The 72,089-nt window shown below is 43.7% G+C and overlaps 1 long non-coding RNA gene across 1 annotated transcript; it reads right to left on the bottom strand.

Moving 5' to 3' along the window:
- Positions 1–38,649: 38,649 nt before the first annotated feature.
- On the bottom strand, positions 38,650–41,161 carry LOC123439868. Its single transcript, XR_006630202.1, has 3 exons — positions 40,762–41,161; positions 40,457–40,689; positions 38,650–38,771 (listed from the first exon to the last, which is right to left on the bottom strand). It is a non-coding gene; the product is annotated as an uncharacterized LOC123439868 (long non-coding RNA).
- Between the last annotated feature and the right edge of the window lie 30,928 nt (positions 41,162–72,089).

Genomic DNA, 72,089 nt, shown 5'->3' with positions numbered 1-72,089 from the left:
GCGCGTAGGAAAATTTTTCTTTCCCTTGCGACGTTCCCCAACACATTTAGGGTGCGTGCTTGAGCTTTGTGACTCGCCCATCCTGTCGTGACCTTATGAGCCGACGAAACCACCATCTAGGGTGGCGCTTGAGCTTTCTGACTCGCCCCATCCTGTCGCGACCTTATGAGCCGACGAAACCATCATCTAGTGTGGCGCTTGAGCTTTCTGACTCGCCTCATCGTGTCGCGACCTTATGAGCCGACGAAACCATCATTTAGGGTGCGCGCTTGAGCTTTCTGACTCGCCCCATCCTGTCGCGACCTTATGAGCGGACGAAACCATCATTTAGGGTGCGCGCTTGAGCTTTCTGACTCGCCCCATCCTGTCGCGACCTTATGAGCCGACGAAACCATCGGCTAGGATGGCGCTTGAGCTTTGTGACTCGCCCCATCCTGTCGCGACCTTATGAGCCGACGAAACCATCATTTAGGGTGCGCGCTTGAGCTTTCTGACTCGCCCCATCCCGTCGCGACCTGATGAGCCGACAAAACCATCATCTAGGGTGGCGCTTGAGCTTTCTGACTCGCCCTATCCTATCGCGACCTCATGAGCCGACGAAACCATCATCTAGGGTGGCGCTTGAGCTTTCTGACTCGCCCCATCCTGTCGCGACCTTATGAGCCGACGAAACCATCATTTAGGGTGCGCGCTTGAGCTTTCTGACTCGCCCCATCCTGTCGCGACCTTATGAGCCGACGAAACCAGCATTTAGGGTGCGCGCTTGAGCTTTCTGACTCGCCCCATGCTGTCGCGACCTTATGAGCCGACGAAACCATCATTTAGGGTGCGCGCTTGAGCTCTCTGACTCGCCCCATCCTGTCGCGACCTTATGAGCCGACGAAACCATCATCTAGGGTGGCGCTTGAGCTTTCTGACTCGCCCCATCCTGTCGCGACCTTATGAGCCGACGAAACCATCATTTAGGGTGCGCGCTTGAGCTTTCTGACTCGCCCCATCCTGTCGCGACCTTATGAGCCGACGAAACCAACATTTAGGGTGCGCGCTTGAGCTTTCTGACTCGCCCCATGCTGTCGCGACCTTATGAGCCGACGAAACCATCATTTAGGGTGCACGCTTGAGCTCTCTGACTCGCCCCATCCTGTCGCGACCTTATGAGCCGACGAAACCATCATCTAGGGTGGCGCTTGAGCTTTCTGACTCGCCCCATCCTGTCGCGACCTTATGAGCCGACGAAACCATCATTTAGGGTGGCGCTTGAGCTTTCTGACTCGCCCCATCGTGTCGCGACCTTATAAGCCGACGAAACCATCATTTAGGGTGGCGCTTGAGCTTTCTGACTCGCCCCATCCTGTCGCGACCTTATGAGCCGACGAAACCATCATCTAGGGTGGCGCTTGAGCTTTCTGACTCGCCCCATCCTGTCGCGACCTTATGAGCCGACGAAACCATCATTTAGGGTGCGCGCTTGAGCTTTCTGACTCGCCCCATCCTGTCGCGACCTTTTGAGCCGACGAAACCATCATTTAGGGTGCGCGCTTGAGCTCTCTGACTCGCCCCATCCTGTCGCGACCTTATGAGCCAACGAAACCATCATCTAGGGTGGCGCTTGAGCTTTCTGACTCGCCCCATCCTGTCGCGACCTTATGAGCCGACGAAACCATCATCTAGGGTGGCGCTTGAGCTTTCTGACTCGCCCCATCGTGTCGCGACCTTATAAGCCGACGAAGCCATCATTTAGGGTGCGCGCTTGAGCTTTTTGACTCGCCCCATCCTGTCGCGACCTTATGAGCCGACGAAACCATCATCTAGGGTGGCGCTTGAGCTTTCTGACTCGCCCCATCCTGTCGCGACCTTATGAGCCGACGAAACCATCATTTAGGGTGCGCGCTTTAGCTCTCTGACTCGCCCCATCCTGTCGCGACCTTATGAGCCGACGAAACCATCATCTAGGGTGGCGCTTGAGCTTTCTGACTCGCCCCATCCTGTCGCGACCTTATGAGCCGACGAAACCATCATCTAGGGTGGCGCTTGAGCTTTCTGACTCGCCCCATCGTGTCGCGACCTTATAAGCCGACGAAACCATCATTTAGGATGCGCGCTTGAGCTTTCTGACTCGCCCCATCCTGTCGCGACCTTATAAGCCGACGAAACCATCATTTAGGGTGCGCGCTTGAGCTTTCTGACTCGCCCCATCCTGTCGCGACCTTATGAGCCGACGAAACCATCATCTAGGGTGGCGCTTGAGCTTTCTGACTCGCCCCATCCTGTCGCGACCTTATGAGCCGACGAAACCATCATATAGGGTGCGTGCTTGAGCTTTCTGACTCGCCCCATCCTGTCGTGACCTTATGAGCCGACGAAACCATCGGCTAGGGTGGCGCTTGAGCTTTCTGACTCGCCCCATCCTGTCGCGACCTTATGAGCCGACGAAATCATCATTTAGGGTGCGCGCTTGAGCTTTCTGACTCGCCCCATCCCGTCACGACCTTATGAGCCGACGAAACCATCATCTAGGGTGGCGCTTGAACTTTCTGACTCGCCCCATCCTGTCGCGACCTTATGAGCCGACGAAACCATCATCTAGGGTGGCGCTTGAGCTTTCTGACTCGCCCCATCCTGTCGCAACCTTATGAGCCGACGAAACCATCATTTAGGGTGCGCGCTTGAGCTTTCTGACTCGCCCCATCCTGTCGCGACCTTATGAGCCGAAGAAACCATCATTTAGGGTGCGCGCTTGAGCTTTCTGACTCGCCCCATCCTGTCTTGACCATATGAGCCGACGAAACCATCATTTAGGGTGCGCGCTTGAGCTCTCTGACTCGCCCCATCCTGTCACGACCTTATGAGCCGACGAAACCATCATCTACGGTGGCGCTTGAGCTTTCTGACTCGCCCCATCCTGTCGCGACCTTATGAGCCGACGAAACCATCATCTAGGGTGGCGCTTGAGCTTTCTGACTCGCCCCATCGTGTCGCGACCTTATAGGCCAACGAAACCATCATTTAGGGTGGCGCTTGAGCTTTCTGACTCGCCCCATCCTGTCGCGACCTTATGAGCCGACGAAACCATCATCTAGGGTGGCGCTTGAGCTTTCTGACCTGCCCAATCCTGTCGCGACCTCATGAGCCGATGAAACCATCATTTAGGGTGCGCGCTTGAGCTTTCTGACTCGCCCCATCCTGTCGCGACCTTATGAGCCGACGAAACCATCATTTAGGGTGCGCTCTTGAGCTCTCTCACTCGCCCCATCCTGTCACGACCTTATGAGCCAACGAAACCATCATCTAGGGTGGCGCTTGAGCTTTCTGACTCGCCCCATCCTGTCGCGACCATATGAGCCGATGAAACCATCATCTAGGGTGGCGCTTGAGCTTTCTAACTCGCCCCATCGTGTCGCGACCTTATAAGCCGACGAAACCATCATTTAGGGTGCGCGCTTGAGCTTTCTAACACGCCCCATCCTGTCGCGACCTTATGAGCCGACGAAACCATCATTTAGGGTGCGCGCTTGAGCTTTGTGACTCGCCCCATCCTGTCGAGACCTTATGAGCCGACGAAACCATCATTTAGGGTGGCGCTTGAGCTTTCTGACTCGCCCCATCCTGTCGCGACCTTATGAGCCGACGAAGCCATCATTTAGGGTGCGCGCTTGAGCTTTCTGACTCGCCCCATCCTGTCGTGACCTTGTGATCCGACGAAACCATCATCTAGGGTGGCGCTTGAGCTTTCTGACTCGCCCCATCCTGTCCCGATCTTATGAGCCGACGAAACCATCATCTAGGGTGGCGCTTGAGCTTTCTGACTCGCCCCTTTCTTTCGCGACCTTATGAGCCAACGAAACCATCATCTAGAGTGGCGCTTGAGCTTTTTGACTCGCCCCATCCTGTCGCGACCTTATGAGCCGACGAAACCATCATTTCGGGTGCGCGCTTGAGCTTTCTGACTCGCCCCATCCTGTCGCGACCTTATGAGCCAACGAAACCATCATCTAGGGTGGCGCTTGAGCTTTCTGACTCGCCCCATCCTGTCGCGACCTTATGAGCCGACGAAACCATCATCTAGGGTGGCGCTTGTGTTTTCTGACTCACCCCGTCCTGTCGCGACCTTATGAGCCGACGAAACCATCATTTAGGTTGCGCGCTTGAGCTTTCTGACTCGCCCCATCCTGTCGCGACCTTATGAGCCAACGAAACCATCATCTAGGGTGGCGCTTGAGCTTTCTGACTTGCCCCATCCTGTCGCGACCTTATGAGCCGACGAAACCATCATCTAGGGTGGCGCTTGAGCTTTATGACTCGCCCCATCCTGTCGCGACCTTATGAGCCGACAAAACCATCATTTAGGGTGCGCGCTTGAGCTTTCTGACTCGCCCCATCCTGTCGCGACCTTATGAGCCAACGAAACCATCATCTAGGGTGGCGCTTGAGCTTTCTGACTCGCTCCATCCTGTCGCGACCTTATGAGCCGACGGAACCATCATCTAGGGTGGCGCTTGTGCTTTCTGACTCACCCCGTCCTGTCGCGACCTTATGAGCCGACGAAACCATCATTTAGGGTGCGCGCTTGAGCTTTCTGACTCGCCCCATCCTGTCACGACCTTATGAGCCGACGAAACCATCATTTAGGGTGCGCGCTTGAGCTTTCTGACTCGCCCCATCTTGTCGCGACCTTATGAGCCGACGAAATCATCTAGGGTGCGCGCTTGAGCTTTCTGACTCGCCCCATCCTGTCGCGACCTTATGAGCCGACGAAACCATCATTTAGGATGCGCGCTTGAGCTTTCTGACTCGCCCCATCCTGTCGCGACCTTATGAGCCGACGAAACCATCATCTAGGGTGCGCGCTTGAGCTATTCTGACTCGCCCCATCCTGTCGCGAACTTATGAGCCGACGAAATCATTCTTGGGTGGCGTTTGAGATTTCTGACTCGGCCCCTCCTGTCGCGACCTGATGAGCCAACGAAATTACTATTTTTTACCTTCCTAGCACTGCCACAAGGTTTTTCAGGCTTTTTTCTGACTCGCCTCAAAATATCTTGGGCCGATTGCTATTTATTATCACCCATTACTCACTGAGGTGCTAGCCACCGTAACTCACTGAGTCGGCTTATTAAAATAGCTTGATGCCATACTTATCATATCATATACATGCATCATATTGCATTACATCATACATACATATCATGCCGGTCTTCAAACCGGGTCAAAGCATAAATTCTTGCAGGTGCAAATAAATCTTTGAATAGCCAATTTGGCTGGATTTTCATCATGGTTTATCATAACCAGTGTTAAATGATTGTGGTTTTTAAAGCCAGCTCGGAAGAATTGACTATTGTCGAAGAGCCGCCCTATCACATATAATGCCAAGTCATCTAATTGGCCGGCCCTTGGATTTCTTCAACTTGTGCTCTGTAGTAGACTACAACACTTATGGATTTCTCAAACATATGGATTTCTCAAAGGATATATTTTCCGGGTTACATTGCGGACCACGGTCGAGGATTTCTTTTATCACAAAGGCATCATCAGCTCACAGAGTGGATATGATTTTAATCTACAATGGAAGGAATATCCCCGAGTCGCTGCACGCACGCAACCCGACACTTGGGGGCTACATTATTCAGATCAAGATTACATCAAAGTATGCAAGTCCCATGTCGCTGCAAGCATGCACCATGACACTTGGGGGCTAATGCAATCCGCTTTTCAAATGATCACATCATCAACAGACCCAACTATTTCAAGAAGATAAGCCGGCCCTAGGGGGCTACAGGTCGCTCATTGTTCAAGTATGGATTCAAGGAAGATCCGGCCCATCACACGCTGATGACCCGGCCCTTGGGGGCTACAGGTAATATGGATATATCAAAAAATTGAACAGCACATTTCATTCTGTCATGGAGGTGAAGTATTGGGAGACCGGTTCAGCATATTTTTTTCTAGTTGAAGCACCGAAAGACCGGCTCAACATCACACGGATTTGTCAATTGGAGTTCAGTTGTTTGACGGGGCACTACTAATAATGATGAACCGCCATTGTCAATCATGACCCGCCATTGTCAATCATAACCCACCGAAGCAAGAGAAGCTAGTCCAACATTGTGTGGATTTCTTATTTCCCAGATTTTCATCAAGCCAAAGCATTGGAGGTCGACTCAATGGCATATGTATTTTATTACAAAGGACACGTACCTACGAGATGATTGAAGGCGGTTCGAAGAAACCCGGATTTTTGAAGGAGCCACTTCAGTAAATCAAGCCGACCAGAGGAGCAAGCCGGTCCCTTAACTTATTTATTATTCTTATTTCAGGAGCTTACCATGAATAAATTCAAGCTAACCTTGGGGGCTAATGTCGGGGATATACCCCGCAGTGTAACCCGGCTTGGAGTATGACCCGCTAAGGACTTGGCGACTCAGCAGTGACCTGGCGGGCGACTCATACTTGTCCCCACAGGCGACTTAGATAAATGACGAAGGCCCAAGGCCCGGCGTACACCCTCGCATAAGGCGACTCATAGAGAGGCCAGGAGGGCCGACTCACATAGAAGGCCCAAGAAGAGGAGAGACTCCCTGACAAAGGAAACAAGACCCGGATTAGGATTCAAGAGAGACTAGTCCTATTCCTACTCCTAGTAGGACTCTACATGTAAACCTACCCCTTCCACCTATATAAGGAGGGGTAAGGCGCCCTAAGAGGGACAAGATACACAACTTAGGTCTAGACAAGACAGATCATGAGATAGATAGATTAGACATCGACGAGATTAGAGGTGGCGAGTCTGCACCTTTGTAATCAAGATCATCATCTCCATCAATGGAACACAAGCAGGATGTAGGCTTTTACCTCCATCGGAGGGGCCGAACCTGGGTAAACTCGCGTCTCTCGATTCCGACCAACCCCTTCAAGCTGCCACATGGTTGCGATGGCCTCACACCTAAGTTCTCTCACGAGGACATTTGCCGTGACAAAACCACGACAGTTGGCGCCCACCGTGGGGCTGATCGCACGATGGTATTATGTTCTTGGAGGTGAAGTATTGGGAGACCGGTTCAGCATATTTTTATCTAGTTGAAGCACCGAAAGACCGGCTCAACATCACACGGATTTGTCAATTGGCGTTCAGTTGTTTCACGGGGCAATACTAATAATGATGACCCGCCATTGTCAATCATGACCCGCCATTGTCAATCATAACCCGCCGAAGCAAGAGAAGCTAGTCCAACATTGTGTGGATTTCTTATTTCCCAAATTTTCATCAAGCCAAAGCATTGGAGGCCGACTCAATGGCATATGTATTTTATTACAAAGGACATGTACCTACGAGATGATTGAAGGCGGTTCGAAGAAACCCGTATTTTTCAAGGAGCCACTTCAATAAATCAAGCCGGCCAGAGGAGGAAGCCGGTCCTTTAACTTATTTATTATTCTTATTTCAGGAGCTCACCATGAATAAATTGAAGCTAACCTTGGGGGTTAATGTCGGGGATATACCCCGTAGTGTAACCCGGCTTGGAGTATGACCCGCCAAGGACTTGGCGACTCAGCAGTGACCTGGCGGGTGACTCATACTTGTCCGCACAGGCGACTTGGATAAATGACAAAGGCCCAAGGCCCGGCGTACACCTTGGCATAAGGCGACTCATAGAGAGGCCAGGAGGGCCGACTCACATAGAAGGCCCAAGAAGAGGAGAGACTCCCTCACAGAGGAAACAAGACCCGGATTAGGATTCAAGAGAGACTAGTCCTATTCTTACTCCTAGTAGGACTCTACATGTAAACCTACCCCTTCCACCAATATAAGGAGGGGTAAGGCGCCCTAAGAGGGACAAGATACACAACTTAGGTCTAGACAAGATAGATCATGAGATAGACAGATTAGACATCCACGAGATTAGAGGTGGCGAGTCTGCACCTTTGTAATCAAGATCATCATCTCCATCAATTGAACACAAGCAGGACGTAGGCTTTTACCTCCATCGGAAGGGCCGAACCTGGGTAAACTCGCGTCTCTCGATTCCGACCAACCCCTTCAAGCCGCCACATGGTTGCGATGGCCTCACACCTAAGTTCTCTCACGAGGACATTTGCCGTGACAAAACCACGACATGTCATAAAATTTCCGAATGAGGTATTGAGGTAGATATGGCTAAAGTTGATGCAATTGAGAAGATGTCATGTCCATATTAAAGGTATATGTAGTTTCCTTGGTCATGCTAGTTCCTATAGGAGGTTTATTAAAGACTTCTTTAAAATTTATAGACCTCTTACAAATTGATTACAGAAGGAGGTTCCTTTCATTTTTTTATGATGATTGTGTAGGATCCTCTGAAACACTTAGGAAGGCCTTAACTTTTGCACCTACTATTCAACCACCTGATTGGAACTTGCCTTTTGAAATTATGTGTTATGCCAGTAATTATGTTGTTGGTGCTGTTCTAGGACAAAGAGTTGATAATAAATTAAATGTTATCCATTATGCTAGTAAAACTCTAGACAGTGCCCGAAGAAATTATGCTACTAGTGAAAAAGAATTCTTAGCAGTTGTATTTGTTTGTGATAAATTCATATCTTACATTGTTGATTCTAAAGTAATAGTTCACACTGATCATGCTGCTATTAAATATCTTATGGAAAAGAAATATGCTAAACCTAGACTTATTACGTGGGTTCTTTTGCTACTAGAATTTGATTTGCATATCATTGATAGGAAAGGAACTGAGAACCCCATGCACGAGATAGAACTGCACACAAGGTACTATAGTCTGGATTTTCTTGGCCTAGTTTATTAAATGATGTTTGTAAGTTTGTCCTCTCTTGTGATGGATGTCAAAGAATTGGTGATATTATAATACGTCAAGAAATGCATATGAACTATTCACTTATTATTGAACCATTTGATGTTTGGCGATTTGATCATATGGGACCTTTTCCTTCCTCTAATGGGCATACACATATTTTGGTTGATATTGATTATGTCAATTAGTGTGTAAAAGCTATTCCAACCAATAGTGTTGATCATAACACCTCTATTAATATTCTTAAGGAAGTTATTTTCCCACGTTTTGGAGTCCCTAGATATTTAATGACTCGTGGTGGTTCACATTTTGTTCATGGTTCTTTTCGTAAGTTGCTTGCTAGATATGATGTTAACCAAAGAATTGCATCTCCCTGTCATCCTCAATCTAATGGTCAAGTAGAATTAACCAATAGAGAAATAATATTAATATTGAAAAACACTCACAATAGGTCCCGAAAGAATTTGTCTAAGAAATTAGATGATGCATTGTGGGCCTACAAAACATCTTAAAAAATCATATGGGTGTGTCTCCTTATAAAATAGTTTATGGAAAAGCATGTCATTTACCTCTTGAGTTAGAACATAAAGCTTATTGGGCTATTAAAGAACTCAACTGTGATTTCAAACATCCTGGAGAAAAGAGGTTATTTGATATTAGCTCACTACATGAATGGATAACCCAAACTTATGAAAATGCCAAACGATTCAAAGAAAATTTTAAAAGATGGCATGACAAAAGAATCCAAAAGCGAGAATTCAAAGTTGGTGAATATGTTCTATTGTACAATTCTCGTCTTATTTGCAGGAAAACTGCTCTCCAAATGGGAAGGACCATATATCATCCCAAAAGTTTATCGGTCTGGAGCTATTAAGATCAATAATCTCGAAGCCACTAACCCGAAGGTGGTCATTGAACAAAGAATAAAGCACTATATTTCAGGTACACCTATTTGTGTTGAAACAAATATTATTCAAACTATGACACCGGAGGAATACATAAAGGAGACCTTACAGAACCCTTAAAATGACGAGGTATGTGATACGTTAAGTAAACTGACTCAAAAAATCCACAAAAATATTTTTTGTTAGTTTTGGAATATTAGAAAAGTTAGGAAATTGATAAACACATGGGAAGGCAACCTAGGTGTCCACTAGGCGCACGCCCTAGTGGGTACTGGGCCGCTCGGGCACCATCACGGTTGTGTTTTCTTCTAGGACAAGTACTTCGTTGTATAAAAATTCTTTATATATATCTCCCGATGAATTGACCCCAGTACCATGGAGAAATCATGTGTTCTTATTTCGTGTTGTTTTTGTATCAGATCTATCAAGTCGGGCATCATGTCTTCTGCCTCATCCAACCACATAGAAGAAGATGGTTAGCTAATGAAGATGGAACTGAAAAGATAGGAACCAAAAGAAACTATCAAAGAGGAATTCACGAGCTCAATCCTTCTGTTTTCGGTTAAACCTCCTGATGCTAAGTTCATCTCTTATAATAACTTGAAAAAGAGTGTTGCTTTTCCCCCTCGGCTAGGATACACCCATGCGTGGATGGTGCTTTAACTGTCACCTGATGGCTACATAAGGAAATAATGGATCTCAAACAGCAAGTTAACAAGCTCGAGGAGCAAAATGGCATCTTGAAGGGCATCATTGCAAGAATCCACCACCATCATCATGACCAAAGAAGGAGACTTGAGTACATGGGTATGGGCACTCCCCTTGGCTTGTTCCAAGCTTGGGGGTGGTCCCCGGTATCGTATCACCATCATTGTTATTATCTTTATCCATCTTAGTTCGATCTTTACTTATTTGTGATTTAGTCATATAAAAGTTTAGTTCGATCCATCTTTTTGAGTGCTAGTTTCGTGATCTATCTATATATGTAATCGAGTGAGATTTATATAATAAAGTATAGTTTGAGTCTTTGCTTATTTACATTCTTATTGCAATCAAAATAAAGGAAAATAGTGAAAAAGATCATATGGTAATCTTATAGTAAGTAGTGACACCACATAAGGAAAAGTGTAAGTGGTAAAATTTGTTGATTGACTACCTTCTCCCTGCTCATGGGCAGGAGCACGGTTGAGCCTAGCGAACACCATCCTGACACACATACTCACAACTTAGACTAGATCAACATCAACTCTAGCTAAGGAATTAAGAAATGCACTGAAAAAAATGGAATGCAGGACAACATCCGTACATCATGGTAATAAGCAAACTGCCATATAAACACCATGGTTCATACACACCATAACATAGTTCAGTACAAACTCAAACTGAAGAGAAAACTACTGAAAAGATGATACTACTCATCAGAGGCTTTCCAAGCTTCCTATATATTATTTATCTAAGCCTCCCGAACTCATCTCACACCTCAGTCATATTCCACAAGACATGCAAGACTGTGGACAATATAACTACTACAATACTATTGTTCCACTCATGAACTCAAGCATCGGCATATAACATCTCATACAGGTTTCCTCCGTGACCTGGGAGCTGAACTTGAGGATCAGGAAACACCCTAGCCTGGGTCCCCTGGAAACCATAAGGACACAAATGTGGCATTGGTCCCCTGATTGGCGGCAACAGAGGTCCACGAAGAGGGGTGACACCTCCAATAGCAGTCCAATCGACATGAGGTGGAAAATGAGTCCTAACTGGGTTCAACATCTCCATGTCTCCATAGCCTGTCTGAACAACAGGTTCCAGTTGTGTCAAAGCTGTCCACAGATGGGCACGAGTAGCATAAAGCTCCACGCGAAGAGCACGAGCATCTCGGTCTCTATTCTCTAACATCTAGGTGGTAAACTGCAGCAACGGGTCCTCCAAAGAGGAATCATAATAAACTCCACTCAGATAACCTTCTTCTCCTAGTTGAGCAGCTGCAATATAACAGAACTCTGAATTTTGCACCAGTGCATGATTTGCTCTCATGATGGTCAACATTGAATAGGCGGCATCCTAGACTGCCATGTCAACAGTAACCCCCAACCCATAAGACCAATGGATTGGCTCCTCAGCTCCAGGGTAATGTGGATATACCCTAATAGTACACATATACTGGCTCTGGTTAAAGTCCCGGTACTGCTCTTCCACTGTATACTCTGGGTACCAGTGGTAACCGGCTAGTGACATCATCCTGACCAACATGGTTGTGTGACCCGATACATCAATGCGCCTAGTCAAACGGACCACCTAACGAGAAGGACGAGGAGGCATCTGAAATAGAGAGTACTGCAGAGGCATTAGAGCTCTAGCAAAATTAGACAGCATAACAGTTGGAAATGCTCAAAAAATAACTTTGAGACATCCTGCAAAGATTGGATAGCATAAACACTCAACTCTCAAGTTCAGGGTTCCATGATCAACAATTTTTCTCAAAAACAACTAGAAAACTCAGATTGGCTCTCGAACCACTTTCCTACAAACTAAAGAGTAGTAACACGTGATCCTGAGAGACAGGTAAGAGGCCTAGTTCTTAATCCCCGTAGAAAAGATGAGGGTGACCAGAATAGAATGACTTGAGAAGAGAAGCAAAAAGAGCCTTACGTTCCCTTCCACAATCAATTCCCTTATATATAACTAAACATTTCTAGACTCGACTTTGACCAGTTTGGCTTGGTAATCCTACAATCAGTCAGGCTCTGATACCAATGCTGTCGGGAACCGATCCTGAGCCATAAGAATCCAGCCTGTAACACACATCATCACTTTGCGGTCTCACGCACGGTTAAGCCCACGGCTGCCACCTCACCTTGGCCGGGACCGTTGGCTTCTTTTGACTCACGTATGCAATGTGTCGCTGGCATTCCAATGTCAAAGAACCCGGTTCGACATAACTAGTTATACACCCAAGTGCCACATCCCTACAGAGACAGCAATACATAACCTAGCAATGCAGGTGTCGGTCATCAGCGTGTGTAGACGAGTCGTAGCAAGCTACAAGGATTCCATTACACCGCGAGACATTTCCCCGAAGGGACAGACACAGCAGCTAAGAAGGATACATGTCGGTCAACCAATGTGTCCGGAGCAGTAGCAAGCTATCAAGGCTCAGTGGAATCAAAAAGGGGCATTTCACTGTAAAGAGTACTACTAAAGGCGCACAACTAGGTGTCGAACCCCATACATATCACATCACGTCACACGTACGCATGACATACTCAATATGTATAGATACAACACTGGCGTCACAACATACCCATACAACATCATAACATTTATTTAGAAGACTCGGTAGAGTCTTGCATAATAAGTTCATACAGGTAGGGGTCACATGACCCGACACTCAAGTCATACAAACAAAGTCATACAAGCCATGCGGAAGCATTAAAGCTGTCTGAGTACAGACAAATGAAAGGAAAGGGCATAAAGCCTGACTATCTATAGATACCTTCCGAAAGGGCCGGGTCATAGCTGGGACACCAGCTGCTCGTCATCATCGACGTCTAGATAGGATCCACCAGATGGTTCGTGGGTATCTTCTACAACATTTATTAAGCAAACATGAGTACGGAAGTACTCAGCAAGACTTTAAATCAGATCTATCTACTCAGGCACAAGTATCAACAAAGGGGGTTGTGGGGTTTCATGCACCAAGCCAGCTTTGACTCTTGGCTAATCTATACTCCGACTTCAATTATTTCTGAACAAGTTTTGATAAATCGTACATGAGTCCACTACTGATGAGGACATCAACACCATTGTTACACCCACAGCCCTAGCTGTTATACATACTGGACCAGTTACTAGAGCTCGTGCACGCCAATTGAATTACCAGGTACTTTCGTTTCTTGGGAATACTTATAATGTTCATGAACATATGTTGTGCTCATGAATGAAGGACCTAGCATGGACAAGAAGGATATCCGTTCGAGCGGGATCAAGCATGGAGAAGAAGGTGCACGCACGGGATAGAACAATGGAGCTTCCACTAGTGATTTTCGCACTCTAAAGCCACCATAAGGAGAGCATGAAGGCTTTGGACGAAATATTCAAGATGCCACTTTATAAATTTCGTCCATAGGCTATTATAGGTGTTGCGCCACCTTATTTTTGGGCCAGGCCCATGTATTTCGAAATACCATAATATAGGCTATTTTTAGAGTCCGTATGTGTGGGGAAACCGAGTTTAGGGCTGTTTTTGAACCCCTCCTCCAAGGGTCACAAAATTGCATCTCTATTCCCTCATATATACAGCCCTTAGGGCACCGTTTAGACATGGGATTTGTTTAGTTAAAAGTTAGCCATTCTAGCTTCGTGTACTTTGTTTGTGTCCAACGACCAGACTAAGACCTCTTTCGGATCGCCACCCTTATCAATACTTCATCTATATTGGCAATATTCAGATTGCAATATCATATTCTTGCTTGTTCTTCGATTGCTTGCAGGAATAGACCTTCGTGGTCAGGTTGATCATGCTCCGACGTGGTCAATAACCTCTTGGAGTTGGTTTAGCGATTGCTAAGGCGCAACATGGTGCACGCTTGTATTCGGATCGTTAAAGTCGCCTCCACCAAATCGATAGTTATCATCTCATCGAAAGATCGGGACACTCTCGCCTCTATCAAGTGGTTTCAGATTTCCAGGTTGCTTGATGAGATTTTACCAGTTTTTCGTAGTTAGATCGTATTTCTTCGTCATACATATCGTCCACGAAAAAGCCATAAAAATTAGGGTTAGATCATCATATCCGAACCAATCTGAGCCTTTGCATAGTCTTTTCAGTAGTTTGCTTAGTTGAATTTGTGGTTACATCATAGTGTCGAGTTGCTGGTCTTAGTGTCTAGTCCTTTAGAGTTTCGAGTACTATTCACAGGTTGTCATGCCGCCACCGCACCATCTTTCATCGCTGGCATATATCACCTCCACGCTACCATCATCGTTGCTCCCATATACCACTACCACGCCACCAATATCCTCGCTGCCATATACTACCACCATATACCCACCACTATCCTAGTCTGCATCCTTTTTGTCTTAGGGTAATTTCAAGATCTGTTTGATTTCAGTTTCGCGTTTCCTTACTTGAGTAGGTTTCGGGAAAAACAGAAAAAAAAAAGATTCTGGCACGCTTTCTAGAGCATTTTTAGGCCAAAAGTTTGAGGGGTGAAAATAAAATCCCTATCGTTTTGTTAGGCTTTTTAGAGAGTTTTGAGACACTCGCCATCATAGTGATTTTTGTCATAATTTTTGGTTGTTGTAGCCCCGAATTGCTCCAGAAATAAATAAATAAAAATTGTCAAAAAAAATTCTTGCCTATCCTGTTTTTGTTCCTTGGGAAGAGTTTTGAGACACTCGCCATTATAGTGATTTTCTGAAGAAAAACAAAAGCGCAGAAAAAAGAGCGCAAAAAAACAGAGTGGCTCTTCCCTTGATTAGTATGTGTCGTCGTGACTTCGTTGGTGTTCTAGGCTCGCGTCTCTAGTACGGTCTAGCCTAGGACCAGCACGGTACCGTCGTTGAGCATCTTTTCAATTTTGCATCTCTGAAGTGATTATTTCTGACCCTTCTTGCTACCATATTATAAGCCTTCCCAGCTCCACATACATCTAAATCATTAGTTTGACACCACCTGGCAATCGCTCTATCCAAGCTTTGAGAGTTTTTACTACATCGGTTGCCGATCGCCACCTGCTGTCGGGTAAGAATGGGTAAGAAATTGAGATTTGCTTGACAGATTTGTGACACACCAACACCACCACCACCACCACTTCCTAGTAGTCTGTAGGTTCATATTCTTATATGTTCCTATTGCTGCTAACCATGCCAGGATCACACCACGAGGAGATCGACTGGGAGAACCTGGCCAACCGGGAGCTCCATGATAAATTTCAGCAAATGATGTCTGACCAGGTACAGGATTTCGTGACCACCTTTGGAGAGGCCTTGGACAAGCTCGAAGGTATGGAGAAGAAATTCGACACCAAGATGAACGCCAAGTTTAATGAGTTGCTTGCCCGTTTACCACCACCAGCTGCAGCTTTTGTTCCTCTTCAACCACAACCACAAGGGCTACGAGCGCGACGTGAGCCTGTTAGCCAAGTGCAGAATTTTGGTCTTGTTGCTACTACTGCCGCTCCTCCTCCTCCTCCTGCTGCTCCTGCCGAGGTTTCTATGATTGAGCAGAATGAGGATTATGATGATGATTATGATGGTGATTACGATAATGAGGGAGAGCTTGCTCCAGTTCAGCACCAGGAACAACAACCACCACGACAAGCCGCTGGTCGTCCACATGGATACAATCGCAATGGTAGGGATGACCACACCTTCAGATACGGGATCATGACCATCTCCCTAAACTTAAATTAAATATTCCTACTTTTGATGGTCGATATGTTCGTGATATATATCATACTTGGTAGTTTGAAACAGAGCAACATTTTACATGCTTGCAATTTCCTGAAGATAGACGTGTTGTTGCTGCTATTTGTTCTTTCACTAGTTTTGCTTGTGTTTGGTGGTCTGATTATTGTCGAATACATCATGCTAATATTCCAACTACTTGGTCTACTTTGAAAACTGCTATGCGTACTCGTTGGGTTCCACCATATTATCAACGTGAATTTCTTCAAAACTTACAGCGTTTAAGACAAGGAAAAAAGTCTGTAGAAGAATATTATAAGGAATTACAAACTGGAATGATTAGATGTGGTATTGTTGAGGACAATGAAGCTATGCTTCACGTTTTATGGGTGGATTAAATAGAGATATTCAAACTATTCTAGAATATAAGGATTATAACGCTATCACTCGTTTATTCCATCTTGCTTGCAAAGCTGAACGTGAAGTGTAGGGTCGACAGGCATTGGCGAGAACTAATGTTTCTGCAGGTCGCACTTCCTCATGGTCGGCACGAACCACATCTACTTCCACACGCCCTTGTACATAAGCACCGCCTACTTCAGCCGCCAATTCCACCAGAGATATCAGGAAACAGGCCTGTGCCCCACCTTTCGCCAATAGCACACCTTCCGGGCCCGCACAGAGCTCTTCTTCGTCCATGGCATCCACAAGGCAAGTACATGAGGTTATTTGTCGTCGTTGCAAGGGTGGAGGTCATTATGCGAGAGAGTGCCCATCCAAGCGCGTGATGATTATTATTGAGTATGGTGGATATGACTCTGCTATTGATTATGACGAGGAGACTCTAGCTCTTATTGCCAGTGAGGAACGGGGTGTTGATGATACTGAACAAGAGACACAATACATGGCTGCTGACTACGCTGACAGGTATGAAAGCTTAGTTGCTCAACGTGTTTTAAGTGTGTAGGTAACACATGCTGAGAAAAATCAGAGGCACAACTTCTTCCATACTAAGGGAGTGGTAAAGGAATGTTCTGTTCGCATAATCAGCGATGGAGGGAATTGCAACAACTTAGCTAGCATGGAGATGGTGGAGAAGTTGTCTCTCACCACCAGACCACATCCTCATCCTTATTATATCCAGTGGTTCAACAACAATGGCAAGGTTAAGGTTACACGTACTGTTCGTGTGCATTTTAGCATTGCTACATATTCTGATTTTGTTGATTGTAATGTGGTACCCATGCAAGCATGCTCCGTTTTACTTGGTAGACCATGGCAATTTCATAAAAATTCTGTACACCATGGTAGAACAAATCAGTATACTCTTGTTCATAAGGATCAAAATATAACTTTGCTTCCTATGTCTCCTAAACATATTATGAAAGAGGGCATTGCTAGAGCTAGTAAAGCAAAACAATACCTACATAAGAGTGAAGATCAGATTGTAGCAAAGGAATTTGAGCAACACAATAAGCCTACTAAATCATCATCTAGTGTTGCCTCTCAAATAAAACTGAAGAGTGGTTGTTTACTTGCCACTAAATCTGATATTACTGATTTGGATATTATTACATCTGTTTGCTATGCTTTCGTATGCAAAGAGGTATTATTTTCATTCGAGGACATGCCACCCTCTTTGCCTCCTGTTGTCATTAACATTTTGCAGGAGTTCGTTGGTGTCTTTCCATAAGACGTGCCACCGGGATTACCACCTATTAGAGGGATTGAGCATCAGATTAACTTAATTCCCGGTGCATCGCTACCCAACCGTGCACCATACCGTACCAATCCAGAGGAGATGAAGGAGATTATGCGTCAAGTACAAGAGCTCCTCGACAAAGGTTATATACGTGAATCTCTTAGTCCTTGTGTTGTTCCTATTACTCTAGTGCCGAAAAAGGATGGTAGATCGCGTATGTGTGTTGATTGTAGAGGCATTAATAATATTATTATTCGTTATCGTCATCCTATTCCTAGGCTAGATGATATGCTTGATGAATTAAGTGGCTCTATAATTTTCTCCAAAGTTGATTTGCGTAGTGGATACCATCAAATTCGCATGAAATTGGGAGATGAATGGAAAACGGCATTTAAAACTACGTTTGGTTTATATGAGTGGTTAGTTATGCCTTTTGGATTGACTAATGCCCCTAGCACTTTAATGAGATTAATGAATGAGGTTTTACGTGCTTTCAGTGGACGATTTGTGGTAGTATACTTTGATGATATACTGATTTGTAGCACATCTTTGGAGCAACACTTGGATCATTTGCGTGTTGTTTTTACTGCTCTACGTGATGCACGTCTGTTTGGTAATCTTCGGAAGTGCACCTTTTACACATATCGAGTATCTTTTCTTGGCTATGTTGTTACTCCTCAGGGAATTGAAGTTGATAAAGCGAAGATTGAAGCTATTGAGAGTTGCCCGCAGCCCAAAACGGTCACACAAGTGAGGAGTTTCCTTGGACTCGCTGGGTTTTATAGGTGTTTTGTCACAGATTTCAGCACCATTGCTGCACCTCTCAATGAGCTTACAAAGAAGGATGTGCCTTATTCTTGGGGTACCGCACGGGAAGAAGCCTTCACAGTTTTGAAAGATAAGTTAACACATGCTCCTTTACTCCAACTTCCTGATTTTAATAAGACTTTCGAGCTTGAATGTGATGCTAGTGGAATTGTATTAGGAGGTGTGTTATTACAAGATGGTAAACCTGTTGCATACTTTTCTGAAAAAATAAGTGGGCCTAGTCTGAATTATTCTACTTATGATAAAGAATTATATGCTCTTGTTCGGACTTTGGAAACAAGGCAACATTATTTATGGCCCAAAGAATTTGTCATACATTCTCATCATTAATCTTTGAAACATATTAAAAGTCAAGCAAAACTGAACTGTAGACATGCTAAATGGGTTGAATTCATTGAGACTTTCTCGTACGTCATTAAACGAGAAGGGTAAAGAAAATGTTATTGATGATGCTTTGTCTCGTCATTATACTATGCTTTCACAACTTGACTTTAAAATATTTGGTTTGGAGACCATCAAAGATCAATATGTGCATGATGCTGATTTCAAAGATGTGTTGGAGAATTGTAAAGAAGGTAGAACATGGAACAAGTTCATCATTAATAATGGATTTGTGTTTCGTGCTAACAAGCTATGCATTCCAGCTAGTTACGTTCGTATTTTGTTGTTACAGGGGGCGCATGGAGGAGGATTGATGGGACACTTTGGCGTAAAGAAGACGGACGACAAACTTGCTACACATTTCTTTTGGCCAAAGATGCGACGGGATGTTGAGCGTTTTATTGCTCGCTACACGACATGTCAAAAAGCTAAGTCACGACTCAATCCTCATGGTTTATATATGACTTTTCCTGTACCTAGTGTTCCTTGGGAGGATATATCTATGGACTTTGTTTTAGGTTTACCTCGAACAAATAAGGGGAGGGATAGCATATTTATTGTTGTGGACAGATATTCAAAAATGGCACACTTTATAATATGTCATAATAGTGATGATGCTACTAATATGGCTAATTTTTTTCTTTCTTGAAATTATTCGCTTGCATGGTGTGCCAAATACGATTGTTTCAGATCGTGATGCTAAATTTCTTAGCCACTTTTGGTGATGTTTATGGGCTAAGTTGGGGATAAAATTGCTTTTTAGTACTACATTTCACCCCCAAACTGATGGACAAACTGAAGTAGTCAATAGATCTTTGTCTACTATGCTTAGGGTTGTTTTGAAGAAAAATCTAAAATTGTGGGAAGAATGCTTGCCTCATATTGAATTTGCTTATAATCGTTCGCTGCATTCTACTACAAAGATGTGTCCTTTTGAAGTTGTGTATGGTTTCCTACCTCGTGCACCTATTGATTTGTTACCTCTTCCATCTTCGGAGAAGGTTAATTTTGATGCTAAAGAACGTGCTGATTTGATATTAAAGATGCATGAGTTAACTAAGGAAAACATTGAGCGCATGAATGCTGAACATAAACTTGCTGGAGATAAGGGTAGAAAACATGTTGTCTTTGCACCTGGAGATCTTGTTTGGTTGCATTTGCGTAAGGATAGGTTTCCTGATTTGCACAAGTCAAAACTAATGCCGCGTGCTGATGGTCCTTTCAAAGTGTTAGAGAAAATAACTGATAATGCATATAGACTTGAGCTGCCTGCAGATTTTTGGGTTAGTCCCACTTTTAACATTGCAGATTTGAATCCCTATTTGGGTGAGGAAGATGAGTTTCCATCGAGGACGACTTCAGTTAAAGAAGGGTAGGATGATGAGGACATCAACACCATTGTTACACCCACAGCCCCGGCTGCTATACATACTGGACCAGTTACTAGAGCTCGTGCACGCCATTTGAATTGCCAAGTACTTTTGTTTCTTGGGAATACTTCTAATGTTCATGAACATATGTTGATGCCTAAATTAGATACTTTTGTTGTGCTCATGAATGAAGGACCTAGCATGGACACGAAGGATATCCGTTGGACGGGGATCAAGCATGGAAAAGAAGGTGCACGCGAGGAAGAGAACAATGGAGCTTCCACTGGTCATTTTCGCACTCTAAAGCCACTAGAAGGAGAACATGAAGGCTTTGGACGAAATATTCAAGATGCCACTTTATCAATTTCGTCCATAAGCTATTATAGGTGTTGCGATATCTTATTTTTGGGCCAGGCCCATGTAATTTCGAAATATCATAATATAGGCTATTTTTAGAGTCCGTATGTGTGGGGAAACCGAGTTTAGGGCTGTTTTCGGACCCCTCCTCCAAGGGTCACGAAATTGCCTCTCTATTCCCTCATATATACAACCCTTAGGGCACCATTTAGACTTGGGATTTGTTTAGGTAAAAGTTAGCCATTGCAACTTTGTGTACTTCGTTTGTGTCCAACGACCAGACTAAGACCGCTTTCGGATCCCCATCCTTATCAATACTTCATCTATATTCGCAATATTCAAATTGCAATATCATATTCTTGCTTGTTCTTCGATTGCTTGCAGGAATAGACCTTCGTGGTCAGGTTGATCGTGCTCCGACATGGCCAAGAACCTCTTGCAGTTGGTTTAGCAAATATCTAAGGCACAATGTCGTGCACGTTTGTAGTCGGATCGTCAAACTCGTCTCCACCAAATCGATAGTTATCATCTCATCGAAAGATCGAGACACTCTCGCCTCTATCAACTACCACCACAACAATACTCCTTCATGGATTCTTTCCCGTATCCCTACGAGAATGCCATCCATGATACTCAGACTTATCTTGATAGTTATAAGTAGCCATTAAAGTTATCTATGAACAACATATGTCTCCAAGTAGTCCATATTCGTGGACGCGGCTATCCGAATAGATCATAACCCTGCAAGGTTTACTTCTTCACACACGCTCTCGCCACTTATCGCCATGTGCACTTTACGCACCTCGGCAACCTTCAAGCGGAAGCCCAGCGAGGGAGTCGGCCATGACCGTTAACCACACTAATACCTAGTCCAGGTATATCCTCTATTTGAGACTGAACCCGCAAGGAAGTCCGACCGAAGTTTTCGCTACGGCCCCAAACGATGTACGCACGGTTCCCAAGCTCACCATCCGGGTGCTACTTGGTACACCGTGCCACTGTGTCACGCCCAAGATGCGACCCTTGTTGGGGAACGTCGCATGGGAAACAAAAAATTTCCTACGCGCACGAACACCTATCATGGTGATGTCCATCTACGAGAGGGGATCTGTGATCTACGTACCCTTGTAGACCGTACAGCAGAAGCGTTAGTGAATGCGGTTGATGTAGTGGAACGTCCTCACATCCCTCGATCCGCCCCGCGAACCGTCCCGTGATCAGTCCCACGATCTAGTGCCGAACTGACGGCACCTCGGCGTTCAGCACACGTACAGCTCGACGATGATCTCGGCCTTCTTGATCCAGCAAGAGAGACGGAGAGGTAGAAGAGTTCTCCAGCAGCGTGACGGCGCTCCGGAGGTTGGTGATGATCTCGTCTCAGCAGGGCTCCGCCCGAGCTCCGTAGAAATGCGATCTAGAGGTAAAACCGTGGAGATATGTGGTCGGGCTGCCGTGGCAAAGTTGTCTCAAATCAGCCCTAAAACCTCCGTATATATAGGGGGAAGAGGGGGAGCCTTGCCTTGGGGTCCAAGGACCCCTAAGGGCTTCGGCCGAGCCAAGGGGGGCAGCCCTCCCCTTCCAAACCGAGTCCAACTAGGTTTGGAAGGAGGAGTCCTTCCCCCTTTTCCCACCTCCTCTTTTTTTTCTCTTTGATTTTTCTTCCTATGGCGCATAGGGCTCTTTTGGGCTGTCCCACCAGCCCACTAAGGGCTGGTGTGCCACCCCCAAAGCCTATGGGCTTCCCCGGCGTGGGTTGCCCACCCCCCCGGTGAACTCCCGGAACCCATTCGTCATTCCCAGTACATTCCCGGTAACTCCGAAAACCTTCCAGTAATCAAATGAAGTCATCGTATATATCAATCTTCGTTTCCGGACCATTCCGGAAACCCTCGTGATGTCCGTGATCTCATCCGGGACTCCGAACAACAATCGGTAACCAACCATATAACTCAAATACGCATAAAACAACGTCGAACCTTAAGTGTGCAGATCTTGCGGGCTCGAGAACTATGTAGACATGACCCGAGAGACTCCTCGGTCAATATCCAATAGCGGGACCTAGATGCCCATATTGGATCCTACATATTCTACGAAGATCTTATCGTCTGAACCTCAGTGCCAAGGATTCATATAATCCCGTATGTCATTCCCTTTGTCCTTCGGTATGTTACTTGCCCGAGATTCGATCGTCAGTATCCGTATACCTATTTCAATCTCGTTTATCGGCAAGTCTCTTTACTCGTTCCGTAATACAAGATCCCGCAACTTACACTAAGTCACATTGCTTGCAAGGCTTGTGTGTGATGTTGTATTACCGAGTGGGCCCCGAGATACCTCTCCGTCACACGGAGTGACAAATCCCAGTCTCGATCCATACTAACTCAACGAACACCTTTGGAGATACCTGTAGAGCACCTTTATAGTCACCCAGTTACGTTGCGACGTTTGATACACACAAAGTATTCCTCCAGTGTTAGTGAGTTATATGATCTCATGGTCATAGGAACAAATACTTGACACGCAGAAAACAGTAGCAACAAAATGACACGATCAACATGCTACGTCTATTAGTTTGGGTCTAGTCCATCACGTGATTCTCCTAATGACGTGATCCAGTTATCAAGCAACAACACCTTGTTCATAATCAGAAGACACTGACTATCTTTGATCAACTGGCTAGCCAACTAGAGGATTGCTAGGGACAGTGTTTTGTCTATGTATCCACACATATAAATGAGTCTTCATTCAATACAATTATAGCATGGATAATAAACGATTATCTTGATACAGGAATTATAATAATAACTATATTTATTATTGCCTCTAGGGCATAATTCCAACAGTCTCCCACTTGCACTAGAGTCAATAATCTAGCCCACACATCATCATGCGAATTACATTGTAATAAATCTAACACCCATACAGTTCTGGTGTTGATCATGCTTTGCCCGTGGAAGAGGTTTAGTCAGCGGGTCTGCTACATTCAGATCCATGTGCACTTTGCATATATTTACGTCCTCCCCTTCGACGTAGTCGCGGATGAGGTTGAAGCGTCGTTTGATGTGTCTGGACTTCTTGTGAAACCGTGGTTCCTTTGCTAAGGCAATGGCACCCGTGTTGTCACAGAAAAAGGTTATTGGATTCAGTGCGCTTGGCACCACTCGAAGATCCGTCATGAACTGCTTCATCCAGACACCCTCCTTAGCCGCCTCCGAGGCAGCCATGTACTCTGCTTCACATGTAGAATCTACTACGACGCTTTGCTTGGAACTGCACCAGCTTACCGCACCCCCATTAAGAATAAATACGTATCCGGTTTGCGACTTAGAGTCGTCCGGATCTGTGTCAAAGCTTGCATCGACGTAACCTTTTACGGCGAGCTCTTCGTCACCTCCATACATGAGAAACATCTCCTTAGTCCTTTTCATATACTTCAGTATATTCTTGACCGTCGTCCAGTGATCCACTCCTGGATTACTCTGGAACCTACCTGCCATACTTATGGCCAGGCTAACGTCCGGTCTAGTGCACAGCATTGCATACATGATAGAACCTATGGCTGAAGCATAGGGGACGGTGCGCATATGCTCTCTATCCTCATCAATTGCTGGGCACTGAGTCTTACTCAATCTCGTACCTTGTAAAACTGGCAAGAACCCTTTCTTGGACTGTTCCATTTTGAACCTCTTCAAAACTTCATCAAGGTATGTGCTTTGTGAAAGTCCTATCAGGCGTTTTGATCTATCCCTGTAGATCTTAATGCCTAGAATGTAAGCAGCTTCTCCTAGGTCCTTCATAGAGAAACTTTTATTCAAGTAATCCTTTATGCTCTCCAAAAACTCTACGTTGTTTCCAATCAGCAATATGTCATCCACATATAATATCAGAAACGCCACAGAGCTCCCACTCACTTTCTTGTAAATACAAGATTCTCCAACTACTTGTATAAACCCAAATGCTTTGATCACCTCATCAAAGCGTTTGTTCCAACTCCGAGATGCTTGCACCAGTCCATAAATGGATCGCTGGAGCTTGCACACCTTGTTAGCATTCTTAGGATCGACAAAACCATCGGGTTGCATCATATACAACTCTTCCTTAAGGAAACCGTTAAGGAACACTGTTTTGACATCCATCTGCCAGATTTCATAATCGAAAAATGCAGCTATTGCTAACATGATTCTGACGGACTTAAGCATCGCTATGGGTGAGAATGTCTCATCGTAGTCAACTCCTTGAACTTGTATAAAACCCTTTGCCACAAGTCGAGCTTTATAAACGGTCACATTGCCGTCAGCGTCCGTCTTCCTCTTAAAGATCCATTTGTTCTGAATAGCCTTGCGGCCCTCAAGCAGTACTTCCAAAGTCCACACTTTGTTCTCATACATGGATCCTATCTCGGACTTCATGGCTTCTAGCCATTTGTTGGAATCTGGGCCCACCGTTGCTTCTTCATAATTTGCAGGTTCATTGTTGTCCAAGAACATGATTGATAAGACGGGATTACCGTACCACTCTGGAGCAGCACGTGGTCTCGTCGACCTGCGTGGTTCGACAGAAACTTGAACCGGAGTTTCATGATCATCATCATTAACTTCCTCCTCAATCGGCGTCGCAATGATAGAGGTTTCCCCTTGCCCTGCGCCACCATCCAGAGGGATGAGAGGTTCGACAACCTCGTCAAGTTCTATCTTCCTCCCACTCAATTCTCTCGAGAGAAACTCCTTCTCAAGAAAAGCTCCGTTTTTAGCAACAAACACTTTGCCCTCGGATTTGAGATAGAAGGTGTACCCAACTGTCTCTTTTGGGTAACCTATGAAGATGCACTTTTCCGCTTTGGGTTCCAGCTTTTCAGGCTGAAGCTTTTTGACATAAGCATCACATCCCCAAACTTTAAGAAACGACAACTTTGGCCTTTTGCCATACCACAGTTCGTATGGTGTCGTCTCAAGGATTTTGATGGTGCCCTATTTAAAGTGAATGCAGTTGTTTCTAATGCATAGCCCCAAAACGATAACGGCAAATCGATAAGAGACATCATAGATCGCACCATCTCTAATAAAGTACGATTACGACGTTCAGACACACCATTACGCTGTGGTGTTCCAGGCGGTGTCAACTGTGAAACAATTCCACATTGTCTTTAAGTGAGCACCAAACTCGAAACTCAGATATTCACCCCCACGATCAGACCGTAGGAACTTGATCTTCTTGTTACGATGATTTTCAACTTCACTCTGAAATTGCTTGAACTTTTCAAATGTTTCAGACTTGTGCTTCATTAAGTAGACATAACCATAACTACTCAAATCGTCAGTGAAGGTGAGAAAATAACGATATCCGCCGCGTGCCTCTACGCTCGTCGGACCACACACATCGGTATGTATGATTTCCAACAAGTCACTTGCACGCCCCATTGTTCCGGAGAACGGAGTTTTAGTCATCTTGCCCATGAGGCATGGTTCGCACGTGTCAAGTGAATCAAAGTCAAGTGACTCCAAAAGTCCATCGGCATGGAGTTTCTTCATGAGCTTTGCACCAATATGACCTAAGCGGCAGTGCCACAAAAATATGGCGCTATCATTGTTAACTCTAACTCTTTTGGTCTCAATGTTATGTATGTGTGTATCACTATCAAGATTCAATATGAACAATCCTCTCACATTGGGTGCATGACCATAAAAGATGTTACTCATAGAAATAGAACAATCATTATTCTCTGACTTAAAAGAGTAACCGTCTCGCAATAAACAAGATCCAGATATAATGTTCATGCTCAACGCAGGCACTAAATAACAATGATTCAAGTTCATAACTAAACCTGATGGTAACTGAAGTGAAACTGTGCCGACGGCGATTGCATCAACCTTGGAACCATTTCCTACGCGCATCGTCACTTCATCTTTCGCCAGCCTTCGTCTATTCCGCAGTTCCTGTTTCGAGTTGCGAATATGAGCAACAGAACCGGTATCGAATACCCAGGCACTACTACGAGAGCCGGTTAAGTACACATCAATAACATGTGTATCAAATATACCTGATTTTTCTTTGGCCGCCTTCTTATCAGCCAGATACTTGGGGCAATTGCGCTTCCAGTGACCCGTACCCTTGCAATAGTAACACTCTGTTTCAGGCTTAGGTCCAGCGTTGGGTTTCTTCGTCGGATTGGCAACAGGCTTGCCGCTCTTCTTTGAATTACCCTTCTTGCCTTTGTCGTTTCTCTTGAAACTAGTGGTCTTATTCACCATCAACACTTGATGCTCTTTACGGAGTTCAGACTCTGTGACTTTCAGCATCGCAAACAACTCGCCGGGAGACTTGTTCATCCCTTGCATGTTGTAGTTCAACACAAAGCCTTTATAGCTTGGCGGTAGTGATTGAAGGATTCTGTCAGTGATAGCCTCTTGCGGGAGTTCAATCCCAGCTCAGCTAGACGGTTTGAGTACCCAGACATTTTGAGCACATGTTCACTGACAGACGAGTTCTCCTCCACCTTGCAAGCATAGAATTTATCGGAGGTCTCATACCTCTCGATCCGGGCGTTCTTCTGAAAGATAAACATCAACTCCTGGAACATCTCAAATGGTCCATGACGCTCAAAGCGACGTTGAAGTCCCGGTTCTAAGCCATACAAGACTGCACATTGAACTACTGAGTAGTCCTCCTTACGTGCTAACCAAGCGTTCTTAACATCCTGATCAGCCGTAGCGGGTGGTTCATCTCCTAGCGCAGCATTAAGGATATAATCCTTCTTCCCAGCTTGTAAGATTAGCTTAAGATTACGAGCCCAGTCTACAAAGCTGCTTCCATCATCTTTCAACTTAGCTTTCTCTAGGAACGTATTAAAATTTAGGGTGACTGTCGCGTGAGCCATGATCTACAACACAAATATATTCAAAGTGGACTTAGACTATGTTCAAGATAATTAGAGTTTAACTTAATCAAATTACTCGCTAAACTCCCACTCAAAAAGTACATCTCTCTAGTCATTTGAGTGGTTCATGATCCACTTACACTAGCTCAAGTCCGATCATCATGTGAGTTGAGCATAGTTTCAGTGGTAAGCATCCCCATGCTAATCATATCATCTATATGATTCATGATCGACCTTTCGGTCTCATGTGTTCCGAGGCCATGTCTGCACATGCTAGGCTCGTCAAGCTTAACCCTAGTGTTCCGCGTGCGCAACTATTTTGCACCCGTTGTATGTGAACGTTGAGTCTATCACACCCGATCATCACGTGGTGTGTCGAAACGACGAACTGTAGCAACGGTGCACAGTCGGGGAGAACACAATTTCGTCTTGAAATTTTAGTGAGAGATCACCTCATAATGCTACCGTCGTTCTAAGCAAAATAAGGTGCATAAAAGGATTAACATCACATGCAATTCATAAGTGACATGATATGGCCATCATCACGTGCTCCTTGATCTCCATCACCAAAGCACCGGCACGATCTTCTTGTCACCGGCGCCACACCATGATCTCCATCAACGTGTCGCCATCGGGGTTGTCGTGCTACTCATGCTATTACTCCTAAAGCTACATCCTAGCAAAATAGTAAACGCATCTGCAAGCACAAACATTAGTATAAAGACAACCCTATGGCTCCTGCCGGTTGCCGTACCATCGACGCGCAAGTCGATATTATCTATTACAACATGATCATCTCATACATCCAATATATCACATCACATCGTTGGCCATATCACATCACAAGCATACCCTGCAAAAACAAGTTAGACGTCCTCTAATTTTGTTGTTGCATGTTTTATGTGGTGACCATGGGTATCTAGTAGGATCGCATCTTACTTACGCAAACACCACAACGGAGATATATGAGTTTCTATTTAACCTCATCCAAGGACCTCCTCGATCAAATCCGATTCAACTAAAGTTGGAGAAATTGACACCCGCCAGTCATCTTTGAGCAACGGAGTTACTCGTAGCGATGAAACCAGTCTCTCGTAAGCGTACGAGTAATGTCGGTCCGAGCCGCTTCGATCCAACAATACCGCGGAATCAAGAAAAGACTAAGGAGGGCAGCAAAACGCACATCACCGCCCACAAAAACTTTTGTGTTCTACTCGAGAAGACATCTACGCATGAACCTAGCTCATGATGCCACTGTTGGGGAACGTCGCATGGGAAACAAAAACTTTCCTACGCGCACGAAGACCTATCATGGTGATGTCCATCTACGAGAGGGGATGTGTGATCTACGTACCCTTGTAGACCGTACAGCAGAAGCGTTAGTGAACGCGGTTGATGTAGTGGAACGTCCTCACATCCCTCGATCCGCCCCGCGAACCGTCCCGCGATCAGTCCCACGATCTAGTGCCGAACGGACGACACCTCCGTGTTCAGCACACGTACAGCTCGACGATGATCTCGGCATTCTTGATCCAGCAAGAGAGACGGAGAGGTAGAAGAGTTCTCCGGCAGTGTGACGGCGCTCCGAAGGCTGGTGATGATCTCGTCTCAGCAGGGCTCCGCCCGAGCTCCGCAGAAACGTGATCTAGAGGTAAAACCGTGGAGATATGTGGTCGGGCTGCCGTGGCAAAGTTGTCTCAAATCAGCCCTAAAACCTCTGTATATATATAAGGGGAAGAGGGAGAGCCTTGCCTTGGGGTCCAAGGACCCCTAAGGGCTTCGGCCGACCCAAGGGGGGCAGCCCTCCCCTTCCAAACCGAGTCCAACTAGGTTTGGAAGGAGGAGTCCTTCCCCCTTTTCCCACCTCCTCTTTTTTTTTCTCTTTGATTTTTCTTCCTATGGCGCATAGGGCTCTTTTGGGCTGTCCCACCAGCCCACTAAGGGCTGGTGTGCCACCCCCAATTCCTATGGGCTTCCCCGGGGTGGGCTGCCACCCCCCCCCCCCTGGTGAACTCCCGGAACCCATTCGTCATTCCCGGTACATTCCCGGTAACTCCGAAAACCTTCCGGTAATCAAATGAGGTCATCCTATATAACAATCTTCGTTTCCGGACCATTCCGGAAACCCTCGTGACGTCCGTGATCTCATCCGGGACTCCGAACAACATTCGGTAACCAACCATATAACTCAAATACGCATAAAACAACGTCGAACCTTAAGTGTGCAGACCCTGCGGGCTCGAGAACTATGTAGACATGACCCGAGAGACTCCTCGGTCAATATCCAATAGCGGGACCTGGATGCCCATATTGGATCCTACATATTCTACGAAGATCTTATCGTCTGAACCTCAGTGCCAAGGATTCATATAATCCCGTATGTCTTTCCCTTTGTCCTTCGGTATGTTGCTTGCCCGAGATTCGATCGTCAGTATCCGTATACCTATTTCAATCTCGTTTACCGGCAAGTCTCTTTACTCGTTCCGTAATACAAGATCCCGCAACTTACACTAAGTCACATTGCTTGCAAGGCTTGTGTGTGATGTTGTATTACCGAGTGGGTCCCGAGATACCTCTCCGTCACACGGAGTGACAAATCCCAGTCTGGATCCATACTAACTCAACGAACACCTTTGGAGGTACCTGTAGAGCACCTTTATAGTCACCCAGTTACGTTGCGACGTTTGATACACACAAAGTATTCCTCCGGTGTTAGTGAGTTATATGATCTCATGGTCATAGGAACAAATACTTGACACGCAGAAAACAGTAGCAACAAAATGACACGATCAACATGCTACGTCTATTAGTTTGGGTCTAGTCCATCACGTGATTCTCCTAATGACGTGATCCAGTTATCAATTAACAACACCTTGTTCATAATCAGAAGACACTGACTATCTTTGATCAACTGGCTAGCCAACTAGAGGCTTGCTAGGGACAGTATTTTGTCTATGTATCCACACATATAAATGAGTCTTCATTCAATACAATTATAGCATGGATAATAAACGATTATCTTGATACAGGAATTATAATAATAACTATATTTATTATTGCCTCTAGGGCATAATTCCAACAACCCTATCCTCAATTTGGCACGAGGGCCTCGTCAGGGATAGAAGTGCATGTCGTCGTGTCGGAAGAATGGATATCGTTACAAGTACATGTACTGAAAAGAAGAGATATATAGAATTGGCTTACACTCGCCACAAGCTACATCAGAGTCACTTCAGTACATTACATAACCATCAAGAGTAAGAGCAGGGTCCGACTACGGACGAAAACAAACGAGAAAATAAGTACGACGTCCATCCTTGCTATCCCACGCTGCCGGCCTGGAACCCATCCTAGATCGATGAAGAAGAAGAAGAAGAAGCAACTCCAAATGAACAATCAACGAGCTCGCGTCAAGTAACCTTTACCTGTACCTGCAACTGGTGTTGTAGTAATCTGTGAGCCACAGGGGACTCTGCAATCTCATTTCCAAAGGTATCAAGACTAGCAAAGCTTAATGGGTGAGGCATGGTTAAGTGGTGAGGTTGCAGCAGCGGCTAAGCATATATTTGGTGGCTAACTTACGAGTACAAGAAATAAGAGGGGGAAGATCTACGCATGACGGACGTGAACTACGGTTGACCAAATGAATGATCCTGAACACCTACCTACGTCAGACATAACCCCACCGTGTCCTCGATCGGAGAAAGAACTCACGAAAGAGACAGTCACGGTTACGCACACAGTTGGCAAGTTTTGGTTAAGTTAACTTCAAGTTATCTAGAACCAGTGTTAAACAAAGTTTCCACGTTGCCACATAATCGCGGGCACGGCTTTCCGAAAAGATTTAACCCTGCAGGGATGCTCCAACTAGTCCATCACAAATTACCACAAGCCGCATAGAAATTCTCAATCACAAAGCTCGCGATCTCGTCGGATCCCGTAGTGGAAAACCTCAACTCTGAGATTACCAAAAAAGCATCACCGGAATCCCGATGCACAAGATATCTCGTCAAAGGTCAAACTAATCCAGCAAGGCCCCCCGACGTGCCGACGATCCCGATAGGAGTCGCGTACCTCGTTCTCAGGACACGACGGATGAGCGATGGTTACCACGCCAAACGCCGAGTTGCCCCGGATAGCGTTAATAAGCTGCTCTGTTTTGGACCAACACTCATGAGGAGCACTGGCCCGGGGTTTGATTAAATTTCCTCGGGTTAATTACTCCCTATGCAGTTCATTAGTTATTAGGCAAATGTAGTACCAAAGTTGGGCCTTGCCAGACCAGCTTTAATCTAAAACGAATTATCAAGGGGGTCCCCATAACAACCCGGTCGTGTTAGGAGCGCTCAATTATGGAACATAACACCGGTAGCCGAAACTAAGGGGGCAAAGGTGGAACAAAACACCAGGCTAGAAATGTCGAGCCTTCCACCTTTTACCAAGTATATAGGTGCATTAAATTAAATAACATTAAAATATGGTGATATAACAAGGAACCCATGTTTCACATGGAAGTATCTGCACCTGCAACTAGCAACGCTATCAACAGGGTTAAGCAAGCGGTAACATAACCAATCAGTGGTTTGCTCGGTTGAACAGGTTAATGGTTTTCATGGCATTGTTGAGAGGCTGATATTTAACATGTGGTAGGCAACGAGACATAAACGACAGCATCGAAATAACTAGCATGGCAATGATAGTAATGGTATCTGGGGAAATGATCATCTTGCCTGAGATCCCGCTTGGAAGAAGAACAACTCGGTGAAGTCAGCGAACCAACGTAGTCGAACGGGTCCTCACATTCCGACACGCTTGCGGAACTCTATCGAGACGGAGGAAACCGGAAACACGAATCAACACACGATATTCGCCACGGAAAATGCAAGACATGATGCACACCCTAATATGATGCATGATCAGTTCAAAGATGCAAGGGATGGCATGGCAATTCATCTCACGCAAACTCTACACATTAAGTGAAGCTCGATATGCAACGGGTTACATATCGACGAAACTCCTCGATTAATTATTTAGTTCACTCCCGGTTATTTACACGGCAATATTAAATTGTAGTTAACATGGCAAGGGTGAAGCGACGTTCCTACAGTCAACCTAGTCGGTAACCACGCGAAATATAGAATGGAGCTACGACACAAGAACATGCAACACAAGATTATATGCCATGAATGTGTTATGCATGCAAGTTCAACCACGGCAAGAAGGGAGAGAAGCAGGTGTCGCCACGGCGAGCGAAAGGGAAACTATGTCGGCAAAACGGAAACGAGGCCACGGCAACGTTCCTATCCCGATAAATCGGTGAGCAATCGTGCCAACAAATACGAAGCGTGTGCGGGAACGTTAATTAAAGAATGGGGTGATCCCGTATATCGGGTTCCCATGTGTGGAGGGCACGACGAAGAGGAAGACAACATGCACGGGCAAACAACGGTGCATACATGCATTCACTCAAACAACTCATACATTCGTACATCACTGGCACACGGTACACGACATGTCCCATCGGTATACCTTCGACGCGTGCATATCGGAGCGGAACAGGTCGTTGAAGGAGATTAACGATCGTCGTGGTCGTCGAGGAAGTAGTCGTACACGCGCCGGTAGTTGAAGTAGTGGTACACGGTCTCGGCGTCGGTAGTGTAACTCGTTCCGGGGGTCGTCGAGGACGTCGTGGAACTCGCCGATCATGTCAGTCCCATGAAGGAGGGGATGGTGCTGCGAACTTCCGCGATGGTCCCGAAAGGCGACACAACAGCATCTAGCGGGCAATGGGCGACAACAACTACAACATCTAGCTTCGGCCACAGCACAGCAAGCTCGGCAACAACGTTAGGCAAACTAGAGCAAGCTACAGCAAGCAACAAAGCTACTACACCAAGCACGTTAGCAAGCAGCAGCTAGCAAAGCAACTAACTACGGCAAGAAGCTACGGCATGCAAAGCAACTACAAGCAGCAAATCGGGCAAGTAGCAGCAAGGCTACGGCCAGCACCAGCAACAGCACTAACAACGGCGTCAGGTAGCAGCAACAGCAACAAGCAGCTGCAGCTAGCAATCTACAGGACCACTAGCTAGCACTCGGGCAGGAACTACTCCAACTACACAGCCAACAGCAATGCGGCAGGCAAGCATAAACGCAACAGCAAGATGAATCGGCGCAGAGCAAGCAAGCAGCAACTGCAGCCGACAGAGCAGCCGCATCACCTACAGCAACAACATTATGCAGCAGCAGCAGCTCGACAGGGCAACACGGCGGCACAGCAACCTAGCAGCTACAGGCTACATGCAACTACTAGCAAGCACTAACAGCCGAGCCAATCAGAACGGCAAGCAAGCAAGCAAGCACGCATCAACACCTGTAGCAGCAGCAGCAAAAACGCAGGCAGGCAGCGAACCAGCAGCATCAGCGCGCAACAAACCAGGGCAACCGGAGGAGGAGGCCGGCGGGCGCGGCGCAGGAGGCCAGGGCGGACGGCGGCGCAGCTCGGGCACCGGCGGGCGAGGGACGAGGGACGCCGGCGGCTGCGGCGTAGGGGACCTCGCGCGAGGCAGCGCCATGGCGCGAGGAACGGGCGGCTCACGGCACGGGACGGCGACGCGGCGAGACGAGGTCGGCAGGACGCGGGGCACAGCCGGCGGCGGGCAGGGCACCGGCGGGCGATCTCGGGCCGGGTCGTGTCGCGGGCATGGCGGCGACCACCGCGGGAGATGAGGCGGCGCGGCCATGGCGCTGGGGCCGGAAGAGCACGACGCTGGTCGAGGGCGATCAGCGCGGCGGAGGGGAGCAGGCGCGCGGCGGCGGGCTTGGAGGCAAGCATGGCTCCAGCGGCGCAGCAAGCCGGTGAGCTGAGGGAGGAGGCTCCGTCACCGGGGAAAGAAGGAGACGGCGCTGGGGAACGAGGGAGGTTGCGCTGCGACGCTAGGGCAGGGGTCCGGTTGGCCTTGGGCCGGCTGGGCCTCTGCCTCTTTGGGTTTTTTTTACCTGTTTTTAAAAAGAATAGAAAGCTTACAAAAGAAAAAACGTTTAACAAAATAAATAAAATGCTTTTGCTCCTATGAAAATTAAACCCCAACCATAAAATAGATTGGCATTTTAAAACAAATAAAATGAAACCTTTAAAGAATTGAAATAAAACCCTTTTTTAAATAATAAACAAACCCCTTTTTTTAAAATAAAAGAGTCCCTAGTTTTAAAAATAACAAAAGGGAAAAAAATAAAGCAAACCCAAGGGGTTGCCCCCACATTTAATAAAATGATTTTTTTTAAAGAAGACGCCTTTTTTTTAAAGGAGGTTAAAACGAAAACTTAGCAAAATCACAAAATGAAATGAGAGGGGAGAGAAGGTTTAGGTCGGCGGTGCAACGGGGTTTAGCGGTGGCTCTCGCGCACCCTCTCTCCACGCTCCAATAAACAACGCCACTCACAAGGCACTAACGCCCAACAACACGGCAACAAACAACACCGACAAAACACAGTTGACGTGATGCCGTGCATGATGCGATGATGCAAACTAAATAACGATGCAACAAACGAAAAAATAACCACACGACGGAAACGGAAAGAAAGGGGGATCTTCTGGAACGTCGGTCTCGGGCTGTCACACACTGCCTACCGCGTCACAGCACACCTCTGAGGTCAGCACCGTGCACGGCCTCCAGCATGACTACAAACATCACAAACTACTTGCAACTCCTAGACCGAGTACTAGGCGATTAGTAAGACGAGCGGGGTCATATTTCACGGCCCGGCATGTGGTAGTAGCTAGTCTTGGAGCACATATACGGAACTCGGTTCCTAAGAACATTTCCAATAATACAACCCGCTATGTACTCCTACACGGCCTCTCATCGGTACATTTACCAAATCAGGTTCAACACTTAACCTTTGTGACCAGAACACATTTATCCACTCCAGTCCATCACCGAGATGAAACATGCGTGACACAACTCTAAGCATATCAAGCATAGCAAGTAAGCATATCATGGCTCAAGCATCTACCAGGTATGCTAGGTTGCAAGGTTTAGCTACTTACTATGACAAGGACAGGTCATGCAGAGGAATGGGTTCAACTACCGAGGAAAAAGCATTTATCACGATGTGTCCTAAAGCAATAAATGAGAGCAGGAGCGAGAACATGGGATTTTATCGGAATGTTCAAAAGGGGTCCTTGCCTTGTGGATCACCGGAGGGATACACTCGTTCAATCGGATACTCCTGAGTATCCTATGGAGCGGAGCCTACCGAAACAAACAATCACATTCAATACACGGCAAGTGCAACAATATGATGCATGATCATGGCATGACATAGATATAATGGATGAGCTAATGCATCTTTAAATAAGTTGATTGAAGCTCGTTTGAATCAAGGATTCAAATGCCACTTTAAATAAGGTATTTTCATATACCCTTTTAATTGATTTGCCTTATGCTCAGGTATAACTTGTTCTAGCAGGCATGAAAATTGCACCATTGGATTATTTGGATTTTTTGATAAATTTCATATATAATTTGTTTTAATCTGAGTTACAAATTAATTCCTATGATTTTTGAAGTTTTGAACTATTTCTGGAATTTTAGTAATCACACAAAGCCAATTATTGCGCCAGCATGACATCAGCAAAGCATCAGCTGGTCAATTTGGCCGTTGCGGTCAAACCTGACCAGTGGGGTCCATTGGTTAGTGTACCAAACACTAACTAAGGTTAGAACTAAAATAATAAGCTAATTAACAGTAGTGGACCCACCAGTCAGTGAGCGTTTATGCTATTTAATTTTGTTAACAAAATTAATTAGTTAACCTAACTAATCAGCGGGCTCGCCCCACATGGCAGTGACCTAGGGAGGTCAAACCCCTGGTCGCTGGGGTCATACCCACCGACGGTGAGCCGTCGGTGGCTCTAGAGACGACGGAGGGGATCGGAAACTCTCCTCCGACGACCACTTGACCGACGGAGACCACTGATAGAACGACCTCTCGCCCGCGCATCTAAAGGAGCTAGCCACAGGGGCTGGGATGGACGGAATCGACGCCGACGACGACCTACGCGGCTGTCGGAGTTCGGCCATGGTCTAGCTCGACGAAACAGGACGCAAAACGGTCGGATCTAAGCGTCTACGGCATCTCAACGACAACGCGAAGCCACTGGTGGCCACGGTTGGAGTCGAGGACCACCGGAACCTCACCGGCGACGAGCTCCCGTGGCCGATCTCGTTGGGCCTATATGGAATCAACAACTGCAGCTCGGGATCGAGGGGGAAAAGGAGGGGAATGGATTCTGCGGCTCATAGGGATGGCAGGGGCGGCGAAAACGAGCTCGGGGATGGCCTAAAGGAGGAGAATCGACGACGGTGACCTCGGTGACCGGAGGAAGAAGACGATGGTGTTCGGGCAATGAAGGGCTCCTCGCGTCGCGTGACTCGCTGCAGAGCTTGAGAGCATCGAGGCAGAGCTGAAGAACATATCAGAGGTGAGAGAGAGCGACGGAGGCAAGCTATCGACGGCGACCCGAAGGTGCGGCCACGGCGACCCGAAGGTGCGGCCATGGCGGCAGAGAAGAGAAGAGAGGGGCGAATGCAGCGGTCAAGCGATGGGGACGGCTCCTGGATGTCTATTCCCCCTCACCAGCGCGGTAAGGACGCCAGGCAGGCACACAATTGCGTGCTATGAGCGCGGCAGTCGGCGGCCACCTCCTCCTCTGCCTACTGGCAGAGGTAGAAGACGACAGGAGGGCTAGCTGGGCTGGGCCGGCGCCAGGTAAGCTCCTTCTCCTCTCTTTTCTATTTTTCTTTTTTGTTTTCTGTTTTCTAATTCTGACATATGTTATAATTTGTTGGGCACCAAACTCGTTTCAAAAACCCAAAATTTAATTGTGGGGTTTTATTTTGATATTTCCAAGCTCCACAAAATGTTTCAGCATTTTTTAGATACCTTAAGTATTTGTAGCCATTTATTTTGACAATTTCAGTGGCTTTTGTGAATTATTTAAAATCTCAAAAGTGAGTTAAAATAGAATTCATCCTTGTAATGTTATTGCCAACATTTATTAGAAAAGATGAACATTTTTGAAAGCCATTTTGGGTTCATTGAAAATCACACTTGGTTGAATTTCTTATTTAGAGTGAGGTGCTAGGGTTTTTCTTATTCCCCATTTCATTTTAATGCAAAAAGATAATATGATGCACACTCTATCTAGGCACCAAGTAATGGAAATCAGGGATGTGACAGAAGTAATCTCAGAAATATTTAACCCTGTAGGGGTGGTCCAACTAGTCCATCATAAACTACGAGGAGCCGTGTGATTTTCGACGGGCGAGATCTCAACAGGAGCCGTGTGTATCCCATTCTTAGGTCACTACCAGATGGGAAATCCTACGAGTAAAACCAAACCTCGGGTTTCCCTGTGGTTGCCCGTAGTTTTCCCATTTGGTACCACCATCATCACTCCCCCAGTATTATGTTCAATTAATCCACGGGTAGCACTAACTCCCTATGCGTTACTAATAGTGTTCAACATTATCAAGTTGAGAAAATATAGTACCAATGTTGGGTCTTGCCGGAAGAGTTTTTATCCCAAAACGAAAATCAAGAGGGTCCCCATAACAACCCCAAGCATGTTAGGAGCGCTCAATTATGAAACATAACACCGGAACACAAGTAACTAGGGCGACAAAGGTGGAACAAAACACAGAGCTAGAAGGCCAAGCCTTCCACCATTTAAAAAGTATATAGGTTCATTAAATTAAGTAGCAATAATATCGTGATATAAAAGGAACCCATGTTGTCACATGGAAGAAACTACACCTGCAACTAGCAACGCTATAAGAAGGTTGAGCAAACGATAACATAACCAGATAGAGGTTTGCTGGGATGTGAAGGGGTTAGAAACTTTTCATAGCAATGTTGGGAGGCTTGACATAACAGGTGATAGGCAGCGAGACATAGCGATATAAATGAGACAGCTAGCATAGCAATGATCGTAGTGGTATGTAGGTAAATGATCATCTTGCCTATGATCGCGCGTGGAAGAAGAACGAATCTGTGAAGTAGACGAACCGACGTAGTCGAACAAATGCTTACACTCTGAAGCGGTTTGGGACTCTATCGAGAGGAAACAATCTGGAAACAACGACCAATACACGATAAACACCACCACTTTTGCATAACATGATGCACAAATAAAATGATGCATGTTCAATTACTTATGCATGGTATGGCAAGGCACAACAACCAACCATTACACATTAAATGAAGCTCAATATGCAGCCAGTTGCATATGGACGAAACTCCATATTTAAATTACTTAATTCATTCCCGTTAGGTACTCAACAATGTTAAATGTTTTTAACATGGCAAGAGGTGAAGTATATTTAACTATCTACCTAGGCATTTTAAATGAGGTCGGAAGCAACTTATAGTATTTCCGAAGTGACCCCATATGTAAATTTAGAAATTGCTTCAGATCTAAACTAAACACATTTTATATATTCTTAAACAGCAAAATAAAGTATACCATGTGATTCTACATGTTATTCTAATCGATTTACATATATAGATCATCTAAAATGGAGCTACGGTCTAAAAGATATGATCATCACAAAATAATATGCCATGAATGCAAAATGAATGCAAATGACAGCCGCAAGCATGTTAAAGCATGGATGCAACAGGATATTATGAAACCACATGAAATTCTATGCAAGTTCAAATGAGGCCGGAACAACAAATCACGATCTCGGAACGTCGCCATATGCAAATTAAGGTTTCGGTATTATTCTACCTATAACACAATTTTAGAGTAGTTAAACAACAAAGTAAATATCACAATGTTATTCTACACATTTTATGAATCAAGTTAAATATGTGGATCATTTTAATCGGGGCTATAGTTAATTAGTTATGAATTAAATCGTTTTGACATGGCATTTATGCAAATTACATGAAAACAACTTATTAAATATTTTAAACACAGATGAAAGTTGGAAATTGTTAAACTAGACACAATTCTGAGCAAAATTCATACATAGCATGTCTTCATATGATGAACGGTTGAATTTACATGAATTTTACAAAACTCTAAATTATTTTGTAAAATTGGACAGTTTTAAATTGAAAAAAGAAACAAATAGACACCGACTGTGATAGCCACTATCATTGACAAGTGAGCATAGGGGTGTTAACATAGTAAATATAGAAAGGTCAACTAGGGTGCCGGGTCCCACGTGTCGTTGGCATGGCATAGTTAATTAGATATGAATTAAATCGTTTTGACATGGCATTTATGCAAATTAAATGAAAACAGCTTATTAAATATTTGAAACACAAATGAAAGTTGGAAATTGTTAAACTAGACATAATTCTAAGCAAAATTCATACATAGCAGGTCTTTCATATGATGCACGGTTGAATTTACATGAATTTTACAAAACTCTAAATTATTTTGTAAAATTGTGCCGTTTTAAATTGAAAAAAGAAACGTGAATCTTACAAAACTCTAAATTATTTTATAAAATTGGGCCGTTTTAAACTGAAAAAAGAAACAAATAGACACCGATTGTGATAGCCACTATCTTTGGCAAGTGGGCATAGGGGTATTAACATAGTCAATGTAGAAAGGTCAACTAGGGGGGCTGGGTCCCACGTGTCGTTGGCGCTGTAACTTTGGTCTCGAACCTAGGACCTCTTGCGGCGATGCTGGCTTTGTTAGCCAACTCGGCTAGCTATGTTTTGGTGCAGTAAAGCAATGGCTACACTAATTAACTTCATGTGCTGAATGAATCTAGTACAAAACGAAATTCACTTACGAAGGGAGGTGCTCATATCGGGAATATAGAGACCGCTGCCATGGCAATGTTGGGAACGGTGGGGGAGGTCAGGGCCGGGGTCTTGGTCGACGCGGGATCGAGAGGAGGCAGAGAACGGGCGAGGGAAGCCCGATTCGGTGGAGAGGATGCCGATCTCGATGGATCCGAGGCGAGACAGCCTTGTGGCACGGCGGCAAGCAAGCTCCAGCGCGACGGGGCAATCTTCGAGGTGCCTGTGCATGGCGATCATGGCCGGATTAGAGAGGGGAGGAGCGTGGAAGGGAGGTAGAGGGCAAGACACGAACTTCCTGGGTGGAAGAAGAGGATGCAGCAGTGTTGGGGCGGGTCCTGGAGGTACACGTAGATCGACGATGATGGTGTCTCGAACGGCGACCGAAGAAAGCTAGGCATCCTCCTATCCATGCAGAGATAGAGAGAGAGAGCTTGGTGTTAAGGACGGAAACAAAGGGGATCGGGGGAGGATGGAGATGAAGGGAACAGTCTTGTTGGTCCGGCGAGGAGGTCCCCGGGTGTGCCCCGCAAGGCGAATGAGAGATGGCACAGGGACGAGCAGTTCCACGAGTGCGTGCGCGGCTGCGGGAGCTCCTGCTCCTGCTACTGCCGGAGTGGCAAGGGGAGGCGGCGACTGCTCTTCTTCGGTGGCTCTATTGCCTCCGAGGGGCTGCGCGAGGAGGAGGCCAGACGAACTAGTGCTCCGGTGGTTCCTTTGGAATGGCGCGACTCGGATTAAGAGCATCTCCAACACCCGTCCCGCCTCAAAAAAATGGGCTGGTTTAGCTCAGGGATAGACGCTGGATCCAACAGCCGCGTTATAATGCAGCGCGCGCGCCGCGCTCCAGCAATGCCTAAAAATGCAGCGCGCGCAGCAGGCACAAACCACATATACATTTCAAAAAATAGTGAGAAAAACGATCAAACAAACAAAATAAATCAACAATAAATAGTTATTACAACTCAAACAAATAGTTTCTCGTTCAGTACAACAAATAATGCAATAAACACAACCAATAGTTCATGAACAATACAATACAAATAATGCAATCAAATCATGCTCTTTGTCGTCCATGCATGCCCACCACTCTTCAATCAGATCCTTCTGAAGATCATTGTATGTTACGGAACGCCGAATGGCATGATACGAGGCGCCTGAACGGGGGGCGCGGGCGGCGGCCGCAGCGGAGACAGGCCGGGGAAGCGCCGGCGGGCGCGGGCGGCGACGGCGGCTCGGGGATAGGCCAGGGCAGCGCCGAACGGTGGCGCGAGCGGCGGCGGCGGCGGCGCGGTCGGATGGGGGCGGCGGCGCGGTCGGATGGGGGCGGTCGCGAGAGTGTAGAGCGAGCGCAGAGAGTGCACAACCAGCGCAGGAGAGAGCAGGAGAGAGCGCAGAAGAAAGCGGGAGCGAGCGCGGGAGAGTCGCGCGCGGGAGCCGGCGCAGCAAATAATGGGCGCGGGATTGCGTTTCGGCCAGCGCGCTCAATTGGAAATGGCGCGCGCGCCGTTTTTGCGCGCCCGCTGGAGCTGCCGCCGCGTCGCGCGCGCGCTAAATACAGCTTTTTTTACGGTGCGGCGCTTGTATAGCGCGGCTGTTGGAGATGCTCTAAGACAGGGAAGGTCGGGCGTGGCTCTGGTTGGTCGGTGGCTGAAGGTGTGGATCCCGAGGAAGATGCGGCTAACGGCGGCGCGATGGAACAAGTCCGTAGAAATTAGGGTTTGCCCAAAACTAGGTTAGGGATGGACTGCTTAAATAGGTAGGGGAGATTTTGATGCTGATCGGGACCCTCTGATTCGATCGGAAGGTCGAGAATAAGTAGACTAGGAAGTCCAAATGAAAAACTGATGATGGTTTGAGTATTACGAGGTTGATCCGGACCCAATGGTTATGACCGTATATTTTAGATTCTGAGAGGTTTTTGGACTAGGTTGCGCGTACGACACGTAGCCCCACAACAAGTTTTAAAATACTCAAACATGTGCGATTTAGATCGGCTATAGTGTCACTATAGGTTTAATTGTTCGGGCGTCAAACGAACTCCGATTGCGACGAAATTTGGCACGCGCTCTACCTACACAATATTAAGACCGCACGCCAACTTTTAACCCAATCCGAGAAAGTTTGTACACACTTTTAAAAACAAATATTACTGGTGCCGCGGGCACGTGCGTATGTGGTTGGTCCCGAAATGGTCAACGACAAAACGGAGAGAACCGGTAACTAACAACGGATGCAAGTTTTGAAAAATACCGGCAACGGAGTGCCGATGCAATGCGTATGATGCGAAGGATGTCATGATGAACGCGTCAAACAAACGAATCACACGACGATAACGGAATAAAAGGGGAATCTTCTAAAGCGTCGGTTCTGGGGTGTTACAACTCTCCTCGGGTAACAAGAGATGCTTGGAAGCAACAAGATAGGCAAACTTCTTTCACCATGGAGAATTTTTACGGAATAAATGAAAAATATTGAAAGAAAGAAGTACCAGAAGGGGCTGCCAGGTGCCCACTAGGCACCAGGGCACGCCAGCCCCCTAGTGTGCTCTTGTGGGTAGTGGGCCACCCGGCCCACTTCTGGCGAAGATCTTCTACTCCCTCCATTCCTAAATATAAGTCCTTCTAGGGATTCTACTAAAGCACTACATACGGATGTATATAGACATACTTTAGAGTGTAGATTCATTCATTTTGCTTCGTATGTAGTCATCTAGTGAAATCTCTTGAAAGACTTATATTTAGGAACGGAGGGAGTAGTATATATTTAAGATCGGTCCATTACAAGGGAGTTAAGGACCTTTGGTAAGTGGAATTTGGCAAGGAAACATTTTTTCTACGTGCTAAAATTTACTGTCACTTGTTACTATGGAGGATATTACTTTGAGGGGCATGTTTGGGGTATCTTTACCTCAAGAGGAAGTGGTAATATCCTGTCCTCAACCGAAATAACATTCTGAAAATATTTATTATGAGATTCGCTCGGGTATTGTTGTGGTTTTGTCATGGCACATGTCCTTGTGAAAGGACTAAGTCTAGGCGCCATCACAACTAGGTGCTCACTTGAACGTGATTGATCGGGAACGAAGAACGCAAGTTTACCCATGAATGGGTCCTCATGGTGGAGGTAAAGATCTACTTGCTGGTTGATTGATATTGATGGTGGTCGCCATTACAAGGTTGCAAATTGGCTATCCTAGATCTCAAGATATTGCAACTTAGTATTTTTTGTCCGAGGGGCTTTCCTTTATATAACAAGTTAAACCCCTAGGGCTACAGTTGACTCTGAGTTGTACTTGCTAACCCGTATTATAATCGAACACTTATTCATCTTGTTTCCTTAGATAAGGAAACCGCCCCTCTGGACCTTCTATATAATCCGGCCTACGGGCTTCTCCTTGAGCAGGCCCATAGGCAGGTCTTGTCAAGTGATTGGTATATTTTCCATCGCACCATCATGACCTAGGCAAGGGAATGACCCATAGAAATCTATTGTGTCGTGACTTGGTGTTGGGGATGTTTCTCCTCACATTAGTTGCCCTTTATAAGAACGGGTTATCACATGCATGGACCCAGACGTAAGTCGGCCCATGTATGATGAAAGTTTATTGACCTGCTTTAGAGGACCGAAAGGGCCGGGTCACTCATCGGCCGAGGGAACACTGGCTCGAAGACCTGAAGATGTAAGAGGGCATATCCTAGGCTGGCTTAGGGGGTTATCTACTTCGATCACGAATAGGCTACGTGCAAGACCTAGACTTAATGTAAATATGGGGACTTGTCCTGGATATATAAAGGCTAGCCCTCGGGTCCAAAGAGACAGATCCAATTTGTAATATCTCAATAGCTAGTTTATAGAATACGCACCCTTGTAGTCGAGACGGACATGAATATCAATCAAGCAGGAAGCAGGTCTTTACCTCCACCGTGAGGGGCCGAACCTGGGTAAACGGGTGTCCTTTGTTCCCGATCAATCCCGTTCAAGCGACCACCTAGTTGCAATGGCTCCTAGATTTCATCCTTTCACGAAGACATCTATCATGACAAAAACAGGACAGTTGGCGCCCAACTTGGGGCTTGGACATGATGGTGTTGAGTTCTTGGAGGGATCTCTCCAAGGGATCAAGGGATATGTGATCGGCCGGATGACAAAGGGCTGTCGTGGCAAGCTATACATCGATGACTCGAGCTCGGGCTTCGAGAACGACTCAATCGAGTACGGGTAGTGGGTACCCTTCGGCAAGATTCATGCCTTCATTAGCAAGATGAGCAAATCTGGTCCAGAGCCGAACATATTCATCGACATTGTCGAGCCGGCTCGTCGCTCTCAACCCGACCAGGCACAAGTCGTCCGAACTAACATTTACATTAATTTCACTCGCATAATCGATCTACCGGGGAATTACGCATCCGACTGTGATAGCCTTATCTACTCTGATGGTGAGTCCATCATCGGTGAAACTAAGGGATCACTAGGAGGGACGTCTAGTGAGGGGTGAATATACTACTTGATAAATTAAAACCTATCATTTTCCCAATTATAATTGTTGGCAAATTTTAGCATTTAAAGCAAGTCAATCACAGCCTACACATGCATGTATATGAGTATAGCAGCAGAAAGTAAAGACATGCACATGTAAAGTAAGGAGTAGAGTTTAGGAAGATCAAACACAAAGATGGATCGGTGATTTTTGGCGTGGTTCTGATAGGTGGTGCTATCGTACGTCCATGTTGATGGAGACATCAACCCATGAAGGGTAACGACCATGAGAATCCATGGAGGCATCAACCCACGAAGGTCCCATGGAGAAGCAACCTTGTCTATTCCATTACGGCTTACGTCCATGAAGGACTAGCCTCACTCGGGGTAGATAAGCATGAAGTAGGCGATCTCCTTCCTTGTATAAACTTCTTCGTTCAACTCCACAACACGAACTAGGAGGCTCCCAAGCGATACCTAACTAATCTAGAAGACACCACTCTCCAAAAGGTAATAGATGCGGTAGTACGGTTGACTCCTTGCTCTTGTTCTTCAAAAGATAGTCTTCTCAACACTCAATCACTTCCTTACAGATTTGTCTTGGGTAGAAGAGATTGATTGGGTGGAAAGCAACTTGGGTAGGCTAGAAATTAAGATTCATGTTGTAGGAATGGAATATCTTGATCTCAACACATCAGTAGGTGGCTCTCTCTCAGAAAAATGAATACGACAAGTGTATGTGTGTTCTGAGTGCTTTTTCAACGACTGAGAGGTGGTGAAGGGGTATACATAGGCATCTACGAAAATCGAACTGTTACAACATTATTTCCCAACTCAGTAAAACCGAAGTAAAACTCGGTGGCACCGACTAGTGCAAAATGTGGCAAATTTTGTGTCTTCGGTGAGACCGATATATAAATCTCGGTGGTATCTGTATGTGTGTCCTAGGAAGTTTCCAAATCTCGGCGAGGCCTATTTTCAAAAATCGGCGGCATCAATTCTTGAAAAGGGCTAACTAGAGAGTTGGTCCAGAACTATGTGAGACCAATTCTCAAAACTCGGTGGGACCGATTCTAGAAAATGGCTAACGAGAAAGTTGCTCCAAATCTCGGTAAGACCAATTCTCAAAACTCAGTGGTACCAATTCTTGGAAATGGCTAACCAAAGAGTTGGTTACTGATTTCGGTTGCACCGAATGGAAAGTTGGTTCAGCAAGACCTTAGGGTCGTGGCATAGGTTCTATCTCACATGAAAATCAATATTGCCAAATGGAATATCTTTGTGGCACCGATTTTGATGTATAGGCTTTGGACAGATAATTTTGTGGGAGATTGGATGATTATTTTTGGTGGCTACCTCTAAGCACTTGAGCAACGAGATCATCATAAATACATCATCCCCTTTTGATAGTATTCACTTTCCTATGGACTCAATTGTGATTTCTCACATAAAGTAAAATGTAGATTCTTGAAGCTTGAAGCTTGTCCAATCGTATCCCTTACCTTCTTCGAGGTATCTCCACACAATCCTTTGCCAATCCTCTCTGTGGACTATATCTGAAATATAGTAGCTAAAAGTATTAGTCCAAGAGATAATATATGTTGTCATGGATTATCAAAACCACCAAGTTAGCATATCTGCTTTCAATCTCCCCTTTTTTGGTAATTGATGACAACATACAACCAAATCTTCAAATAGATATAGGCATTAGAATATGATAGCTTTGCAAGATACATGACTGCTATAAGCTCGCCCTAAATGTGTTCAATCCCTTTTAACAGATGTTTGCTTTGAACTGCATGGGCACAAATATAGTAGAAGGGATAAGACAAGTCATGTGAATCTTGTCTATATGCATCAAACATATGCAAATGAAGGATTTCCATGTTCAAGACTCACTCTTGCAAACCATATGTGCAAGAGATAAGAGATCATCCTGAGCAAGGATATCATGCATATACTTACCTAGAGGTTCTTGGGCACCTTAGGAATAGGAATACACTTTAGAAAACAATTGTTAGAGAACACAAGAGTATTCTATTGTAAAGATTCAAAGAGCTTCAATAGTACCAAGACATGGAAGACATGTTGAAAATGGGATTTGATGATAGATATGTCTCCAAGAATATTTAGAACTTTCTCCCCCAAGTATGAATATGTAGGATTTCCTCTCCCCTAAATCATAGCATGTAGATATTGGGAGTAGGTAGGATGAGACAAGTTCAATCCAAAGTAGTTCTTACATAACTCTCCTTAGGGTAAGGATAAGCTTAGATTACTCTCCCTCTTAAGGATTTCTCTTCCTTTGATGTCTCTCCCATTAATGATATTTACCACCATGAATATATTTTTCTCCCCTTGGAAAATATTTCTCCCTTTGGAAGCTTAGGAGCTTTGATATATTTCTCCCCCTTTGGCATTAAATTCCTAAAAAGGTCAGAGGGTAGGTGTCCTTTGAGTGGAAGGGATACTGGATTCTTCTTCCTTTGATAAGGGTTCCTTGATTTCCCCCCACCCCCCTTGAGTATAGATAAGGGTTCCCTGAAATTTCTCCCACTTTCTATTAGTAAGGGTTCCTAGAAATTCCTCCCCCTTTCTATAGGTAAGGGTTCCTTGAAATTTCTTGCCCTTTATGTAGGGATCCTGTACGTTTCTCCCCCTTATATTAGAAGTTTCTCCCCATTCTGATAAAATTGAGATTATCATTAGAATCACAGGTAGAATAAATATTTTGGAGTCAGTGAGGCAAACTAGTTTGATAGAATCGGGAGTGAATATTAGGCCTCTGGGAGAAATCGACACGACCGATTTTCCCAACTCAAAGAGATCGACTTGCAAAAAGAAACTTAGCTACTTGAAAATATGGGATTACAATTGTGGGATGATTTCAAAGCTTTGATAAATCCTTCCTGGCCATTTTGTAAGAAAAAATCTAAGATATTTGGCCAAAACTCTCATAGAGGGTTCAAATGATTTTCAATGAGTTTTCACAAATAATTTTCACAATTAGATGAGGATTGAATCGTTCCAAGAAAGCATGCAATGAGAATATGAACCATACACGAAACTTCATCTAGATGTTAGGCGGATACTAGGTCACCTATATTAGTCTATATGACTTGAGGAGTCAAGCAAGATTGCTTGATCATAGGTCGTACTCATCGTTAAGCGCAAAATGTGCTTACCATTTTTTGTTAGGCATTTTAATGTCTTCATATCTCTGGAGTTGCTTTACCTAATTACTTGGTGTAAAGCTTTATCAAGTAAGCTCATGCCCTTACATGCATCCGAGTGAGTCTAACTCGATTTTGAAGCATCAATGATGTTGAACCCACTCCTCAAGTGACAAAACAATTTCTCGTCAAGTGGCTTGGTAAATATATCAGGCAATTGTTTGTAGATATGAACATGCTTGAGATCAGTATCTCCTTTACCAACATGATCACGGATGAAATTATGTTGAACTTGAATATGTTTAGTTAGAGAATGTTGCACGGGACTATGGCCAATTTTGATAGCACTTTCATTGTCGCACAACAATGGAACATGTTTCACATGAATGCCATTATCCTTAAGAATTTGCATCATCCATAATAATTGCGCAAAACATGATCCAGCGGCAATGTATTCCGCTTCAGTGGTAGATATAGATACCTAGTTTCGTTTCTTGGATGACCAAGACACTAGAGATCTCCCAAGAAATTTACATGTACCCGAGGTAGATTTTCTATCAACCTTGTCTCTGGCATAGTCTGAGTCGGAATAGAAAACATGATTAAAAGAAGACCCCTTGGGATACCATATGCCCAAGTTTGGTGTGTGTATCAAGTATCTCACAATTCTTTTCATAGCCTTTAGATGACCCTCCTTAGGTGCCGCTTCATATCGGGCACACATGCAAACACTAAGCATAATATCGGGATGGGAGGCACATCGATATAGCAATGAACCAATAATTCATTGATAAACCTTTTGATCATCCGGTTTTTCCTCCGTGGTGAGATCAACATGTCCACTAGTAGGAATGGAAGTTCTCATACCTTTGCACTCTTGCATGGTGAACTTCTTCATCAAGCCCTTGGCGTACTTGGTTTGATAGATAAACGTACCTTCTCTCGTTTGTTTGATTTGCAAACCAAGGAAGAATTTCAGCTCACACATCATGGACATCTCATACTTCTCGGTCATCAACATTCCAAAAATCTCACTAAAATGTTGGTTAGTAGATCCAAAGATAATATCATCCAAATAAATTTGGCACACGAATAATTTGAAATTAACTCTTCTATTGAATGAGGTTGCATAAATTTTACCAATCTCAAAACCTTTTTCAATTGGAAACTTTGTTAGGAATTTGTACCAAGCTCGAGGGGCTTGCTCAAGACCATATAAAGATTTACAATGTTTATAAACATGATTAGGTTTCTTAGGGTTCACAAATCTGGGAGGTTGTTTTTCATCAACTTCCTCCTCAACTTCACCATTTAGAAAATTAATTTTGATATAAATTTGATAAAGAGTGATATCATGGTGATTGGCATAAGCGATAAGAATACGAATGGCTTCAAGTCTACCAACGAAGGCATATGTCTTACCGTAGTCCATACCTTTGACTTGCATGAAACCGACAGCTACGAGACGTGCCATGTTGCGTACTACTTAACCATCTTCATCTCGCTTGTTTCGAAAACCCATTTTGTACCAATCATGTTGTGCTCATCCTTTGGTTTCTCCACAAGTGTCCAAAGTTCATTCCTCTTGAAATTACGTAGCTCTTCGTGCATGGCATTCACCCAATTTGGCTCTTGAAGTGCTTCTTCTACCTTCATAGGGTTAATGCTAGAGATGAATGAGTAATTCTCACAAAAATTAGCTAAACGAGTTTTTGAGCGAGTGATTCTCCCAGTTTGTATGTAACCAAAGAGTTGACTCAGAGGATGATTCTTGTCCATGTGTGCTCGAACCCGTGACAACTTTTTCCTCTTGGATTGTGGAGCTTCCTCCTCCTCATCTTCTTCTTCATTTTATTGAAGGTCTCATATACTTGAGGTGGTGGGGAGGAAGGTTGAGGTGGATCCTCATGATGTACTTCTTCATCTTCTTCATCATGTTGTGTACCAATTGTGGATGCTTCCAGATCTTTTGTGGTTCGAATTGACGTGAAGTAGGAGCTTCCACTTGTGCTGATGAAGTACTTTCCTTCACCTCCATGGGATGAATCTTGATGATGGACAAGTCTTGATGGCTTGCAAAGGTTCATTATCTCCTACATCATTTGGCAATTGTATGACTTGCGAACCATTAGATTCATTAAACTTTACATCTACCGTCTCTTCAACTTTTTGAGTGAAGTTGTTGTAGACACGTTAAGTGTGAGAGTTTGATCTGTAACGAATTAGGAAACCTTCAGCAGAATTAGGAGCAAATTTAGAACAACGATGATTATCAAGAATGCAGCACTTTGAGCCGAATACTCGAAAGTATCCAACTTGGGGTTTGTTAAAGGTGAGTAGCTCGTAATTCGTTTTACCTAGCAACTTGTGTACGTAGAGTCGGTTGGTGGCATGACAAGCTATTTCCACGGCTTCTTCCCAAAAGTATCTTGGCATCTTGTATTCATCAAGCATCTTTCTAGCCATCTCTAGTAGAGTCCGGTTCTTCCTCTCAACAACTCCGTTTTGTTGAGGTGTATGTCATTGAGAACTCATGCGTGATACCCTCTTCGTCAAGAAACGTATCAATGTTTGTGTTCTACAACTCCAACCCATTATTGCTCTAAACTTTCTTGATCTTCACTTCTAACTAATTTTGGGCTTCACGAGCAAAGTTCGTGCAGATCTGTTGTACGTGTGACTTGTCATCAAGAAAGAGTACCCACGTAAATCTGGAAAAATCATCAACAATAACTAGACCAAAAGAATTTACACCGAGGGTCTTGTAAGTGTTGGGACCAAAGAGATCCATGTGAAGCAGCTCGAGTGACCTTTTAGTAGTCATGATGTTCTTCATGGGATAACTTCCACCGACTTATTTTCCTGATTGACAAGCACTACAAATCTATCTTTGTCAAAGATAACATCTTTAACACCAAGCATACGATCACCTTTGATGAGCCAGTCAAGATTATGCATGCCAACATGCCCTATCCTTCTATGCCATAACCAACCTTTAGAAGATTTTGCAATAAGACATGTACGAGGTTTGGATTTTTAGTGAAATCGACAATGTATAGATCACCTCTATGGATACCAGTAAATACCATGTTATGATTATCAAGACGAAACACTTGGCAATCAACTTCCATAAATAGAACATTGAAACCAAAATTTGTCAATCTAGATATGGAAAGAAAATTGCAGCCAAGGGATTCAACAAGCATGACAATTTGAATGTAAGTATCGTGAAATATGGCGACCTTACTGATACCAAGTACCATACCCTTGGAGTCGTCTCCGAAAGTCACATACCTTCATAGTCCATGGTTTTGTGTGATCTCACGAGACATGTCTTTATCTCTGGTCATGTAATCGGTGCATCCACTGTCAAGAATCCACTCCTTTCCTCCAGCCATGTAGTCTCTAAGGTTGCCATGAGACTTAGGCTCCTCATGGTCTTCTCATATTCGATGTCAAACTTCTCGTCTTCCTCGTACTAGTCATGCTCCACACTGTCATTTTGGAATGGAATATCCTCCTCACAAAAATCAAGAGATTCGTTAGAGTTTCTACCATAACAACGTTCAATTTTGTGAATGTGAATGGCTTCAGTGATGATGTTATTGATAGTAATGACACCTCCTTTAGTACGCATGATGTCACAAAGCTCAAATAGAAAATTATCAAAATTGGGATCATTGGGCTTCATTTTGTGAAAGAAAAAATATTTTTTGAGAAGGACATCAAGATTTTTCAAGGACTAGTCGGTATATCTTTTCTCCAAACCTTTCCACAAAGTATAAGCACATTTCTTGGCAGTCTTCTAATGATGAGATTAACAGTTTTAAGATTACCAAGCATATTAACTTCTTCATCATGAGAAGGGTGAATGGGATCAATGGGAGGAACATAGCGATTTTCAATATATTTGCTCAAATTGAACATCAAATATATCAAGCATTTCACCTTTCCATTGACTATAGTATGCCCCATTGAGAATAGGTACTCTACAACTAAGATTCCCCCAACTAGACACATCCATCTTCCTCCAATGGTGATTATAACAAGACTATGAAAACCTGGCTCTAATACCAGTTGAGGGAGCACTAGAAGGGATGTCTATAGGGGGGGGACTGAATAGACTACTTGACAAATTTAACCTAGCCTTTTTCCAATTTTAATTGTTTGCAAATTTTAGCATTTAAAGCAAGTCAATCACACCCTTCACATGAAAATCCACGAGTATAGCAGCGGAAATTAAAGACATGCACATGTGAAGTAAGGAGTAGAGTTTAGGAATATCAAACAAAAAGATGGACACCGTGATTTTTGGTGTGGTTTTGATAGGTGGTGCTATCGTACGTCCACATTGATGGGGACTTCAACCCACGGAGGGTAACAACCATGAGAGTCCATGGAGGGCTCTACCCACGAAGGGTCCACAGAGAAGTAACCTTGTCTATTCTATCATGGCTTACGTCCATGAAGGAGTAGCCTCACTCGGGGTAGATCTTCACAAAGTGGGCAATCTCCTTGCATGTACAAACTTCTTGGTTCAACTCCAGAACATGAAGTAGGAGGCTCCCAAGCGACACCTATCCAATCTACGACACACCACTCTCCAAAAGGTAATAGATATGGTAGTACGATGAACTCCTTGCTCTCGTGCTTCAAAAGATAGTCTCCTCAACACTCAATCACTCTCCCACATGTTTGGCTTTGGTAGGAGAGATTGATTGAGTGGAAAGAAACTTGGTGAGGCCAAAAATCAAGATTAATATGGTAGGAATGGAATATCTTGATGGCAACACATGAGTAGGTGGCTCTCTCCTAGAAAATGGATATGGAAAGTGTATGTGTGTTCTGAGTGCTTCCTCTATGATTGAGAGGTGGTGGAGGGGTATATATAGGGATCTCCAAAAATCCAACCGTCACATTATTTCCCAACTCAGTGAAACCAAAGTAAAACTTGGTGGCACCGACAAGTGCAAAATGTGGCAACTTTTGTCTTTTCGGTGAGATTGATATATAAATCTCAACAGTACTGATATGGGTGTCCTAGGCAGTTTCCAAATGTCGGTGAGACCGCTTCTCAAAACTCGGTGGTACCAATTCTTGAAAATGGCTAACCACACAGTTGGTCCAAAACTCGATGAGATGAATTCTCAGAATTTGGTGGGACCGATTCTTCAATATGGCTAACGAGAAAGTTGGTCCAAATCTCGGTGAGACCAATTCTCAAAACTCGGTGGTATCGATTCTTTAAAATGGCTAACCAATAAGTTGCTCACTGATTTTGGTTGCAATGAATGGAAAGTTGGTGGAACCGAGACCTTACGGTTTTTGCATAGGTTGTGTCTCACAGGAAAATCGGTATGGCCAATGGAAAATCTTGGTGGCACCGATTTTGATGTATAGGCGTTGATAGAGATTTTTTGGGAGATTGTATGAGTATTTTTGGAGGCTACCTCTATGCACATGAGAAACTAGATTAGCATAGATACCTCATCCCCTTTTCATAGTATTGGTTTTTTTATGGCTCATATAAAGTAAAATGCAGAGTATTGAAGCTTGAAGCTTGACCAATCATATCCCTTTCCTTCCTTGGGGCTTCTCCACACAATCCTTAGCCAATCCTCTCTATGGTCTATATCTGAAATATACTAGGTAAAAGTATTAGTCCAAGAGATAATGTATGTTTTCATGAATTATCAAAACCACCAAGGGAGCATATATGCTTTCAAAAATTGAGTTGATTCTTCCGCTATTTGAGGATAGGTTGGGACTACTCCAACGATGAGTTCATCCAGAGGCTTATGAGACGCTCGCCATGCGGATGACTATATGGCTGGAGGTGTAGGCACGACAACAACTGAAGATACCATGTCGCTTGGAGCAACAGGGATGAACGACCCTTCAACGGCGGCTCCCGACGCAGCCGACTCAAACTAGATGCCAACTCAAGCCTTGGTGAGTCTGGCAACTGCCCTGAGCACTTTCTTGGCAGATCGAGTAACTGTGGAAAAATTGGACGAGCGTAGCATGGCACTTGTGAAGCTCCGTGAGCAAATGTCTAAGGTCCAGGATGATATCAATGCAGAAAACACTCGTATGGCATAGCTGTAGGCCTACATCCTGAGTAATTAATTCGGAGTGCCTAAAGGCGGAGGCAATTCATTTTGACTTCGTCGTTCATAAGAGAAGGCATCCGAGTCATTTGCCATCGACTTTTGAGCCAAATTGTTTGTTTGAAACACCTCTAGATGCACCCACTCAGGGAGCTGTTGTCGGCACACCAGGTGAAATTCCCTTCATACCCCATTTGACTCAGGTCGCGTCCCCAAGTACAATCAATCAACATCTGTCGGCTCACACCTCTCCAGTGTATCTATAATTTTTGATTGTTCCATGTTATTATGTTATCAAACTTGGATGTTTTATTACATTTAGTAGCAACTTTACATCATTTTTTGGGACTAACCTATTAACTTAGTGCCAGTGCCAGCTGTTGTTTTTTGCTTGTTTGTTTAGTTTGCAGAATATCAATACCAAACAAAGTCCAAATGCCATGAACTTTTTGAAGAATTTTTCTAGCAAGAAGAGACTCTGTAAACTTCTGGATGCCATGAGAGGAGGCCCATGGGAACTGCCTTGACCTTCCCCCGACTCTATAAATACACTAAAATAGCATAAACCCTACAGGACTCGAAAAATACTTCTTCCGCTACTGCAAGTTCCAGAACCATGAGATCCAATCTAGATGCCTTTTTCGATACTCTGTCAGAGGGGGAAACAATCACGGATGGGTTCTTCATAATCCTTGCTACCCCTCCGATGATCCTTGGGTAGTTTACCACAGACCTATGGGTCCGTAGTTAGTATCTATATGGCTTCTTCTCTCTTTTTGTTCTTCAATACAATGTTCTCCTCGATATTCTTGGAGATCTATTTGATGTCACTCTTTTTGCGGTGTGTTTGTTCGGATCCGATGAATTGTTAGTTTATGATTTGATCTATCCATGAATATTGTTTGAGTCTTCTTTGAACTCTTTGGTGCATGATATTATAGCCTCGTATTTCTTCCCCGATTTATTGGTTTGGTTTAGCCAACTAGATTGATTTATCTTGCCATGGAAGAGGTGCTTTTTGATGGGTTTGATCTTGCGGTGCTCAATCTCAGTGACAGAGAGATACATGACATGCATGTATCATTGCTATTAAGGGTAACAAGATGGGGTTTATTCATATATGAGTTTATCTTGTCTACATCATGTCATCATTCTTAATGCATTACTCCATTTTCCCATGAACTAAATACACTAGATGCATGCTAGATAGCGGTCGATATGTGGATTAATAGTAGTAGAAGCAGGTATGATTCGGTCTACTAATCTTTGATGTGATACCTATATACATGATCATTTCCTTCGATATCGTCAGGATTATTCGCTTTTCTATCAACTGCCCAACATTAATTTGTTTACCCACCGTATGTTATTTTCTCGAGAGAAACCTCTAGTGAAAACTATGGCCCCGGGGTCTATTTTCTATCATATGTTAAAACAAAAAAAATACCTTGCTCCATTTATCAAATCCTATGTAATTTAATCTATCTCAATACCGTTGAGGGATTGACAACCCCTCTATGCGTTGGGTTGCAAGTAATTGTTGTTTGTGTCCAGGTGTTATTTATATAGTGTTGCTTGGTTCTCCTACTAGATTGATAACCTTGGTTTCATAACTGAGGTAAATACTTATCTTTAGTATACTGGATGATCCCCTCCTCTTTGGGGAAATCCCAACGCAACTCACAAGTAGCAGGAAGAATTTCTAGCGACGTTACGAGGGAGACATGATTAGCATCTATCAAGTACCTACGCATAAAATCTCATATACTTGCAATTACCTTATTTGCAAGTTGCCTCTCGTTTTCATCTCCCCCACTTCTAAAAAGTTCTTAGAAAAATGAAGAAATATTTTTTATTTGCCTTTTTTTGTTTGATCTTTTGTTTGCTTGTGATCTTATTTGGGTAGTCACGATGACTCAAGAAAATACCAACTTGTGTGGTTTTTCTAATACTACTAATAATGGTATTATTAATACTCCGGTTGCTCCTCCCGCCAATAGTGCGGAGTCTTATGATATCAATTTTTCTTTATTGAATATTGTTATGAACTAGCAATTTTGTGGTAGTCCTAATAAGGATGCCACGTCCCATCTAAACATTTTTGTAGAATTGTGTGACATGCAAAATAAAAAAGATGTGGACAATAATATTGTGAAATTCGAATTATTTCCTTTCGCTTTAAGGATCTTGCAAAAAATTGGTTTTCATCTTTGCCACACAATAGTTTTGATTCATGGATAAGTGCAAAGATGCTTTCATTACTAAGATTTTTCCTCCCGCGAAAATTATTTCCCTTAGAAATAAAATTATGAATTTCAAGAAACTTGAGCATGAATATGTTTCAAAATCTTGGGAAATAATGAAATTAATGCCAAGAAATTGTCCTACTCATGGTTTAAATCCATGGATGATTATATATTTTTTATGCTGGATTGAATTTTGTTTCTAAAAATCTTTCACACTACGCCACGGGTGGTACTTTTATGTAAATTAATTTTGGTTGAGCTACCAAATTACTTGATAATATCATGGTAAATATTCACAATGGCATACCGAAAGAGCACCTACTAGTAAAAAGGTTAATTCTATTGAAGAGATTAGCACTTTGAGTGAAAAAGTTGATGCACTTATGAAATTGGTTGCAAGTAAAAATGCTCCTGTCTATTTTAATGATGTGCTTTTATCTACTTTGATTTAGCAAAATAACAATCCCGCAGATGTGTATTTTGTCTCACGAAATAACTTAAATAATAATGCTTATATGGGTAATTTTAATTATATGTCGTTTCTTGGAAGGTCCTCGAGTAATTATGGCAATTCCTATGGAAATTATTATAATAATAATAGGATGCCCTCTAATCTTGAGAATAATATTAAAGAATTGATTAATTCTGACAAAATTTTACACACTATGATAGAAGAAAAATTGAGTAATATTGATGATATGTCTAGGAGCATTGATAGAATTACACATGATGTAGAAAATCTCAAGATAAAAACATTTCCACCCAAGGTTGATGTTAATGAATAAATTAAAGCTTTGTATGTATCCATGGATTAAAGTAATAAAAGAATCGCCATGCCAAGAGCTAAAAGAGAATTTTTAGAAAAGGCAATTCTGCGCGATTTCTTTCGTAGTAATGATGTAGATGTTAAAATGATCGAGTCTTCTATTGTTTCCTTCTTTAGTAATACTAAACTTGATGATCAGGGGACTGAAGAAGAGTCAACTTTAGCTAAAAGGAATCCTCATAATTCGGAGGGTGAAAATCTTGTTGAAAAATTGCATAAAATTGGGTTTGGAGAGGTAAAAACTTTAACTAGTGATGTGCCCACTCCCTTGGATTACAAAGACTTTAATTATGATAGTTGTTCTTTGATTCAATGTATTTATTTGTTACAATCCATGCTAAATTCACCTAATGCATATGAAAAAAAATAAAGCTTTTACTAAACATACCTTAGAAACTATGATGAAAGCCTCAGAAGAAAAGTTAAAATTAAAGATTTAAATTCCTAGAAAATTATATGATGAATGGGAACACACCATTAAAGTCAATATTAAAAATTATGAGTGCGATGCTTTATGTGATTTAGGTTCTAGTGTTCCCACAATTCCAAAATCTGTATATGATGTGTTTGGTTTTACCAATTTGGAAGAGTGTTCTCTTAATCTTCACTTAGCGGATTCTACTATTAAAAAGCCTTTGGGAAGAAATAATGATGTTCTTATTCTTTTAACTAGGAATTATGTTCCCATGGATTTAGTTGTTCTTCATATTAATCCTGGTCCCATAATACTAGGTAGATCGTTTTAACGAACTATAGGTGACATGATTGATATGAAAGAAGGGAATATTAAATTTCTGTTTCCGTTAAGAAAGGGTATGGAACACTTACCTAGAACTAAAACTAAGCTACCATATGATCCTATCATGAGGGAAACCTATGGAGAAAAACTAAAGCGCTTGTTGGGAGGCATACCAATAGTTAGGTTTTAAATTTTTCTTTTCCTTTCTGTTTTTCAATAAGTATGCAATTATGCTAGTATTATGATTGTGTTTTCATGTTTTATTTAGTGTTTGTGCCAAGTAAAGCCTCTAGGATTGTGTTGGATTATAGTTGATTTGATCCCGTTGAAAAACATAAAATTTTGCGCCCAGTTATGAAATTTTGAAAATTCACAGAAACGTGTTTTTGCTCCGAATATCTTTACACATTATTCATATAAAAATTTCGCATGTCGTCCTAATTCTTCAGAATTTTTAGAATTACAGAAGTATGGTCAAAGATCAGATTACTACAGACTATTCTATTTTTGACAGATTCTATTTTCATTGCATTGTGTGATTGTATCGGGGGTGTAAGCCATGGTAAAGTTGGAATACAGTAGGTATAATGCAATAATAAAATATGAATGGGTTTGCAACAGAACTTAGAATGTAGATTTTCTTTATTGTACTAACAGATCTCATGAAGGTTTTGTTAATTTTTGTGTGATTGAAGTTTTCATGTTTGCATGAGGTCACGATGGATGAAGGAATAAGGAGTGGAAATGGCCTAAGCTTGGGGATTCCCACGGAACCCCAAGGAAATATTCAAGGACTACCAACCAACTAAGCTTGGGCATGCCCTGGAAGGCATCCCCTCTTTCTTTAACGATCATCGGTAATATTACATGGACCAATATTTTTATTCGTCACCTATCATGAGTTTTGATTGGAGCACCTTGTATCATATGATTATTTGCTTGTTTTTATTTTTAGTTTGTCAAAATCATCCTTGCCGAACACACTTGTTTGAGAGAGCCACACGCATATCATGATTTGCTAGAATACTCTATGTGCTTCACCTAATTTTTTTTGAGCATGGCGGTGGTTATCTTTTAAATAAATATGCTCTTATGCTTCACTTCTATCAATTTGAGGGTTAGTATATTTTTAAATAAATACACTCTCATGCTTCACTTAAATTATTTTGAGAGTTGATATGATAAATTTTGAACAAATAGGTATGCTCTTGTGCTTCACTTAGCTCTTTCCGAGAATTAAAGAATAGTAATGATAATTTGCACGATATATGAATTTGGTCCCAAAGTGATACATATTCAACTCCTTAATAAAAAAATTCATGAAGATCATGTGCACAATATATGGATTTGGTCCCAAAGGAGGATATAATAAAAAATCATGAAGATCATTGGATATTATAAACTTGATTCCTTGCAATAGTTTGGCGATATGGAGATAGTAATATGTGTGTCATGTTGGTGAGTAATTATGCTTTAGTAAGAATATTGGTGATACGTTTGTGATTCTCTATGCAAGCACGAAAGTCAATAGTTATGAAACAAAGTTACATCCTACTTGTGGTGCATTATTCAGTGGTAGTTGTGTTTAATGCTCATTTATGACCGTTTTCGTTTCTTGGTTGGTCGCTTCTCAATCTATTTGCTAGCCTTCATTTGTACTAAGCGGGAATACTGCTTGTGTATCCAACTCCTTAAACCCAAAGTTGTGCCAAATGAGTCCACCATACCTACCAATATGTGGTATTTCCATGTCATTCCAAGTAAATTTGTATGTGCCAACTCTAATTTTCAAAATGAATTTCCTTTTTGTGTGTCCGTACCGCTCATGAAGCAGCACGGGATGGCCAATATTCTCCATGGTAGGTAGGTTATTCTCAAGATGAGTGTTTATTCACTTGTCATTGCATGAAAGTGCGGCGGGAAATAGGGATGCCGAGTCCCGAAATGTTAAAAGAAATACTTTATATATGTTGTTCAATAATAAATTCCTTTGAAAGTGTTGTTATGGAGGGCACCCGTGGATACGACTAGCCATGGATTGTGTGAGAATGGTGTAAAAGGAAATAAACATTCTTTTATGTTCGGGAACCGCCTATGATTTATCTAGCATGGAAGATATTGGGAATTTTTGGTCGTTTTCTTTGACGGGAAAAGCATGCCTCTCAAAACAATTGTATCTCTCAATTTAAGCTATGAGCTCTCACACATCTACAAATTTCTGCTTCCCTTTGCGAAGGGCCTATCTATTTACTTTTATGCAATTTTTATTCTAATTGAGCCCCCATCTTCTCTTATAAATCACCAACTAGGGAACACTATTATCATACTTGTGCATTGGATATAGCAAATATTTGAATGTGCTTCAAGAATGGATCATTTATTGAGTATAATGGGCTCGGGATAGCTTTGTTTAGCATTAATATTTTGAAAGATATGGATGCTTCTTGATATGCTTGAATAATGATGTCTTTATGATAATTTATAGACTATTGCTTTGAATAACTTCAAGTCCAAATGTCCATGCTAGAAAAGAAAAGAATATGTGATGTACATGATAGGCAACATTCCACATCAAAAAAATTGTTTCTATCATTTATCTTCTTGAGGACAAGCAATAATTAAGCTTGGGGATCCTGACACATCTCCAATGTAGCTACAATTTTTGCTTGTTCCATACTATTATATTATCAATCTTGAATGTTTTATATACATTTACTAGCAACTTTATATCATTTTTTGGGACTAACCTTATTAACATAGTGCCAGTGCTAGTTGTTGTTTTTGCTTGTTTCTTACTTTGCAGAATATCAATACCAAATGAATTCGAAATGCCATGGAACTTTTTGGAGATTTTCTTCTAGCAAGAAGAGACAATGGAAGTTTTTGGAGGCCATGCGAGGAGGCCTGTGGGGCCCACAAGGGACCAGGGTATGCCAGGTGCCTTCAATGCGCCCTAGTGGGTAGTGGAGCCCACGAGAACTTCCTTCACCTACCTCCGACTCTATACATACACTAAAATCACAGAATGCTAGAGGAGTCAACGAAATACTTCTTCTGCCACCGCAAGTTCGAGAACCATGAGATCCAATCTAGAGGCCTTTTCTCGCACTATATTGGAGTGGGCAACGATCTCGGAGGGGTTGTTCATCATCCTTGCCGCCCCTCCGCTGATGCGTGAGTAGTTTAGCACCGACCTACAGGTCCGTAGTTAGTAGATAGAAGGCTTCTTCTCTCTTCTTGATCTTCAGTACATTGTTCTTGGAGATCTATTTGATGTAACTCTATTTGTAGTGTGTTTGCTGGGATCCGATGAATTGCCACTTTACGATTTGATCTATCCATGAATATTATTTGAGTATTCTTTGAACTCTTTTATGCATGATTGATATAACCTCGTATATCTTCTCTAATTTATTGGTTTGGTTCTGCCAACTAGATTTATTTATCTTGCCGTGGGAAGAGGTGCTTTGTGATGGGTTCGATCTTGCGGTGCTCAATCTCAGTGACAGAAAGAGACATGATACTCAAGTAGCATTTCTATTAAGGGTAGCAAGATGGGGTTTATTCATACGTTAGTTTATATTTTCTAAATATGTCATCATTCTTAATGCATTACTCCGGTTTTCCATGAACTTAATACACTAGATGCATGCTGGATAGCGGTCGATGTGTGGAGTAATAGTAGTAGATGCAGGGAGGAGTCGGTCTACTAATCTTAGATGTGATGCCTATATACATGATCATTTACTTGGATAGCGTTATGATTATTCGCTTTTCTACCAATTGCCTAACAATAATTTGTTTATCCACCATATGTTATTTTGTTGACACAAGCCTCTATTGAAAATATGGACCCTGGGTCTATTTTCTATCATATATTAAAACCAAAAATACCTTGCTCCAATTTTACTTTATTTATTTTATTTTGTGTTTTAATTATATCTATTTATCAAAACCTATGCAATTTAATCTATCTCAATAGCGTTGAGGTATTGACAAGCGCTCTACGTGTTGGGTTGCAAGTATTTGTTGTTGGTGTGGAGGTGTTGTTTACATAATGTTGCTTGGTTCTTCTACTGGATTTATAACCTTGATTTCATAATTGAGGGAAATACTTATCTCTATTGTACTGCATCATTCCCTCCTGTGCGGGGAAATCCTAACAAAACTCACAAGTAATACCGTCTTGGCAGGATCAACCCCCGTCGGCTTGGCAGCACTCCCCGTGTCGGTGCACTAAAGAATGGATCAATTAGTACGATTACTTGTGCCTAGACGGTATCGGCCTCCGGACCAGCAAACCATGCCGGGAAGATACTGCACTCAAGGCAACATCAAGAGAAGACCAATCCACCGTCAAGCCTCCTTGCTGGTGAGGAAGACCCAGAAAGCCTCCACGCCTTGCTAGATCCCACTACCTAGCCAATGCTCCTACTCATCATGCTGATTTTCACCATCAATGAGATGTCGAGCGGTAAGGCTGTTAGGCAGGGCTTGTCGAGGCATGTGGAGGCTGCAGGGAATTATAATAGCTTTAATGGCACCCGTCCTAATGGCGAGGCGGGATAATAATAGGTAGCTGGGCGACCAACACAGAAGGAAATGTAATCTGTCACACCGTGTGTTTTGCCTCTCCTAACTAAGTAAAGATAGCTCAAAAATTAGGAACAATTAAAAACTTTTCCGTGCTTATGATCCTTGACTTGATTGCCATTGCTTGTGTGCTTGTTTTATTTTTAAATTAACAAAAATCAACCATTTTCAAGACTCGTCTTCTTGATCCAAATCTTTGCGCAATGACCATACCATGTGTATAGGACCTAAAACTCTCCGTACAAAATATTATTTTGACCAAAAAGCATTTATTTGATTTAGCATTTCAAAAAACCCTGAATTGAGGTTTGTACTACAAGTCCTCAAATTAGGGAGGGTATTTTGCCCCAAATATTTTATTGAAATTCTATTATCAAAAATACCTCTCAAAACCACAAAAATATTATTTTAAAATTTATTTTACTATTTTATTTAAAGACCTTTTTAGGCCAAAAATGGTCTATTATAAGGAAAAGTTATTTTTATGTCTCAAAAATATTTGGGAAAATTTAGGGCAACTCACTAGACATATATTTTCCATATATAAGAGTTTCAACTCATGGTCATGTTCAAAATATTGTACAAAACCCTCCAAAACCCTGTGTGCCTATTTCAAGTATTTGAAATATTTCTATAAGAAATATTCTCAAATAAATCCAAGAAAATTCCAGCATGTCACATATGCTATACGTGATCATGTTGACAAGCTTCATCTCAATCCCAATTGTTTTATGTCACCAAAATATCCTAAAACCTCTCTATCTAGATCAAAACCGGATCAACTTTACATTGCCAAGTGTCTCCATTTTTATCAAACTTTGTGGACATGTTCTAATCCAGTAATAATGCATCCACACCAAGTGGTGCATCAAGGAGAATAGATCCACTTGTCCAAATCCTCCCCCCCAAAACCTTCCCTATTGATTCCTAGAGTTGGTAATATTGCATTGTCAACTTTTACCATTTGGTCCCAAAAATTTTGGGCATGCTCTAATATCATAATGATGCAACCACACCAAATAGTACATGAAGGAGCAAAAGTTATGTTAGATGGATCTAAACGAGACCATTTCTGCCTATTTCTAGGGTTTAGGAAGTTTTCACTAGCAACTTTCATTAAATAATCTTAAACTTGGTGATCAAGCTTATTCATCCCAATTATTTGATCATGTTAAGTTTCAACACCATTGGAGCACCAGAGACAACCAAAACATGGATCAAACACCTTCTTGTGGAATACTAAGTCCAATAATTGAGCCCCCAAGACCCCCTCCTTGGGCTAGAATTTTTACCACGGCGCCACGAACATTCTCCCCACCTCAAGTAGGATTCCCATGATTGGGGGTGTGGAACCCCCACTTGCTCTCTCTGGAAAGCCACAAATATCTCTTCTCTATCTTCTCTCTCCCACTCATGGCCATTCCAGAGCATCCAAAGCTCTTTTCCGATTGTTTACTCCCTCCCGGAGCAGGCAGACATAAGCGGGCGCACCAGAGCATGCCAAAGGTAAATCATGCCGGCCAAATTTGCGCTCTGGAGCGCGCTGTCGCACTACACAGGGTTGACCTCGTGCCCATGGACACCTCGGGTCTCCCCCGAGCACCAGTCGAGGTCCCTCAGCGTCCGCAACACACCATTCCTCTGCCCCTGTCCTCTCTCTCCCTCCTCCTAGCTTCGCTTGCACGCGCGCCGGCTGCCCGAGAGCGCCAATGCATGACCTCGCATGTGCGATCCTTTGGTGATACCTTGCTCCCTATTTTCCCTCATGTTGACGTAGACCACATCCACACAGACTGCAGACACGCCCAGCGCACCCCCACAGCCTCTGGCGTAGTCGAGGCCATGGTCGTGGACGTGGCCTATAGTGCTCATGCGTTTCGGCTACATAATGCCTCCACGAGCTCCCCTCCATGCTCCCTTCGCTTCCTCTCCCTCCCGTCAACACCCTCGGGCCACCCATTCGTCCTCCCGTGAGCTCTCCATCTCCCCATTCCCGACATTGACGCCTCGGCCTCCCCTCAAATTCGACCTCTCCTGTGCCCCTCCTCTCATCAGAGTTGCACCATAGCATAACATGCATCACTGCAAGCCCCTCCCCCGCTCAATTTATGTCACACCCTATGTTTTGACTCTCCTAGCTAAACTGACATAGCTCAAAAATTAGGACCAATTAATTTTTTTGTGACTGCTTGTGATGCTTGATGTGATTGTTACTTGATACTTGTTTGCTTGTGTTCTAAATAACAGAACTCCCACCTACTCTCTATACTCGTCTTCTTGACCCAAACCTTTGTACAATGACCATACCATGTGCATAGAACCAAAAACTATTTTTACCAAATATAGTTTTGACAAAAAAACATTTATTTGTTTTAAGTTTTCAAAAAAAACTTGAGTTGGGATTTGTACTACAAGTCCTCAAATTAGGGAAGATGTTTTTCCCTAAATGTTTTATTTAAATCCTATTATAAAAAAGACTTCCCAAAATAACAAAATTATAATTTTAGAAGTTTTCCTATTTTATTTAAATACCTTCCTATGAGGCCAGAAATGGTCTCTTACAAAGGAAGATTATTTTTCTTGCTTTCTACTATTTGAGAAAATTTAGGGAAACTCAGTGGATATATATATATATTCCATATATAGGGTTTCAACACATGGTCATGTTCAACATATTCGAGAAAATCCTTTAAAACCCTTTCTACCTATTTCAAGCTTTTTGAATATTTCCATAAGGAATATTCTCAATAAATCCGAGTAAAATTCTAGCATTTCACACATGCTATATGTGATGATCTTGCCAATTTTCATCTCACTCCAAGTTGATTTGACTCAGATAAATATTCCAAAACCCTATCTATCCAGATCCAAGTTTGAGCAACTCTACATTGCCAAGTGTCTCCTATTGTGCTCAAATTTTGTGGATATGTTTTTATGCTCCAATAATGCATCCACACCAAGTGGTGCATCAAGGAGAATAGATTAACTTGTCCAAAACCCTTCAAAACCTTTTATGTTGATTTCTAGAATTGGGAAACATTACATTGTGAAGTTTCTCCAATTGATCCCAAACTTTTTGAGCATGCTATAATCCTCAAATAATGCCACCACACCAAGTGGTGCATTTGTGGGAATTAAATTGCATAAGTTTATCTTCAGGAAGCCATTTCTTCCTATTTCTAAGGGTTTTCAAGTCTACATTGGAAAGTTTATCCAACAAATCCTAAATTTAGTGCCATTTCTCATTTTCACCCATCATGTGATCCTGCTAAGTTTCATAGAAATTGGAATTTATGTGCTAGCCCTAACACTCATCAAACACCTTTTGCTCACATACCAAACTTGCTTCTTTAACCCCTTCTACTAATATCCTGGAGCCCAAATTTTTACCACAATATTCCCTGACCCTATTTTGCCTCCAGTAACTTTGCCATCACCTCTAGTCAATTATTGGTGGGTGACTCCATGTCTTTACGTCTTCTTTTTACCATGGCACACCCTCTTTTACTCTCTTCCAATAATTCTATTCAAGTCAATGCCCCCACATCCTTTCAGAGCATCTTTAGTATACTAATGCACTATTTCAAGCAAAGATATGGAAAGCTCATGTGGGAAATATGAGCAGCCCATGTGAAACTTGATTTTTTGGCAAAAATGGGGCCTTGAACTGAAAGTGCTAGCTAAACTCCTCTCCCCGAGTTGAAACTTGGTAGTATTGTAGTTCTTTCATAGCCAAGTATGTTAGACATGGTTTCATCCCAAGATCCCCTCCATTCAAAACCTCTTTTGCTAGCCCCAAGTTTGTTGTTGCAAACTTAACCAGAGCTAAACCCCCACCTGTCGTGCCACATATGAAACCAAATCCCTCGATCACTTTCCGGAGAGCATGGCTTGCATGTTTGAGAGCATGGCTTGACCAGTGGGTGGTCTTGGACACACAGTGGCGTGGTGACCATGCCATTGGCTTGCAAAACTGGTGCTCTGCACCTTATCCTTACCCTATAGCTGAGGTCCAGCAACAACCGCGTGTCCCAACTCGCCGTAGAGCCTCCCTTGACCAGCCATGACCCTCCCTAACGCCAAGAAGCCGCCAACTCCTCTCTCACACGTGCTCCCCCGTGCCTAGAGCGCATCTGAGGCACTTGAGCCTCCCATGTCGCCCCCTCGCTTATCTCTTTCCCCCTCGAGCCCCAAAGCACCCGAGTCTTCTCCCCTATCCCCTAGATGCCTCCTGGAGCTCTCATTCGCTCGCTTCCCCTCTGCATCGGCGACGATGGACGAACCCGTGCCGGCGGAACCCCCCTTCAATTGGAGCTCCTCCGAGGCCTCCTCTCCTCTTGGATCCACTTGAGCATCCTAGCACCACAACAAGCCTTCCACCGCAACTCCTTCTTCCTCCGGGTAGCCGATGTGCCCTGCCCACTATTACCACCGGCCACGTTTGCCTCGGTCAGTTTCTGGCTTGACCCGTCGCTCCCCAGCGGGGGTGGAGGCCCCACAATGGAGCAGCTCGCAGCCGCGAGCGCACCGAGGACCGGAACGACGCCAGAGGTGGCAGAGCCGCCGATATGGAACGCCGGTGCATCGACCTCACCTCCTCTAGTCCTGTCACGCGAGGAGGCCCTGCGGGGAATAAGAACCTAACTGGTGGGCTGGCGAACCCACCAGTCAGTCACTGCTGACCCGTCTAGCTGGGCCCACATGGTGTAAGTGGAGGTAGATCCTGTCGAAGCCTTCTCCCCTACGGTGAAGGCAGTTTTCGCCAATGCATCTTTGGCGTGGCCAATGTGCCACATGGCTAAGGCTGTTAGGCCGGCCCAGTCGCTATTTAGCGCCATGTGCACCACATAGCCTAGTTGGTATAGCCTTTCTTTTTCTTTTCTGTATCACATTCAAATATTCATACCAAATGCAATTCAACTCCAAATTTGATGATTCAAATTCCTAAAATCATTTTCTAACCTCCTATGTGCATTGCACATTTTCGAGAGAAACTTTCTATGGTGTTATTATTCAAATTCAGATTTGACTATTTAAAATCCCATTTTCCAAAAATCCTAGAGAACTCAAATCAACTCCAAATGGAGTTATTCCAATTTCCACAGGCTTATAAAATCATGCTTTAATTTCCTAGCCTTGGTCAATATTTTTCTCTGCCATATTTATGTTCCATCAATTAAATAAAACCTATTTTTATTTATTCCATGTTAGAAAATCCATAGGAAAATGATACCAACTCCAAATCGAGTGAAACCACTTCCTAACTATTTCTAAAATCATGCCCTATTAAACAAGTTCCTCCACTCATTTTTAGCAGAATATTATCTGTAGACTACTTGTGGGGCCAGTGATGCCTCCGCTTCCACTATTCAAAAATGTTTAGTGATCCAAATCCCTTAGAACCACTTTAGACATTTTTTCTTATGACCACAGATGTCCAATAGTAATAAAACTCGTATTTATAGAGCACTTTGTGTTTCTACTTGTTGTGTGGCTTATCGTTGTTATTTCCAATGATAGTTGGCAAAATAATCGGAGTACTCGAAGCTTGACCGGAAGATCTTGAAGACCCCGGATACCTATTTGAGCAAGGAAAGCAACCCTTTGACCATGCCTGAAAAAATACTTTCATGCATGCCAGGTTATTTATTTCATTCCTATGCATGTGATCATGATTGATTCGGCAAACCCCTTGGTATGGTGTTTCTAATGGTTCCTTGATAACACTTGCATTTGAGAATGACCCTACCGCCTATGAGGGTCGCGCAGATGGAAAGTTGATTGTCTGCTAGTAGAGCTATGCATAGGATGAGCATATGCATGGTGATTGTAACCCGGAGGTGATTTCAAAAGTTTTTCAAAAAACCCCGTTGGGTGCCACTATTTCCCGAGGGTGATGGTGTTGAGATGGCGACCACTTGAGAAAGAAGTGGTGTACCGGAAAAAGGTTCTCTATGTGTGTGGTTTCGAAAACAAGGAGAGGTTTAAGATGCGTCGACCATCCCAACCTTACATGTGCGACCACGATACCCCAATATGGGAACGGGGCATTGTTGATTACTTTGGTCAATGCTAGCACATAGCCTGCATTACTAGTGATGGGAGTGACATGGTCACTCTCGGGACGGGTTCATGCCACGTAGGATGACTATGTTGTTTTTACAGGTTCCGGGCACACCGTTGGTCTCTGCATGGGCGATACGATCCAGAGCGAGGCTCGTAAGATGTACATCATGTGGGATGGGTACCAATCGAGTCGACTCTTTATTTAGTGTCATCAGGGGAAATGCATTGTTCCGGTGCTTACCTCGGGTATGTTATATACCATGAGTCGTGGATGACACAAAAGCTCCCCGGGTCTTGTTGGTACGACGCGCAACCTCTACAGAGAGTTAAACTATTTGAATAATTGTGTCCATGGTCAAGGACAGTTGGGTAATCCTACTTAAACTACGTCGGGTCATTTTCGCATAAACCAAGAGTGCGTGTGTGATAAAGGTGTTGGGCAAGAAAGATGCTACCTTGGTCAAGTCAGATGACTTGGCTTGAGGGTGAACATGAGGTGTTCATCCCTCGGTATAAAATATTGATATATGTAACTTGTTCATGTGATTATCGCTTACCTTATGATGCATGTCCGTACAAGCATTTGATCATGTTACTGCAGTCAAGGAAAAACTTGCTTTCTGCAAAGACTGTATACTAGTGATATATCATGCTTCATTATTGCCTTGTTCCACATCATGGGTTGCTTGCGAGTACATTCAAAGTACTCATTGGCTTGCCATTGGTTATTTCATTGACCAGGTAATAGAGAACAAGAGATGGTTCAGAGTACCTCGATGACATTCCTACGAGCTAGGACACTTACCAGTCAGAATGCATGTAGGTTAAGGCTGATGGCATGGGTTCATGCTTTCAACCAAGATTTCCGCTATTAGTTGAGTTTGGTGTGTTGTCCTTCATAGCCCTATCTATGTAAGACTTGACCGTAATGGTCATTATTTGTATCAAACGGTATGTATGGATGTAAGATTCTTGTTATTCAATTTTTGTGTGTTCGGTGCGCATTGATCTCTAGGTCCACTGAGCACGTACATTCGGCGATCTCGACCTACAAGTCGGGGTCCCCACAGAGCTGGTATCACAGCCATCCTAACTGTAGGAACCCTTAGTTAGCCCGGACGTTAGTTTGGACAAAACTGTTTTCTAGACCATTGAAAAATACTTACAAAACCTCTATATTTCTCACCTCTCTGAAATCTCCAAAGGAAGCGAAGGTTTTTGCCTTAGCACTTCCACCCTTGTTCCTTCAACTCTCCTCTTCTACCTTTCAAAACTTGCAAATGGACGCTAGACTCATTGTGCCCCTGATCACGAGAGTAGTTAAAATCCTCGTGTGTAACTTGGAAGGGAGAAACCTTTCTGAGCAATCACCATGTACTTAGAAGACAAGGTTGGCAACGCTAAGACAAGATGACACCAATAGAAGCTACCTTCTCGAGGGATAAGGACGTCGAAATGGTGACACCCTTGACCCTATTCCAAAGTGATGCGACCTTGGCCTGCGATGACTATGACAGAAGATATGCATGGTCATGATATGCATCGCTAATAGAGCGACCATGTCATCATCAACGATGTGTTGACCACCAGTGGCGGATGAGAACCTCGCCATTTGGTGTGCCTCACCTTAGTGAGCAGGAAAATGGTTCCTGTCATCCCTCGCTCTTGGTGTCAATATTGTCATAAAATAACTGACAGATCAAAACTCTATCAAGCCTAGTCAGTGTCCTTGCATAGAGATTGCCCACTTGGAACTATTAATGCCTTGTAAGGCGAGGAGACATTGGGAGGATTACGAGACCAACAGAAGGCCATGTCAATGGGAGCCGAGAGGAACCACCTTCGTCGGCAGCTTACCAGACGAGAAATCGTCAAGGACTCTTTCCGGCTCAGCCCGATTCATTTCGTAAACAACAACATACATAGCAACACCATAAGAAGACCCAGAAGACTGAGCGGACTCCTCTCTAAGGCATGAATCAAGGATGACTATTGAGTCTGAGGAGCCCTAGGGTAGGATGAGTCATGAATCCTCTACGCAAAGTCGGGTCCGTGAAATGGTTCAAATGGGACCATATTGTGTGTTGCTTGTTTTTACTTGTTTATGCTTTGATATATGTTGCACTTTTGCCCTAGGCAACGAGTACGTGATTATATCACGTGCCTCAAATTGATGTTTGTGATTGCCTTGCGGCACTTGTTTGATTACACTTGCATTATGCCACCCCTTAGGCACTCCCCTATATGCTACATTTCGCTCTCCAACCTTTCTCGACAACTAGAGACCAGCAAGACAAGATGCACCAAGGATCCACCCCAATAGATGACTGACACTAAAGACTCTAACTGCAACATAATCAACCAAACGCAACTCCATAGCATTATGCTTCTCCCTCAAGATTGGAAGCCCCTCCCTAGACCAACCTAGACCTCACAAGATTTCCCAGCTCAAACTTCTGGTCACGTGTCTAAAACACGGATGGCCATAGCACCCGTTGAGCTCCATTAACCCCTGCTTAGAACTTGGTTCATTATGGAACAAGTGATCACAGTGAACAAGTGTCCTTCATTCTTAAACTTGAACCAAACCTTTGATGCCATAGGAAGGATCATTCTCGAATATATGATTTGTAGACAATGGGTTGTTGTGATGATAATAGGTGTCTTGAGGATGTAGCTAGACTATCTTAGTGGATCTTCAGACCCTTACGATGGTAGGTGAACTCCGTGGGACAAGTTGATAAAGTAGCTGAGGGATCGATAGAAGATGTGTCTAGATGGGGGGGTGAATAGACTACTTGTCAAGATAAAATTTCTAAACTAACCAAAATTCAAGGAAGGTAGAAATCTAGCACTGGTAACAAGTCTAGGTCACCCTACACAAGCAGTTCTAAGAGTATAGCAGTGGAAAGTAAAACGTGCAAGTGTAATGTAGAGGAGTAAGGTAGGGAGATCAAACACATCAGGTTGACATAGCGATTTTTGGCATGGTTCCGATAGGTGGCGCTATCATATGTCCATGTTAGTGGAGACTTCAACCCATGGAGGTAACGACTGCAAGAGTCCATAGAGGGCTCCACCCATGGAGGGTCTACAAAGAAGCGACCTTGTATATCCCACCACGGCTTCCGTCCACGGAGGACTAGCCTTACTCATGGTAGATCTTCATGAAGTAGGCGATCTCCTTGCCCTTACAAACATCTTGGTTCAACTCCACAACACGAATTAGGAGGCTCCCAAGAGACACCTAACCAATCTAGGAGGCACCACCCTTCAAAAGGTAATAGATGTGGTAGATCAGTTAACTCCTTGCTCATAGAATATAGTCTCCTCAACACAAATAACTCTCTCATAGAATATGCATGGGTAGGAGAGGTTGATTTGGTGGTAT

The sequence above is a fragment of the Hordeum vulgare genome, chromosome 3H (genome assembly GCF_904849725.1).
Source record: "Hordeum vulgare subsp. vulgare chromosome 3H, MorexV3_pseudomolecules_assembly, whole genome shotgun sequence".
NCBI classification, from domain to species: Eukaryota; Viridiplantae; Streptophyta; class Magnoliopsida; order Poales; family Poaceae; genus Hordeum; species Hordeum vulgare.
This window is presented reverse-complemented; position numbering and strand designations above follow the sequence as displayed.